The sequence below is a fragment of the Homarus americanus genome, unplaced genomic scaffold (assembly GCF_018991925.1).
Source record: "Homarus americanus isolate GMGI-L3 unplaced genomic scaffold, GMGI_Hamer_2.0 scaffold23578, whole genome shotgun sequence".
Taxonomy (NCBI): Eukaryota; Metazoa; Arthropoda; class Malacostraca; order Decapoda; family Nephropidae; genus Homarus; species Homarus americanus.
The window spans coordinates 7,677,229-7,739,770 of NW_024733231.1; the positions used below are offsets into that span (position 1 = coordinate 7,677,229).

The 62,542-nt window shown below is 37.1% G+C and overlaps 2 protein-coding genes across 6 annotated transcripts; one reads left to right on the forward strand and one right to left on the reverse strand.

The window, feature by feature from the left end:
* Positions 1–6,422: 6,422 nt before the first annotated feature.
* Positions 6,423–21,824, reverse strand: LOC121869674 (A-kinase anchor protein 10, mitochondrial-like). The gene is made up of 9 exons (XM_042371213.1): positions 21,687–21,824; positions 19,841–20,038; positions 18,346–19,177; positions 17,244–17,367; positions 16,753–16,889; positions 16,052–16,196; positions 15,507–15,615; positions 15,073–15,262; positions 6,423–12,240 (listed from the first exon to the last, which is right to left on the reverse strand). The coding sequence occupies exons 1-9, from the start codon at positions 21,709–21,711 to the stop codon at positions 11,943–11,945; spliced, it is 2,058 nt and encodes a 685-aa protein (XP_042227147.1). The 5' UTR covers positions 21,712–21,824; the 3' UTR covers positions 6,423–11,942.
* Positions 21,825–26,056: 4,232 nt separating this feature from the next.
* On the forward strand, positions 26,057–60,391 carry LOC121869676 (integrin beta-PS-like). 5 transcript variants are annotated; one of them, XM_042371218.1, is made up of 17 exons: positions 26,057–26,208; positions 36,041–36,202; positions 39,414–39,681; positions 39,913–40,141; positions 41,076–41,160; positions 41,503–41,673; positions 42,183–42,284; positions 42,731–42,895; positions 43,257–43,409; positions 43,757–43,888; positions 44,148–44,381; positions 44,606–44,780; positions 45,819–45,925; positions 50,209–50,338; positions 55,260–55,403; positions 56,211–56,350; positions 58,799–60,391. In XM_042371218.1, the coding sequence occupies exons 2-17, from the start codon at positions 36,071–36,073 to the stop codon at positions 58,865–58,867; spliced, it is 2,436 nt and encodes an 811-aa protein (XP_042227152.1). In that variant the 5' UTR covers positions 26,057–26,208; positions 36,041–36,070; the 3' UTR covers positions 58,868–60,391. The 5 variants fall into 5 exon arrangements, with proteins under 5 accessions (XP_042227152.1, XP_042227149.1, XP_042227153.1 ...); XM_042371215.1 differs by lacking the exon at positions 50,209–50,338 and adding an exon at positions 50,616–50,793; XM_042371216.1 differs by lacking the exons at positions 26,057–26,208; positions 50,209–50,338 and adding exons at positions 26,271–26,392; positions 50,616–50,793.
* Positions 60,392–62,542: the final 2,151 nt, after the last annotated feature.

A 62,542-nucleotide genomic window follows, 5' to 3' on the forward strand; every position in this document is an offset into this window, starting at 1 on the left:
CCTGTTGTATCTGTAGGTCCTTCAAGGGCTTATATGATACAAGATACAACACAATTACTTTCATAAGCATTGTCTTGGTGCCTTAAGCTACATAACCATCAAGATTTGTCTATAACGTAATTATATTTGAACACATGAGAAAGTTACAAAATAGGAAAACACCAAAAATGAGTTACCTTGCCTGTGTTACTGTCTGGGTTGGTAACTAGATCCCATTGAAGATTTGTAAATCATGATGTGCATTAAAATTTGGAATGTTCTAAAATACCATTATGTAAGATGATGACAAAGCCTATCATAGTAAAAAAATATTTATTTGTGATGAAAGCCAAGCTAATTCAATTTATTGTAAGCTCTGTCATCATTATTTACCCTGGAATATCATTTTAAATTTTGTAAATGCTAATCTCAAGAATTATACCTATGTGGCCAACACTCTTCTGTGCTTCAATTTCAAGTTTAAAAGATACATTTTAAAAAGAAAACCCAGTAACTAAACAGACAGTAAATCAGCAGTTACATACAAGCAAGTGTCATATATGAGTACTGAGCAAAATTACTCTTAACTCATGTTCAATGTTAACTTTTTTCATGGTATAAAACAGTAGAAATCCACACTTCCACTACTGCACGACTCAGTTGCATGTACAGTACAGGTATTATGTTTTTTCTTCAAGGACATATTCACAAAAATTTTGACAGTTCACATGCATAGGAATAAACACGTATATTGTCTCGATAAATGATGATAAATTTATTTTGGCAATTATTAGCTTTTTAGTTTGACCAGTTAAATTACCTTCATAATTCTGATTCACTGCAGTATTTAAGCTACAATATAGGCAATCTTCTACTTACAAACACTGGAGTTTAGAACTTTCAGAGGTGCAAACAATCTAGTCAGTGTGTCCATTTATTGTTCAGTTGGAATTTCAAACTTCCCGGTTTAAAGATCGCCTTATGACAATGAGCCGACCAGTAGCGAGGAAGATTGAGTAAATACTGTAATCCTTTTTCTCTAACAGTAATTCCATCATTTCAAAATAGTTTTAATAAATTACAACTCACCTTGAGTCTTGAATAACTGCTTCCTGGATTGCAGTTGTTCAAACTCAAGGTGACTCCTGGAGCAACAAAACATGTACAGGTACAGTAGTGTCGTCAATCATATGTGGGCTATGTAAATACTGACAGTCTCTCAAGTCTTTCATCGGCTGATTGTCTTCTTTTACTATTAAATTTAATGTAACATATTAAAATATTTAATCCTTTTCTAAGAAATGAAACATCAAAAACATATTTAATGTTCTTACACCAAAGGCAATCAGGATATGCTGTGGTATGGTAGACAGCCGACCAGTGCACATGGTGCCAGTTAGTGAAGGACTTGATTAGCAGTGTGTACAGTATTTCCCATTTATCTACATTTTTCATAGTGTCAATTTGTGCAGGAGAATTGTATTCTCTAATGGTGATCAGCTTTTATTCCACTGTGCTTGTGGCTATGTACTGTACTGTAGGTGAAAAAAAGTGGACCTTTCTGATCTCCAAAAACTTTACCCCAATATACCCACCCATGTTAAAACGTCTTTGGAGAAATAATAATAACCTAACGACTGGTTTTTAAAAAACTGTTACCCAATCATAACTCGGGGGCCACCTGTACGTGTACTGTATATTCTCTTAATAATTCATATTTTAAAATACAGAACAATACGTTTGGAGTTTGCAAGAATAAAATTGGACTTGGAAACAAATGGATTTACAAAAAGAGTTCCAGGAATTTAATTTGTTTGTAAATTTAGGACTGCCTGTACAGTGAATTCTTGATTTACAATTTACATAATTTTTAACATAATGTAACACCACATACTCTCAGACCAAACACCCAGGCCTGGTGTGGTTTCAGTGGGATCCAACATCCATTAGTGATTGTACTGTACAAGTAAACTGTACTGGATCATATTTATATCAAGGGTCATTTACAAGATTACAATATACAGCACTGAACATTATCAGGGGCCCACAGGACATTAGAATTAGATTACCAGTTGAACATAGCACTGAAATTATAGTTTGATCATTCAAAGCTTGGAACCGAGTCCTAGTTTAGTTCTTACAAAATATCAGCAACATCCTTTACCGCGCTCTACCAAGTCACGTGGCAAAGAGGAGTTTACGTCTCGGAACTTGTTAATCGTGTTCGTGTTCTCCTTTATAATATTTATGTTACCATTGCATTTCACAAGCTAATTTTTGCTTCCCCAAGAGTGGAAATTATCAGAGATCAACACAGAATAGTTATTATCCCTAAAAATATGATAATATAACTACAATATAGATTAAATACTAAAGAACTGTAGTAAGTTTCCCCATGTCCATCCGCTAACCAATCAGCTGCCTGACTACAAATTGACCCAAGGCCTCAGTTGCAAAGTTCAAGTGAACCGACTAAAAATTATGATCAATGGCATACACCTTATGGAAGAAATAGCTACATTTAGCAATTATCCAGGATTCATGAACATGTGTGAGAGCCTCTTGTCTTTCTGATATGGGAATTTTGTTCACAATTTTGTTCATTGTTTGGCTAATGTAATACAGTACTGTATCTCAAGAACAAGTGTTAAGCCCGATTCTTTATGAAGATAATGTCGGAACACTAACAAAACAGTTTTAAACAATCCACACATGGTCAGGAATGGTGAAATGCGGATGGCAGCATCTCTACTGAATATATACAATTCAAACATTTACAACTGCTTTGAACTTTAAATGCAATAATATAATTTACAGTACAGTATTTGATTGCTGTTGTACTATGTTAAAGTTGAAATTAAAAGGATAATAGTAGAAATAAAGTTAAAAAACAAAATCCAGGTCCGAGTATTCTTAAAGAAATGCACAAACAGAATATATACTACAGTATTTTTATATGATAAAACCTAAAAAAATATATAACAAATATCTCTTGTAAAGCATACAACAATGTACAGTATATCCTAACAGATCTATGCATCCCTTATTCAACTGTTAACTCTTTCAAATGCGAGTCTTACTCGGTAGGCTAAGTTACAGTCATCAAAACTCAATAGTAAGTTCTATGGAGGAATTAAACCCTCAAGTATAATGGCATAACCCCTTAAGCCATCATGCTTAAGGAGTTAAGTGATCATACTCGGGTGAAGTCATCATACTTGGGTTAAATTATCATACTTGAGGGGTTGTCATCATAGTCAAGGGGTTAAATAACTGATCTGGAAATATATTTTGTACTGAAAAAAGAAAATATTCTTTTGTTGACACTGAATTCACCAATATACTGTACATACACATTACATACAGTGTATATGTTGACTGTACTTATAACAGGGTATAGTATACATGCAGTTTCCTTCATATCTCACTATATTCACTGAATCAATTATCACAAGTCTCCTAGAACATCTCATACATTTTGGATCATCTCTATTACCGTCATTTATATAATTACCCTACATTCAAAGCACAGCACAGTTTTGCATATATTTTTTTCAAACTTACTTATGTACAGTAAATAATTATCCTAGCACGTGACACAAATAGAATCTTCCCTGAATACTTGTGTTGCGTGCTGAATTTATTGTTGTATTAAATTTGCAACCCTAAATATGGTACAATACTGCCCATAGTATAGACTTGTCTAAGCATATGACGTCACTCTGCCCTCTTATTATCTTTTTACATCATTACTGTATTGTACTGAGTATCTGGTAAAAAGAGTTAAGGGCACAAGTATGAAATCCCCATTTTATGACTGGGGACATCTTTTATAAGCTGACCTGCAACATTCTCCCACTAGACCCCAGCCAGAAAGAGAAAGAGGTTAATGTTTCAGGGTGCCACTAACTTATTTGTCAAACTGGAGGACAGATAGTCAGAGAATCCTTTAAACTGACAGCAAGAGTTAGTTAATTCCCATTGAAGAACTAAGTATTAAAAGACGAGTGATTTCCACCTGTTCATAACATAACACTAGCCTTCTTGGGAACTTAAGTGAACTCAAAGGTGAGGATTCCCTGTACTTTATGAGTAAACTAGTGGACATACAGTAGTATACTTTAGCAGTCATGATTCATGTGAGGTAATAGCTAAACAGCCACACCACACACCTACCCTGCACAGGTAAGGTAGCCTACCAAGGTTAAATTAAATTAGTATTGTGTTCATTACCCTTTACCCATATGTTGCAAATTTTTAGCGAAAGAAAGTACATCCATATTTGTTAAGTATTTCATCCCTCAAATTCATTATATGTATACCCTGTAATGGTACATAAATCACAAGTCTGCACTGAAAAGATTCGGTGTAAACATCTGACATTATCCTCTCTGCTTTCAATAACTTCCAATATGAGATGTTTACCTTTATCTCTTTATTAGTACAAGTTCACTTAATTTCTGTGAATCCAGCTATAAACTACAAGGGTTAATTTTAATAAATTCTTGTATCAGAGAGATTGTCCCTCACAAATTTCTTTTAACCAGCTTGAAGTAACTATAACAGCACAAGTCCTTTAACTCTTCACTGGTATTACCTTTTGAATCTCCAGTTTGCTCTAATTACATAAAGGTGAACTTTCAGCATATGCACAACACTTCACTTTGTTTCACTCTTAAGAGCTGAAACAGATGGGCAAGCACGAATCATGAAATGGTAAAGAGAAAGATGAGGGATAAGGAGGAGCACCTGATTAGCTGATGTAAGAGACTGACACCCATGGGAAATAGGCACAATAACCATGGGATAGCCTCTGATGATGCTTGCCAACATGGTGCCATTAAGTGGTTTGGATTGATATCACAGATTGGGAATGATTCAAGATGATAGGAATTTCGTGACATGATACAGTATATCCAAACTTTTAACTCAATATAAGGTTGGCAGGCATGTATGGTGGCATTATAGGGTAGGTGGGCATGTACAGGTATGATGGCATTATAATGTTAGGGGATACATAGCTCAACACAATACTGTAGTGTGGCAGAACTGTACTGTACCTGCACTACAGTAGAGTAATGAAAGGGCTACCTAGGGTTAACGAAGTTAAAAGTAAAACATTCAATAAAAATGGTCTACAGTATAATTAATATTTTGCTTGAGATTTTTGAGTGATTGATGTAACTACCCCTGAGTTCCTGGAAACTACACAGTCCTTGCTACATACAAACAATAAAAAATGAAGGATTAAACCCGACTCCGGTGACTCACATTACCAGGGTCGTAAACCCAGAAACCCTCAACGTGAATGGCTGAAACTACGATAATTGGTTACATTATACTGTACCTTCCTGTCACATCTAGGTATTTAAAGAGACTCAGATGAAGGATACCACTCGAGGTTAAAGGTGATAAATCGTACCGTCCACATTAGCACATGTGATCCACGACTCTTATTTGGCTTCAGTAACAAACCAACATTTCCTGGATCAATCCTCTCAATATTATTCACAGGGAAGGAGCAGGGTAACTGTGTCACTTAATCCAGGTTTTGGTTATAAATGGGATTTCAAGATCAACCACTTTATTTATAAGCTGATGCCTGGCCCCAACTATATTTTTTACCTACAGCCAGCAAAATATACGGAAGATGGAGCCAAAATATGCTCCAAATTTTATTGCAACAAACACCCCAGAAGGGTAAAATATTAATACATCCCAGTGGCACATATTAGGTACAGAATAGTTCAAAAGCATAATGGTAACTAGTTCCTCCAGGCAGTGACTAGGCCATGCAGCTCAGATGTGAGAGTTTTAATGAATTTGAAAAGCTTGTTTGAGATAAAAGCTCTAGTTTCTCTGCCCTAATAATTCATAATCACTTTTAGGTTTGTGTGGGTTAGTCATGGGTTTGCAGGTGTATAATAAAAACCCCATAATTTGTACCCCTCAAATTTGAAATAAATCATTATTCGTAATGTTTTGCTGTTACATAATACGGGTATTTGGTAAAATTTTGAAATATGGGAGACATTGCGAAATATTACAATAAACAGTACAGGTTTATGGCTAATATTCTTGATATTCATTGAAGTTGTTATTACTGTAATTCATATGTTACAGTATAATTCTTAGAAAATACCTGGCTACCAGTTCTGGTACAGTGTCCTCATGTTGACAACTGTGAGTGAGTGGATAGGGTGTAGAGGTGCAGGCTATAACTGGGTGGATAGGGCGACTAAGATAGGTGCAGGCCATAACTGGGTGGATAGGGTGACTACGATAGGTGCAGGCCATAACTGGGTGGATAGGGTGACTAAGATAGGTGCAGGCCATAACTGGGTGGATAGGGTGACTAAGATAGGTGCAGGCCATAACTGGGTGGATAGAAGTTGTTCAATTCCCATAACTGGGTGGATAGGGTGACCATTTTACGATAAGATGACTAAGATAGGTGCAGGCCATAACTGGGTGGATAGGGTGACTAAGATAGGTGCAGGCCATAACTGGGTGGATAGAAGTTGTTCAATTCCGTCCATTTTACGAAAGATGTTTTTATTTTTTTATCATTTTGTAAATAATTTAAGAGGCAACAACTTTTGATTTTAATTACAATTTAAGTACTTTTTGTTAACATAGACGAGACACCTGCTGCCGCGTTATTTGTTTTGATGTTTCTTTTCTTACTATATTTTCATCGGTGAGTTCTGATATGATTACAGTGCATGTAGCCAACCCAGGGGAGGAGAAAGCATTACTCCTCCACTAACACTATCAACCAAAGAACACTGGGCTTGACTGGCAATCCCACCTAACTAGACATGAAAGTCACTCTCTTCCACAACCTGATACTGTAACTAGTTCTGTGGTTCACTGGGAACCCCTTCCACAAGGTGAGGCAAACTGAGGACCAACCCAAGAAATGACAGTGTGTAACCAAAACAAAGTGAGGATTGCATAGCACACTTTCAGCCTTAAGTGATAATCCTTTAATCCAAAATGGCTGTAAACATTGATGGTAACGACTTTATAGATAGCTGGTGCAAACAATTTAAACAATTCCTTTCAGTCACAAGTTGAGGGTTAATGCATTTTCAACCCATTGAGTTACTTGATAGTACAAGAGCAGCACAGAGCCAGACAAAGGTCTAAAACCAAACTGATAGAACAAATGACTACAAAAGTTCCAGTTCATTTGATAGGCACAACAGTATAATGATATGTAAACTACAATAAGTTAAAAAAAAATTAACAAAGTTTTCTTTAAAAGATACAAATAATATCAAACCTCAGCCATTACCTTTGCTCAAATAGTCAAGTTCACAGGTTGTAAGGGGTTGTCCTCTACATTCCAACCACATTCACTACTTGAAATACATATTTTTGATGGGCACTGTAAGTAGATCTTATTTTCATCCAACTATGGGATCGCTACCATGTGAAGATATATTTACCAATATTGTAATAGTTTTCTTAGCTACATTTATATTACAGCCCAAGGTAATTTTGGCAGCCTGGCAGTCAAACACTATTGTACAGGGTCTTGTAGGTCCCCCACCAAAGGAATATTAGTTTTTTTTTCTTATTTAATTGAGGGAATCGTAAAAAATCAACAGACAGCACACCAATCAGGTGCAAAATAATTTAATGGACAACATCCAGGGATACAGGTGTTGTTCATAAAAAAATTCTTTGCATGTGTGTAGCATCTGGCTTCCATACATCAATATTAAACAGACTCTTCCTTCTAGTGTTAATTTGTTTGCTGTCTTTGTTATGATTCCCTCAAATGAATAAGGAAAAAAAAATAACTTTCCTATGGTGGGGGACCTATGTGACACCCTCTACATAGTTTAAGCCTTAACCCTGTTGCGCATTATGATACAAATTGGGCTAAATCATTGGGTAGAACTATTTGCATTGCTGATGTGAATTGCATCATTAAGCTAAAAAGAAAAAGATAATTGCGCCAAATTTTCGTGTGTCATAGATGATTGTATGATCTTGTGAGGGAAACTTCTAGAAAGTACCAAAACGCTGGTGGAGTTTCGCTGTCGATCAGTTTCCTCCCGTCAGCAGTGCTGGTAGGTGGCGTTTGTCCCTTTATCTCCACTCCCACCCTCCCCACTATTATTCATATCAAAATTCCAAAGCTACTGTTGGAAAGCTCATAAAATTCCACTTCTAAAACTGTATAATTTGGTAGGTCTGAGATATGACGCTGGGAACACTTTTTTTTTCTTTATTTGGAGTGAAAAAATAGTCTTATTCCCATCTTACTTTTTCTGCTGATGTATAAATCGTGAAAACAAAAGATCTTGTGGGTAATTTGACTGCAGAACGTAGAAGGCCAGACCTCATGTAAGTGGTCCTATGTGACTTTTGTTGTGGTCACGGAAACTTAAAAGATTAGTGCCTGTGCGAGAGGGTTAATAGTTTAATTTCACTGTCGTGTTTACCATTTCAGCTTTGTCTTTTTTTATCAGCTTTCTCCATGAATACAAACCCTGAATCCAGATCCTCAAAAGTTCATTCAAAGAACAGTAGATTGTGAGGTTATTTTTGTATTTTAACTTCAGTCAACCAGTAAGTTGCAGTCTTAATTTTTCAGTTACAAGGAAAATTACTTGTACTGCATGAACCTTTGAGAATCTTTATCCTGAATAACTCCGTAAATCATTCACTCGACATATTTTGGCTTACACTGATGTAGTTATGGTAAATACTTGTTCACTCTTGTCAATCTATATCCAACTCCTCCCCCTACCTCGTGTACTATCACAGATAACAATTATTCTTCTCTCGCATTCTTACATATAAGTTCAGGTGGACACTCCATCACTTTCTTTAATGTTATCAAACGTCAGTAATTGTAGAGCAAAGCTTAGGGGATTACTGCTGAGTACTTAATAGTTTAGTTAATGCAACAGAAATATTTGGAGATTCTATGTATCACTCACTTAAATTTAAGAAAAGGTGATAAAGGCCCTCGAGTGGTGGCCAGATATAGACATGCGTGAAGATATGCCAGTCAAGACTTTGCATGTGGCTTATACAGTACAGTACAAGGGCAGAATGACAAAGCTGTTTCACCGAGATATTTAACTATATGTACAGTCCCCAAAAAGTATTTAGATTTTCCATCGCTACAATCTGAAACACTAGACGAAATGCTTTGATATGACCCCCAGTGCATCATTATAAGTTGGTAAGCCTGCTCACCATTTCAACAACAGCTAGAGATGGAGGTAGGATAGGGGGGGGGGGTGTTGTCCTTGTATGGCATACTAGACACTTCAATATAACAAGAACTCATAAAGCTATATTATTGTATGAATCATAATGGGAAGAAGCAAGGCATATGTAATCAAGCCACTGACTGATGATTACAATAACACTGAAATATACATTAAATGGAAATGTTTTGGAATATCATAACTGAGACTGAGACAGACCTCAAAATAGACATTTCACCATTATGACATTTTAATAACAAAGTTTCATTCATGCTAAGTTTCACAATATGCCTACTCATATTGTTCACAATATGTCTGCTTTATGAAGAGTGACTCAGCAAATAGTACTTGATATTCAAGTGAATAGCTACAGCAATATACAACATATCGGTCTACATGGGATCTGCCATGTTACTGATATGTAAATCGCATTGGTTTAACATCAAGGGACTTGAAGGCAACAGAACCCCCTGTCCACCTGTAGTAAAACATTTATGGTTGTAAGTTTCAGTGTGGCAGCAGTTGTTTCATGGTGCCTAACTCATCTTGATACTGTGAGTTCGCTCACCCCAGTTGGTCATGCTATCTTAGCGTTACGTATACCCTTGTTGTGAAGGGCATGATAGCACATCTTGCGATGTCTCCCTGATAATTCCTCATTCCATTCAATGTAAGATCCCGTTGATGACTGACATGGCATTGATGTCCATTTACGACCCAATCAGAGTCGTGTAATTTACGATATAAAGCCTTGGAGGATTCACATCGTTTCAAAACGTATACAGTATACTCATTCATGCTAAAAGTTCGCGGATGTAGAACTACCAATTGTTCAGAAACAGGTCAAGTAACATTGCTCAGAAAGCCTCGAATCACATCGACCCCATGACTAACGATACATTCTTGGGGGACTGTACATACCTTTGGGTCACTTCACTGATAGAATTTCAAGTTGAACCTGTAGTGAGTTGGTGAAATGTACAGAACACATCCAAAAGGTATTGTCAGGGCTTCAAAAGTAGAACAATACTGGAGCCTGTGTGTGTGTAAGGATGTCTACAATGTGTCCATGAGCTTAAAAATCGGTGTTATGACAACTCTGAACCCCTGAACTGACCTTTAAACATGTACAAAAATTTACCTTGGTTGGAGAAATAAATATATATCCCCAACTCATGTCAATTTATATACATTTAAGGGTCAGTTCACGGGTTTTAAGTTGACATAACCCCGATATCAGTGACACAAACAAGCTCTATGAATAAATCAGTATTGTTCTATTTTTGAACCCCTAAAATGATCCCTCAAATCTTAACAATACAAGCCTTGGTAGAGTAACAATAAAGCAACATTGGTTTTGTATCTAGAGATACCTTTGGCAGGTCTTACAACCTATGTTCTGGAAATGTACACCTCACTACCATTAATTCTAACAAGTTATAATAAGAATATATCCACTAATCACTTTGTTCATACTGTATATATATTATAAATAGCTCTACTTAATGCTGATACGTGCCAGTTGTAGAAGAGAGATGGTTTGTTCCCTGACTGAGAAACAAACCAGTATCTCCACTGGCTAATCTCTCTATTATCAAATCCTCAAACATATAACAAACTAAAGTTATGTTCTTGATCTTTATTTTCAGATCATTAACTAAAACTGGAGTATATACAGTAGTATATAATTTCCTATATACATATTATACACAAGATTATAAACACACATTCAAACTCATTTGTTCATTTTTACTTTAGTTACACACTCCACCTCATTCATTCTTTGGATAATATTTTATGATAAAAAGATGAAATTATTGCCCCCCAATTTTTTTTTTTACTAAAATCACCTCAATGTCTTACTGTTCCATAAAAACCTCCTCTGATAAATGAATGTGAACATAATACAATACTGTATAGTACAGTATGTAAGACTGACTTTGGCATCTTAGGTAAAGGGGCACATGTGCACCTGTGCATGAATGTACCTGTAACTATGCATCCAACTAGGCTGTATAAAACTCTTAAGCCTTTTTCTTGATTGTGATTAGTCATCAAAACATGTTAAGAATTTTAAACTGAAGCTTTGAGATTTTTACACATTATTACACGTGAAAATATTAAAGACGACATCTTAGATATACTGTACCATATGGGCAACTTAAACTGGCAAGATTATCTGAATAATAAACCAATGGTTAACAAAACTGTGGTGTATTGTACTGTACTTGGTTACTCTGCTATCTTGCCTTGTTATTTTTCCTTACTTTGGTGACCAATATCTTAACCTTCAAGTGAAAGAATAAAAATATGATTATCCATAATTTCCTATTACACCGCACGTTAAAGGCTGACGTCGGAATGATAAGTATACAGTATATACATTTTCTAAATGATTACTCAACATCTTATATGAATGAGAAATAAATGAGTTTTATAAAAAAAGGTAGTGCAGCATCTGCTACACTGTGTTGTAGTTATGAAAGGGAAGCATTAAAAACGTTTATCATAGACTCAAAAGCTGATGGAAATATCATTGTCTTATTAACAAGCACACTCACCTGTCTCAGATTAATAAAAACAAGTCGGAGAATACCAAGACAAACCTTTACCTTTATGCCAACATAGTGTAGTAGATGAGTACTGCATGGTGAGGCAATATGATATTCACAATAGAAATGGAAAGTTTTAGATAATGTGCAAAATTAATAGAAATACTGCTTCCCATCATGAGGGGAAGACATCACTGAGATTATCTTGAGAGACTGAGGATGGAGAAAGTGGAGGAGCCGAGAACTCCACACTAGACCTACTACTGTGCTGGGAGCCGAGGGTCACGCTGGTAACGTCCTTAATGATCATCTCTGCAACTTTGTATGCTATGTCTTCTTTAACCTTATCCTCATCCATGTTGACAAATTTCTTTAGTGTTCTCGATATTTTAGACTCGGTCTTACGGTCTGGCTCTGGCTGAAGATCCGACTCAAATCTTCCAAGCTCGTTGATATAACCACAACTCATTTTGCTGTAAAGAAATATAGAAGTAACACTACTAAACAAAACCACGGCAAATTTTTCAAAAAATACCCTTGTACAGTAATATCCCCAGAACTTCCCATTACCGTGTGTGTGTGGGTGTGTGGGGGGGAGGTTCGAGCATTCCGTGAAATTTCCAGAAAATTTTATCCGTTCTGGGCATTCGAACGAATTTCCGATAGATTGTACCATGCACTGATGCCTATGATTGCCTGACGTATCTCCCAGCCTATCTCCTCAAACCCTAGCATCATGATGCACTTAGTTCATAATCTGCTGCCATTGTACAAGCTTGTTCACTCGCTCTCTGCTGTTTTCGCATACAATCTGTGTTGTGTATTACTGTACCACAATATATTCAGCCAAGAATATAGTTAAAGCAGTGTTAAGAGGTAAAAAGTAATTACAGTTACACATACTGTACTGTACATTCAATAAGTGTGAGAGTACCATACGTACAGTAGAGTAAACAGTGTATGCCTACGCTAGCCTAGTGTGTAGAGGGTGTATGTACATCATACAGCAAGTGTACAGTGCCGAAAGCTACAGAAAACCCCATTGGCACCAAGCTGTCACAGTAGATGGTACAGGCAAAGGCAGGCCATCCTGTATCATATCACCATTTGACCTGCCTGCATCACAAACTTAAGAAGACAGCATCTGCTGGTGAGTACAGTACTGTACTTGTAGCGTAATGTATACAGTTGTATATTTTATTTATTTACAATATACTGTATGTGTACTGTAGTGTTTGCATAAATAAATACAGCTCTATGTCTGTCCGACTACAGTTTAGCCTCTGTAGCAACTCTATTCCATGCCACATGTTTAGTTTAGACTTGGAAACATTCACTAGTGCCCGGAAAAATGTTGTAGATATGTGAGTTTTTCGAAGGATAAGAGAATTCATCTCAATACCAGAAATCTCTCAAAACCAGAATCGCTCCCTCGGCAGGAGGTTTGTATTCTCTCGGCTGGGCTACAAGAGTTATTTCACTATTGATTGTACTTCTCTGTATGTTAACTTTTCCATGGCATTTTAGATTGTCTTTATGTTGACAGATGACCAAAGGATGGTGAGCTTCATTAAATTAGTGGCTTAGTAATTAGGACAACTTGTATGTTAGGTTGGATGTACAGGGTACCAAAAGTGAGGGAGACTGACCATAGGTTCTTCTGAGTTTTCACTGAATGTAGGATGTTACAATTTTTTTTTCTTAGGTACATGAGAGAAGTTTCTCTTGGTTGTTCTCCTTGTGTGAGGCAAATTTCTAAGGATGTGTTTCTTCACATACTAGCCTTCTCTTATTCAACTGTGGCAGCACAAGTTTTGATTGGATAATAATATCAGAGTCAATGCCTGGTCTCAAATAAGGTGATGCCATCCAAGAATTATTTACTTGGATTTTTTCCCTTGGGAATTCCTGCATTGGTGGATTTGTTAACCCTTAAAGCCTGGATGATGCTCCTCAATGTTCTTAATTTTAGCAGCAACACTTTATATTGGATATCTGTTTAATTGGCAACTCAACTCACGTGTAATATTTATCTCAAGATTTGTGCCTCGCAGTCAGTTACTCACCAACTATCGTGATGGATGCACATCTTCGACCTCTGCTCAGTATTTTATAGTTCTTTTGTGGAAAATAGATATATTTTGTGTTTTGTAGTAGCTGTAAGGTAGAAATATGATATAAAGGGGCCTTCAAGTAAGAACTGTGTGTTGCCTGTCATCATCACTTCCTGCTCACAGCAGCTTCAAACAAGACGTCTTTCATCACTCCACACTGTTCATCAACACTCCAGACAACCTTCCAACCTTGCTATAATGAAAGTTGAATGTAAGTATATTCCTCTGGTCTTTTTCTTATATTGAATAACCTGTTTATAAGGTGACAATGGATTTAAATGTATTTATTTGTTGTGGGGGGGGGGGTCAGGTGGGTCTTGCGTCGCCTGGGGTTTAAGGGTTATTGATGCTGATTTACTGCCAACCAATTTTTGTATCGCCTGTACTTATAGGGAGGGTTCCACAGGGATAAAGACATTTGCTATGAACTGGAATAATAAGATCAGATTTATGTTCCCTCATCTCTCTAGACTGCTGTAAATATCACAAAAACTGACACGCTTGTGGTTTCCCTTTTTTATTTGGCCTATTAGACTTGGGTTCCCCTCCTGACGTTTCTTTGTCCAAAACTTCTTCATTTGTTTCTTCAGCACTTCAGGTTAGTGTAAGGAGAGGTTTGGTCTTGAGGTGTGTGTGTACATTTTGTAGGTATTCTTAACCAGCTGTCTAATTCAAAGTCCTCACAGAAACAGACACACACTACATATATGTCATTAATATGGACCAAAATAACTTCCCTGCCTCCTTTCTAAATTGACACGTCCTTACTTTAACACTACCCTAAAGTTGAGACAAAGTGAGCTTTACTTTTATAGGTCCTTATGTAAAGTGGAGGGACAAGGGCGACGAAGACTATTTGGGCAAGTTTGCATTCAAAAAAATAAAGTACGTAGTTGGTGTTGTCAAAGTACAGAGTTCCTTGGTACATTAATAGTCTGACAATGGAAAGGAGAAACAGATGGAACAATCTGACACCTACAAGACAGAGTGGGTCAGTAACCATACTGTTAGATAATAATACTTATTTTACAGGTACAAATTACATATTATATATTAAAAGACAGAAAATTACTGGGTAGTAACATTACCAGAATCACTAAATCATGCAAATACTGTAACTGACAACAACAATATATTAGTGGCAGACACAATCAGTGAATCATACCAACTAACATCATAAAAAGTATGTACCTGAAATTCTTCCTACGCCAGAGTGAGTCGGGGTCAGTGATCTGAGCTTCATCTATCCTCATGGCAAGGGTGGGATCATCTAAGTTTCGGAAACGGTTGGATACTGACGTGTCCATGGCTAGGAGTGTATTCTGGGTGCTGATACCACCATGGCTGCTGCTCTGTTCACTGCTACAAGTACTTTCTGACCCTTCACAGAGAGGAAGAAACAAAACAGATATTCACTGGTTAAAATTCCTAGGGTTCTATTTCATATTCATGCATCAGGAACAAAAACTTGCTTGAGTTCTTAATGCTTTTTAAAGACTTTCTCTGTTAAAATGCAGCATAGCCAGAATTAATGGCAAACACACAGATTCTCCCTTTATTCTCTGTCATTCTTATACAGTATGTGACTAAGCTACTCTTGACCCCAGTAATGACCAAGTACCTACCAGATCGTTTTTTACGGCCTAGAAGTTCCACGCTGGTTTTGACAGTGTTGATCAATTCACTCAGGTACTTGATGTGAAGATTGGAGGACAAATATCCCACCAAGAAATCCTGAAATTACATCTCACTCTCATTACTGTTCATTCATTGTTGTTTTTTGTGATACGGATTCTCTAGGAACTTACTTTCAATATGGCGGTGATGTATTTGACAAGTACAAAATTAAACAAGTTTCTGATGGGTGGTATCAAAAAAATAAGTGTAAGGAAGGAATCTGGGTACATGTACAGTATTATAATCTGCATGAATTTTACTTAGTTTTAATCCCTTGTGTTTGGGGTCACCTCTGAGCTGAAGAAAATTGTCTGGCATTAGTCAAATAAAATATTAAAAAAAGCATCCCCGTAGTGAAGGTGTTAAGGGAGAATTACTACCGGAAGTTGTATTGTTTTATAGATAATTTAATGAGGTACATATTTCCTTGAGTATACTGTACATTAATACCACTCAACAGGGAAGATAAACCGGCTCCTAATGATGTTCTTACCCTCTCTAATCTATGTAGTACCACTCTAAGAGGCAGATCAAAGCAGGAAGGTAGTGGTCCTTCCTCACGACAGATGTTTCCTTCCACAATAAACCTTAACCTATCACTGAACCCTAAAGGACACATTGCTTGAAGGGAGAAGTATCTGTAATAAGAGACAGATGTTAAAGTAACACTGTATAACCATAACAAATATAATAAGACTGTACTAAGAATCACAAGGCAGTTATATTTATTTACTCTACATTAATTTAACTCTATAATTTGTTACTGCTTCAATAAAAGATTTCAAAGCTATTTAACAACATGAAAATCCTGCCAGTTCACTTATTGTTCTGATTATTCTGCTGTTAGCTACACCTACACTCCAGTACCACACACTGGTTAACTTCACTTTTTCAAAACTCAACACTAAATTTTTTCGACTACCCTAATCATTTTACCCTTATTTCTACATCTATTTATACTCTTTCCTTTATCTACCTCAGTTTAATGTCTACCTTTCCTGACTGACTTAGAGATGGAATCCTTTTTGAGCAATACTTTTTACTAGTTGGTTGTCAGTTGTGGTTTTTTTCCCTAGCCTACAGGGAGAAACCAGTGCCAGTATGAAGTAAAGTAAGGTTCATTGTTGTAAGGTACTGAAACAAAACCTTAAATGTCCGATCGATAAACTAGTTCCGGAAACCTGCACGACTCACTTATCATACAGGATCATGGCGTCGGCTTGTGCCTGCTTTGGGTCAGAAATATCCGCTTGCTCCATCAGCTGTTGCCGAAAGTTTGACGCCGCCACCCAAAACTGTAATATGCTCCGTCCACCCTCCTGTTCCACGTACTGTCAAATATAAACCAATATTAAAGAGATAGGTTAGGTGAGTCTGTCTGATGTTAGGGAGAATTTGAGATCACAGAGATAGACCAATAGAAAGATGCTGAGAGGTTAGGAGGGGATTAAGTCAAGTAAGTTTAGTGGATATATTTGTCCGGTGTTAAATCATCCTATGTAAAGTTTTAATAACTCACTAATTTCAAAACCCTGGGAGCCATAAGACAGCTTGATCTTACAATTGTGAAGCTGCCCAGTCACAATTTTAGCATAATTATGTGGTAAATTGGTTTGAAACAAAATATGAGAATTATACATCTGTTTGTGTCCCTGCTAGGAGTAAGGCTACATCGAGTCACATACCTCCATAAAATAAGGAAAAGCTGAATCACTATAGAGTATGTCTGCCAGTCTCACTGAGCCACTGGTGAGCACATCAATTTGGTGTTTGAGGTAGTAGTCACTTGCCAGGAACTTGGGCAAAAACCTTGGGAAACAAAGAGAACAATAAGATAACTGTCATACAATAGTTGAAGGTCACACAAGTCTGTTTGATAAACTCTGAACTAACTCATCAGCTCTGGTCTCAGATAAAACTCATCACTGATACATTCTTCAACTCCTAATGGTTACACTATCTTCTCCCTTCTATATTAATTCTTATACTGATGGACAAATGGATAAATATTTATTCAGTGAAATTGTTATACTAGTTTAAACAGTTTGAGCATATAGTTACACTGACCCTTCAATGAAGAACATTAGGTTACAGGGTAGTTATCATTCCCTTTCTCTGACTGTGTATACAATCTTTGGTGCTAAAAGCCTGTGAAAGCTGTAAATTCACAAACAGCACTGAAGACATGGGTAAACTTACATGGAAGTTTCTGTGCTGAATTATCCCATTCCTGTCACTTTCTGCACTTATTTTACACCATTCTTTCAACTATATTTCCTCTTCTTTGAGGTATCTTTACCACTTGATCTATAATGCATATAAGTGAGCAGAGAGAGACAATACAAGGTGGAAGGAGCTACATCGTAGAACTCTTATAAGAACAAACTTTACTTTTATCAGGGTCAAATTAGCCTACAAACCTACAAAATTTTTAGCTATATATTTTTTTTTTATTCCTGTAAGAAAAGTGCATTTAAGATAAAGCTGTTTTAGTTACATGTGAGGTAAATACACCCAATTAATTCCATGATAAGACTTTCTCAGTACAAGTGGCTGTCACATTCTGAATAAAATATGAGTGAATCATCTATGTACTATCCACCCCAGCATATTTCACCTGATAATTAGACACCCTAATGCTACCTGGAGGGATTAGGTTAGGTTTAGACAGATAGGACAGATTCTAAACATATCAGTTACACATCTTTCAAAATACATGCAGGTATTTTTAGCTATGCAAAGAATATTGAAGGAGGTTAAGCTAGAGAAAACCAACATAATACTTACTCTTGTTCCAGGGCATTGAACACTATCTTCTGAGCAGGCATGAAACAGCTGGGATCTATATCTTCCTGTACAACAGAAATTTTTTTTAGTATGTTACCTACAGTGGCAACATTTACTCCAACTGAGTGTTCAGCTTCCTTTGTTAGGTATTTGTTGAATATTCTCATGGCATCGTCTGCTATGTTCTGTCTCAGGTTGTTATCTCTGAGGCAATTTGAGGCACTTGGAGTAGAGACATTTCTCTCATCCGCACTTCTGTCCCGTGGTGCACTGTGGCCGTGTTTTAATTCTATATCCTTTTGTGGAACTATCGTAAATTCTTTTTCTCTAACACTAACTGGTTCTTGTTGAGAAGTTCGAGTCTGGCAAGTTAACACATTAGAGGTGCTACCGTCGGGAGTGTTGAGGGGAGTAACGTCTCTGGCATTTTTAATACTGCTAACTAGATCTGGTAGTACTAAACCTTTGTCCTTGGAGGAGTCTGTCTTTCTTTTTTCATGTGATTGTGTATTACTGAGTTCACTATTTTTGTCAAGTGGTATTCTCTGATCCATTTCAAGATATTTATCATTTTCTTCATTAAATTTAACAGTTATATCACCAATCATGGAAGCGGGATTATCACATGACTCTTTCAGGTCCTGATTGTTAATGCGTGTCACAGCTGCAGCTCTGAAGCTTTTGGCTTCCAACCAAAACCGTGCATACTTATCTGCTCCCCAACCTTGTAGAAACTGAAGGAAGTATGGTAAAGTTGAGGGACTATTAAGAATGTCCTCCACAGTCTTTACAAACTGTGACTGAATGAGAAGAGGATCTACTCTTTCTCGTCCTGTGAAAATTTTCAAATATTAGAATCTTAAAGTAGCTGTGTGTGTGTGTGTAAACAAATCAGAAAATGGTACACATTATATTTACATTTGCTATACATGGTACAGGTAACATCACATCTTCAAGGAGAACAGGATGTGACACAAAAGAAAGGTGATGATTATGTTGAAAATACCAGGTCATACCCCAACCTTAATACAGTACAGTACTAATTGTTGTAATGATGAACACATCTAACTTATACCTGCCAGGGCTAGGGTTTAAATCCATAATCACTCGATTCAATTTAATTTGTCAACAAATTGCGTGTCACGACAGTACTGTGTAGAACAAGTCTCTGCCAGGGAATGATATATTCTTCCTTAACAAATACTGTATTGTAATACGTATACACACAATACTGTACCCTTTTTAGTTAATTCTATTAGGAATAATAGAATTAACTAAAAAAGGTACAGTATTGTACAGAACAGTCATAAAGTACTGTACAGTATTACTAACAACCAAGCTAAATATTTCACAAAAGTCAACAACATTCCCTTAAAATATTAGCATTAATTCTCAACTAATTTAAACTTAAAAAATTTAGAAAATTTATTTTCTTCCAAAATACCTCTATCTCATCAGAGATATTTGTACTGTACAAAAACATAAATTTCTTTACCAAAATCACCCATAAACAGTTGTTCGTCAGCTTGAGTGATGAGGTGTGTCGAGGAGGGGGTGCCGTGGGGTGGGTGGGTTGTAGAGGCATCAGGACCTTGCCACACAGAGGAGGCAGCACCCTGTTGTAGAAGCTGTGGAGGGATTTCTCTCATGTGGTGAGGGCCCACATGGTTTGGACTCCCTCCCCCAGCTCCACCTGCAAACATGATACAGTAAAAAGGTTCATCTATGTGAACACAATTTGCCTGCAACCTGCTGAAAAGCCAAGAATGACATGAGAAGAAGGTAAGAAATTACCTCGGAGAGAACCAGGTAAGTGAGGCTGCAAGAGACAGTGTAGCATGGAGAGGTGCCATCAGGTAATCACAACTAACCCACACAACCATTGAAACTGGCCATAAACAGTAATGATACAACGTGGCAAAACCATACTGTATAGGGCAGTTTAAAGGATTATCATAGACATTACTGTACATGACTAATTCAACTTCTCAAACCTAACCTAACCTACCCAATGACTATTAAATGTGGTCAGTTAATTCATAGCTGCTGTCTGATATAAAAAAACGACTTGACATCATTGCAAGTGTCAACAAAAATACAGACAGATCAGTGGTGAAGACGATACAATATTAAAAAAATTAAAATAAAATCCTTAGCACATTGAAATTGAATGGGTTAATATTCTTCCACTGGCTGTCCGCAGGTTCACGCCTTGTTTACCTGAGGTTATACCCCTCACTTAAGAGTCAGTTTCTCCTCCTCCTTGTAGGTTAGGTTAGGTAAGTTGGTTACCTCCTTTGGTATGAGAATGTTTTTTATACTTTTTTTTTGGGTGTTTTACTCAAATTTGACCTCCATTTTTGTGCAAATTAGTTGTTTCTGTTAAAAATGAAATTGTTACTTTTTTTGCAAAAATCGCTAATTTGCAAAAGAAATGAAGGTCGGATATGAGTAAAAAACACCAAAAAACGTAAAACAAAACCTATTCTTATACCAAATCCTGAGGAAAACCAATGGACGAATATTTACCATTTAATATACAATTTTCCTAAGCTCACTTTTATTTTTAACTTACCACATCACCAGAGTTGGTTTTTACACCTTTTAGTAAATGAACCACTGTAGATTCTCTTAACAAAAACCCAAGAAATAAAGAATGCGAAACGTCGAAGTCTATTGGTACGGCAGCCTAATACACAAGCGTGGTGGGCCGACTATAATTTGACAGTTAAGACGGCCTTCTTCCTGACTAACCTAACCATTAACAACACACTCCGTCAATATGGCTGCCATACCTATATCTACGGTGATTTTTGGACGGCTGCCGTACCTGTATCCACTATGTATGTAAATGATTACAAGACGCCTGTAATGGTTGACAGGACATGATGGATGGTGATGACTGATTCAATATGAGTGAGGTAGTATTTTAGTTTCAGTCAATGAGGAATTGGTTAGGTTGCATTAGGTTAGGTTAGGTTAGGTTAGTTTGGATTTAAATACAGGGGTGACAAACTAAAATTTTACCGTAAGTGGATTATGTTAGATTTAATATTACATTTTGAGTTGTACAATTTCTAAAATCTTATGATATGGTAACTTACTTATAATGGACAATGAACAAGAAGTTCCTCTTTTTATCACTAATAGACAATATTCCCCTGTCACAGTAAAATAAATAAAGAACTAAACAAACAAAAATATGACCACTTCTTAAAATTTCTTACTTTAATCCTAAGAAAAGTTGAACCAAGAAACTACGTCTATGTCATTGTAGTCTAACCTAGATAACATATATATGAGCCAAGGGCACCATCTTAAGCTCTATTGATCAGACTTACGAAATTTCTTCCAAAATGACGACATTTCGTGGTAAATGTCATAGAAAATGACGTTTCATTCCTAATTAACTCGCTTCCTGTCCACAGCCGACCGAGAAAGAACAACATTGATATTAAGTCAGGAAAGGCTTGGAGCAACCAGCGCCAGGCAGCGAACACTTCCCAGCGCACATACAAGGAGCTTTTAATTAATCTCAACTCAAATAGTGTATTCATTTTATTCACAAATTAGTAACATCAGAACGTGGTGCATCAATTTGTGGTTTTGCTGAGGGCGTTTTTGATCACTATATTTTAAAATGAATATTTGATTTTCGATATTGACGATGACATTATCTGAATGAGAATACAGTACAGTATTGTATTGAGCTCTGATGTCATACATTACAACTACTACCATCACAGGTAAGAACAAATGGAGAATCTAAATTTGGGTCCACTGGGGTGTACATGAAGAAGCTGGCATTAGAGTCATGGTAGAAATTCAAGGTCATTGAGGAAGAGTTCTGTGGTAAAATAACAGGAAGAGAGGTAGGAAGTAAGTCCCGATGACTAACTCGGCTGGAATGCCAATATGAATGGGAAGATGATAATGTTACGATATCAGACCATTACCGACTTTCAGTGCTGCAGAGACATTCCCTCGGAAATTACTAGTATTTCAACTTTTTCGCAATGTGTGAGCCATGAAAGCGGTAGCTCAGGGAATTAGATCACCCAAGAGAGCCGTGGAGAGGAAGTTGGTTCATAATACAAGTTCTAGGAGGATGTATGATGCAGGGATAGAGACATAAGAACATAAGAAAATAAGGAGTCTGCAATAGGCCGGTTGGCCTGTGCATGGCAGCTCCTGTCGTGAGTTAATACCACTGTCTATCATCCATGAATCTATACAGTACTAGTGTGTCTTTTAATCAGTCACAGGTGAAAGCGAGGACAAGTTGGTCTGTATACATGCACTGTGTACTGGCACTGTATATTAGATTCTACGAATATTCTATACCTGCACTATCTCTGCACACTGTATACTTACATTCCCGTTGAATACATTGCATACTTGCACTGCCTATGTATATTGAATACCTGCCTCGTCATCTCGAAACAGTTTATTTCGGTCAAACATGTCAAATACAAATAATCAATTGACAAGAGGGAAACTGAAGGTTCAGTGATATATTGAAGGAGGTATCCACTACAATATCATATATGAATACATTCACCTAATATTAGCAAGTGAGTACATTATCTTAATAGTAAACACAACATAAGCTGCATATCGTCAGAAGTTACTCAATTAATATTCTTCACGTCCACAATGAAACACAATAGTTTCACACTTACGTGTAGCAGGTTTGGCTTGGACCAGACAGCCTCTGGTGTGTTCAGGGATATCAGTTGCGGGGTACTGCCGTATGTTATCGTCCAGGGGCCTGGCCAGTCCGGATGAATGTCAAGCGAATTCAGCAAATACACGCCTTGTTCCTCATTAAGACTCACCAGCGTCTCGTCTCGTAATACATAACAACATTAATTCTTATCACTCCCCATAATTACTTTCACTACTCTTATCACTCCTATGATTACCGCTGTCCAGCGGTAAAACCTATAATATGTATATTTTAGTGGACTGTGCCTCCTTAGTGTACAGGCGCTAGAGGACTCCCTCTAGCATCTCGTCCCGAGGGGTGAACGGGAATCCCAAGTCATCTTATGTTATAAAACTTAGGCTACACTAGCAATTTCCTTAAACCTTGAATTTATTGCAGCAGTCACCGCTAATCCACTGCCGTTTTCTATGATAAGCAGACGACACGTCACGTCTGGGTAAGCGTCCGGCCCCCTGTGTGTCTCCCTGGTTCTGTCATTTTCCACCCGCCTGTCGTAGCGTACAGACGTTACCTGCTCACGGTTTAACGGTTATCACGTGTTCCCAGGTAATACTGACAGTGTGGTACAATTCCAGACGAAATTTCTCTCAAGTCAGGGTGGATGGTGCAAAGTACGCCTACCCTTACTGGACGACAGGTTCGCTGTCCAGCTATCGCCTCCCTCCCTAGCGGTAGTACAGGTTGACAATCCATCCGAAATCCTTCGGGCCAGAGGCATTTCGGTTTTCGGAATATTTTTTTTTAATGTGTATCAGCCCACCCGGGCATAGATCACTGACCCACATTGGGGCCTGGGGGTCGAAAATATAATAAAAATTATAATAATAATAATTCATAGGTCTACAATAGGTCGTGTTTCTCACTTTTGATCTTTTTTTCATTCTTGTATTTCTTTACTGTATTATTATTTTATTATTACAGTATTATTATTATTATTAATTTTATTATTATTGTAATCATTATTATTTTATTTTGGTGTATTTTTATTAAAAAATTTTATTTACTATGAATAATTATTATTACTATTACATTTTCGCCCCCCAGGCCCCGATGTGGGTCAGTGATCTGTGCCCGGGTGGGCTGATAATCCCTGTAAAAAAAAAAAAGAAGCAGCCCCACAAAAAACTTAAGGAATTTCGGATAAAGGGTTGTCAACCTGTAGTTTATTGACAAAAGTATAAATACATGGTAAATATATACAAAGAATTCAAAATACATTTGTCCAACAAAATATTTTAAATAAAAACAACATGTAAGGGGCGATTTCAAACTTAACTATAGATTCCTAGTACCTCTTGTATATAATTACATAATTCAGGCACACATACAGTACATTTTCATTTAAGAGTTCACTGATACTGGAGAAAGTCAGCATATGATACCTTTCACGACAATGTGCAGAGAACGTACAAATGGATCAGCACATGTCGTTCACTGTGTACACGACTGTCGTCTCACTGACATACTCTCAACTCTGCTGGTGTGCGACTCCACCTGTCTGTCTCTACTTTAAGGTTGGGTGACATTTGTCTCAGCCTGGTGAACGACTCGCGCTGAAAATCTTGGATAAATTTCTTACTTAAGTATACCTCATGCACTGTCGTAAAAGGGTTCAGAACGGATATGTACGTAGCACATTTTGTAGCGCCAACTGACCTCTCCGTTACCAGACTCGCCACACTCTCTATTGGGTTTGTGTCACAGTCTAAGGTTAATTCTCTCGCCATGATTCTAAATCCTGGTGTGTTTGCTATCCTACGTAAATCATATACAAAATGAAGAGGTTGTTCCATGTCCATTATCTCATGTTGTGATTTCATAAACTTGCATCTCCTCTTTGCGATAATGTCTTGCGCTGGGGGAATACCTGACTCAATTATGCACAGATTCATACTCGTGTTTCTCCTCACGTCTAACAAGCACTTCACCAATTTATTATATTGTCTTTCCAATCCTTTCAAGTTATTGGTCATCCACGATTCAGAACAGCAATATATATATATATATATATATATATATATATATATATATATATATATATATATATATATATATATATATATATATATATATATATATATCATGTAAATCCACCATGAAAACGTGGATAAGATAAATCTTGATAAAATCACACGGGGAAAATGGAAACAACGGAGCACCTTAGCTTTCGTCTTTATTCAAGACATCTTCAGAGGCAACTGGATTACATGGATAGAGAGAGGCTTAAATATACAGGGTGACCTTAAAAAACATGAGGTCAGGTCATAATGATGTCATCCACTAATCCACACACCAACACACCCGTTGATTGATATATATATATATATATATATATATATATATATATATATATATATATATATATATATATATATATATATATATATATATATATATATATATATATATATATATATATATATATATTAATTTTGGTCGTCAGCTATTCATGTATGTTGTTGTTAGGTCAACTGGTGTTCGCTGCCAGTGTTCGCTTCCTTAACAACCAGGAACTGTGGCTTTATTCATAACATTAATATTACCTGGAGGATCCAAGACCCCAACTGTCCTAAGAAAAACTTGAATAAAGGTTTCGATTCTATAGTTAAAATACTTATACTTTGATCCAACTTCACCTACAAGACCATGAATTTTACCCACAAATGTGTGTTTCTTTTAACGCTTTCATCTAAAAAAAGCGTATATGTTATTTGGAGGTGGACGTAGAGTGAAGAATATGTTACAGGGACAATGATAACCTCAAATAGTGATAAAACATATAATATCCATTTACTGACCATATTGCAAATCATAGAAAACGTGAAATTCGCAACCCTTTCATTTTACCCTAATAAGTAATTGCTCTTGTAAATCCACAGCCACATGAGAACCATAGTAAATCATAAAACAAATATATGATGAAAGTAGAGAATATATATTAATTTATAATCATATAAATAACATCTCTTTATGCGGGTCCCGGACAGTATGACGTCACTGTCAGTGTTTGTTTTCCATTTTTAGCTCTGGATGACTGCCGTCTCTCCTTAATTAACTGCTTTTTACCGTTTACAATGCCCTGGTTTCATCAATAGATAGACAAAGAAGCATTTCCATCTCCGTGAATTGTATAGGTAAGTTAAAATACTTCATAACTCCGAGTAATAACGTGAGAAAAAGAAGTGAAAAGTTCATATGCGGGAAAGGGAACTGGTGGGCGACGCCTGGCTGTGGCCCCTCTCAGTCCACTCTTCATTCTAGGAAGTTGACTCATGCACATATTTACTCACCCTCCATGAATTTCGTCACAGTAAAGGGGTGAGTGAAGTATGTCAGTGGTTATACTGTGTGGTGACTGTTAGTAGTGAGGTATTGTGTGGTGGTGGTAGTAGGTATAGTGTGTGGGGGTGGTGTAGGTGGTGGAATTGGTCATTAAAGTTAAACCCTCAGTCACCTGTATACAGTCTGCTAACACTCCTGCTGTGGGTACTTTATATCTACTGAAACACTGGTAAGTCCACTACTATACTCATTTAGCAATCACTTAAGAAACTTTATTTGGAAACGTATTACTCTTTTAGTTAATACTTATATAGGTAAAGTGACTTATGTGTGTAAATTTTAAGTTTGTAAAAAATATAAGTTCGAACAGTTGAATATTCCAGCTTTAACGTAAAATATTAACTAATTGGTTTAAGTTAAGAATAATTAGAAGTAATATTTGATGAATTTTGCATTACTTTATCTATAATGGTGTAAGTAAAAGCTGTGAGCCAAAAAAAAAAAATATTTCTTAATTTCATATAAAATGTTTGAGTTCATTAATGTAACGGTTGTGTTAATGTGAAAGAAAAATGAATTGTGTCTGAAACATTTAATTATTCAAAGTGGTTAATATGGCCAGTTGAGTGAATGACCAACAGATGTGTGAGTCTTTGTGAGGGTATTAGTAATTTGGGACTACATGAAAATAAGGCACCCCATTTTATTACTTTACCCCAAATAATTAAAGACCCAGTACAAACCTAACCTAACCCCTCAAGGTACTGTAGTTTGAGGATTGTTTAATCATCAGATGAAATAAGGTGGAGCTTAACTATTCATGTGACTTGTATTTTGAATTACGTTGGATTTGTTATAATGCTTCTTAACCCCTTAACCTAATCTAACCTATTCAACTTAACCTAACCTAACCAACCTATCCTAACCTAACCAACCTATCCTAACCAACCTAACCAAACCTAAGCTATTCAACCTAACCTAGCCACAGAAGTGAGGAACTATGTCTAACATAAACTATATTCCTAAGATTCTCCAGATGACCTAAGCTAAAATAATATATATATATATATATATATATATATATATATATATATATATATATATATATATATATTTTTATATTCTGCAAGATTTTGTACAGGGGGGTATTGGATTTCCAGAATATTGTACACATTGATTGGTAAAGAATTCAGAATGAGTATTGGTTATTTGTGAATCATGTATAGTGTACCATAATTTTTAGGTGAGCTGAAATAAGAATTACTGTTTGTCTAAGTAATTTTAATTTTATTGATTATCCAATGTTCAAACTATACAACCTAACCTAACCTAACCTAACCTAACCTAACGTAACCTAACCTAACCTAACCTTAACCTAACACTCATTTAGCATCAGAGGGTTGAGTCATGAGGCGAAATAAGTGGCAGTTCCTTTCTTCATGATCGTTTTTTTTTCATGTCAGCATAAGTCAGGCAGTGAGATGGAACAGATCCAATTTAATGTGTATCTTTAGGAGTTTGAATCCTGATTTTTACCATTTCATCTTTTCAGTTCATGATTTTTTCTTTTTTTTTACTTTTTTACTATTTGTTAATACTGGTGGTACAGTGGTAATGCTTGTACTGTATCTCTCACCAATATGTCAAGGGTTCATGTCCTGTTTGGCCCAGACACACGTGATAAGGGTGTTATTTAGCGTGACCCTCACTATCAAATATCACAGGTTTCTCCAAGTCTAACTGCCTAAATGGCTAGTAAACTGATAAATGGTGAAATTAAAAAAAGAAAAGAAAAGAAAAAAAGTGAATTTGATTGGAAAATATTTGTATAGTTCAAAGAGATTTTAATGATCTAGCAATTTAATTATTTGTTATTTCACCACTTATTAGCTTACTAACCTTCTGTGCAGTTAATTAGTTCTTTGTTACGAACTTAATTGTCTTGTGTAGTATAAGAGGAAATCCAAGATATGTTTTACTGTCGCACTAGATAACACCCTTCTCACCTCTGGCCTTAGCCGGGGATTGAACCCTGGAAACAGTGGAGAGAGATAAGCGCTCTACCACTGACTGAACACACTGGTTGGGTCATTAAAGAAGAAGAGCGAAGCGACAGTTTGGAATTCTGAAGTTACACAGAAGAATCAATGTGACTTGTGAAAGACTCTGTAGAATGAGCCTCCAGTACTTTATTGCTGTGTGTAACTAAAATTCGTATGTGGGGAGTCATGAAGAGAAAATGCTTAGGTTATTTAGATTTTGGAGAAGATAAATATAAAGTAAAGAATATTATCATAAGTGTAGGATTTATTTTAAGCAAGTTGAGAACCACTAATGCCAGTCCGAAACATTATTTTGATATTATTGTAGATATAAAGACATACAATACTGTACTGTACTGTATTTGGTAATAATCATTTAAGTGTTCTGTGGCATGATTGGTTATTGTGATACTATTGTCAGTATGTGTAGCTTAATTCATATTGGTTTCAGTAAAAAATGTTTTGGTATATAGTTTTATTTATTTTATTATTTATCACTTGTATATAATATTTCACCACTTAACTAACATTTCCGGCAGTTGGTCTGTTCTTTGTAACGATCTTTATTTTTCCTAGTGTTAGCACAGGCGGGAAACCGAAGTACCCAGGGTAAACCGGCCATACTGTGTAACACCCTTCTCATATTTGTCCAAGGCTGGGGCTAAACTCAGGACACAGTTGTGAGAGATACAGTTACCACACTACCGGGTACCTCTGTATCACTAACATCGGCATCGTGCGTGTGTGTCCGTAGATATCAACCCAAACGTTGTTGTAAATAATGCTAGTGATTATGTTAACTTACTTCCTGTTGATGGAGGGGACTGACATTATCTGCTTCCTGTCACTGCTGGTTCAGAGCCACGACTCAACACTCGGAGGGTGGAGTGAGTCAGACCTGTTTGTACTGTCCTGTCTTAAAACAGTTCTCTGATTCTTTATTTTTTGTTCTGGGAAGATTTTTGGGTAAGGTGAAGATTAGACACCCCAGCTTTTTCACTAGACAGTTACACATCCCAGCTTATTTCTCCCAAAGATTAGATACTTCAGCTTATTTCACCAGAAGATTGGACACCCCAGCTTATTTCACCAGAAGATTAGACACCCCAGCTTTTTCACTCGGCGATTACACATCCCAGCTTATTTCTCCCAAAGATTAGTTACTTCAGCTTATTTCACCAGAAGATTAGACACCCCAGCTTATTTCACCTGAATATTAGACACCCTCAGCTTTTTTTCACCAGACAGATCCATATTCAATGCAGCCACATTTTCCAATCTCATATCCTGTGGGCTGTGACCTGATTTCTGCTTCTGTAATTCGCTGTAATCGCATAACAGTCAAGGTTCCTGAATTTACTGATTGGTCACAGCTGTAGCCTTTTTGACTGAGGGGAAAAACACAGTTCAATTCAGTTCAATTTTATTTTGTCATATTGATTCAGAGTGTGTATAGAGAATTCAGGTTTACAGTTGATCTTTTATTATACCTAGACAATGCAGGTATACAAACAATGTACAGTTGGGAACTTCTCCGACCGGTAAATTCAGCTTTGTTATTCCACCGCTCCGGAATTTGACATGTGAATTTGAAGCATTCACGAGTGAGGAGAGCCAGTGTGTGTGAGAGGGTGGCGTGTTATGGGGGTTGAGGAGGGTGAGGGTGTTTGGGGCTGGAGGGATGAGTTACTTGTGTCATTTTATGCATCAGTTACAAATAACAGTCCCAGTAACAGGTCTCTACTTAGACACGAAGTGCAATTAAATTTTTGTCAGTGTTTGATAAAATATTGTTGTCAACATAAAGCAATGTGTGACATTATTCATTGAGTGGTGTACACTTGCTCTCATTCACGGTCATAGCCTCACACAGGTCCCACTGTTATTATGGCTGTGTGTAGGTTAACTCATAGTAAGGCACCATACAGATGTAACATTATTATTATTTAACATAACATCCATGAAGGTTACTACATAAACACAAATATTTTTGTTATAATTGTTCAGTAACTGTGTTTGGTGACCTGCATCTTGCTAAAACATGCTAACAAAATCATGGGGCAGCTGTGACAATTCATTAGAGCCTCATCCTCCTCTCTCCCCAGGCTGTGACAGTGGGAAAATTTGTATTCAATAATATTCCGTAGAAGATTCAATGAGCATTATGAACACGGAAGCCAAAGTGTTGCGAGTTTGTGACAATGGTTATTTGATCTTCTATCATGTTAGCCATCAGCTCAAAGCACTGTAGTATAATCTTACTTTGTTTGAGCAATGTTGATGCTTTATACGCCTCTTTGTTTACATTTGCTGTCATAGACCGTAGTGTGGGAGTGTAGTGTAGTGTGGGAGTGTAGTGTAGTGTGGGAGTTTATCACATTATACACCTAACTAGCATGTGAACTAGCCTCCTGTGGGTCAAACATGGGGGGCGTGCATCTGTCTTTGTTATTATATGAGTGATTATCCTCACATGATATCTACTCTTACCAAGTACAGTACAGTATATTAAAAGAATACTCGTCATCACTGATATTAACTTGATGTAAATTTAGAAGAGGTGGATGTCCTGGTGGTCCCCCCCTTCCCTCACCCTGACAATACCTATTCAGTATCACCGCCACACACACCATAATTTGAAACTATAAGCTAATGTTAATCCTCTAGTATTGTAATTAAACATATATTAGTGTACTATTAACCAGTAGTCATTTAGTTAGGTCATAATCTTCCACTATATCATAATTAAGGAAAACTTTAATCATTGAAAATATCAAACTAAACACTTGCAGTTATGTGTTCAAACTGGTGACCACAACTTCCATGGTACCAGCTGACTCACTCACCCCCCATAAGGATAGACACCAGCCTCAGTAACCAATGATTAACTTTATATCAACAAGCTTCTCACGTCCAAACATTTGTAGTACAGTATTACACCTCGATATGTATTAAAATGTTCCTTGATTTAATATTGTATTTAAATTTTTTCAACAATAAATATAAGTTTCTTTTGTGACTGATGTTATATATTGCTTATTATTTGCCAGTCAAACATACTGTACAGGACAGTATATAGACATCTCTTTATTAATAATCCTTGTAATTTCTTCTGGCAATAAATGTTTCAGTGGATATTTAGTATACACATATGTAGTGTATGGTGTGAAAAGCAAGTTCAATCCCCATGATTTATTTCTTGACATAAATATTCTGTTGATACATTGTGTACAGATATTTCATTATTTCCCCCACTAATTGTACTTCATTATTGGTCATTGACATTCTCATAGTAACTTCCTGTATCCAATATGAAGAACAAATATGTTATCAAGAACAAATAATGTATTCATAGGTTTATAGTCACACATGGAATCCCAAGTCTTAACATTAATAACGTGTCCAGTCACCTGCTTTCTCGACAACAGCCTCATATCGGCCCCCTTACTAGGCCACCAGAGCTATGCACCAATCTAGTAGAGCTGTCTTGTAACACACACACACCTCCAGTATTGATGGATTTCCTCTCTTACACTTTATACGTTTTTAACTAATAATTCTCATGTATTTCTTATTAATTGTTCTGTGTTAATAGATGTTTAATCCCTACAAAACGGAAGGGGAAAAAACCCCGATGTGTTTAGTAGTTTAGGAATACTGTACTATACTAATATAAACAGATGGTAGAATGTGGACAGATGTTTCAATAAGGGTGGCATTGCTCTATACTAAGGCAATAACTACCATCTCATTGTTAAATTATCTGATGGTGTCGTTGGTGGTGGTGCAGTACTAGTTCAGTGGTGAGTCAGGGATATATGTGCACTGTGCTTAGGGATGACATCACTTGAAGTTGTTGGCTGCTCCACCTGGTGTATTTCCTCTAAACTGTACGATTCTGTTAATCTGCTTAGGTCATCGGTACCCACTCCTGCCCCCCCCCCACCCCCCCTGCACCTCCCCCCACCCCTGCTCCCCACCCCTGCCTAAAGTTTATTTCACTTTAAGATTAATCATCATAATGCTAACCCAATCTAACACCAGTAACCTAACCTAACCTAACTAATCCCAGCCTATCCTAACCAACCTAACCTAACAAAAACCCAACCAAATCTTCCTCCTATACGGTGTTAGGGAGTTTAATCATCAGGTGAAATAAAGTTGGGGTAGGGAGAGCAAATTGTCCGGTGATCCTAAAATTGGGGCGAAAGAGACGGCTGCTTAAATCAAGGTTGCATATCGTGTTACCGAGGTGGAGTCGGGGGGGTTACGGAGTTCCTGTCCTGATGTTTGTATTATCACCTTGGGGTCTTATCTTCCCGATGAACGATATTAATGTTATTTGAAAGTTCCATTCCATGACAACAACACGAAACAAGAACTTTTGACGTCTTTTTTTTAGTGTGTCTGTGTAGCATTGAACAATTTGCTGCCTTGTATGATGATTGTGCTGGAATAAATGTCTGTCTATGTATTTATTTGTTTATTGTATATCTGTCTATCTATCTATTAATCTCTCAAGCTATCTATATACTGTCTCTATCTGTCTATATCTACACCGTGAAGGGAGGGAGCACATTACTATGGATGAATGTGTGATCATGTGCAGTAAGGAGTGACGACCGTGGGGGGTGGGTGTGTGGATGTTGTTTTGCGGGGAGGAATGTGGTGGATGTTATTTCTGGGGGGGGGGGGAGAATAACATTATTAGCGACGGATAACTCAAAATGACTAAACCTGACCCAGTCTAATAGTCATGCAGTGTACTTTAGTTAAGTTTGGTTAGGTTAGATGCATGGTATAATTTGTCCTTATGTATGTTATATGTAAATAAAAAATAATAACCCGTCTCTTATCTGTAGACTCTAGGTAGAAGATGTGGGCGTCGTCATTATGTAATTGGTTTGAGACAGTCGTGTGGGCTGTTGGCTTAATGTGGTGAGTGGTGGTTAGAGGCATCACTTATCCTGATTGGCCCCGCCCTTTTGTATCCAGGACGTGAGGCATGTAGCTACTGGGATGTTGTCATGGAATGGTTCGGATTATGTTTTAGTGAATGAGCATCTGATGGCTTTGTTGGCTATACTAGGATGAGTTATCTTACTGTAATGTTGTTTGTATACCTGTGCTGTCTAGGTACATTGTATACCTGTGCTGTCTAGGTACATTGTTTATATACCTTCACTATCTAGCTTCTAGGATACCCAATTGATAAAATAGATTTAATTCTGGTTAGTGTAAATAATTCAAGCTTATTACATACAGTTGAATGCATATGACTTGGGTGATGCATTTGACAGCCTTAGGTATTCCTCTCTCTCTCCCTCTCTTTTCCCTCCCTCCCTCTCGCTATATAGACACTGCAGGTACCGTAATGTACAGCTCCGTATATACAGGTATACACAACACAGGTATACAGTGTACCGGTACTCCTCTGAGACTTGTACCCTGTCAAGACGTTTACCATACAAATATCGGAAGTGGGCGTATCTACAAGTCACACGATATGAAATAATTGCTCTGGTGTGGAGGTCGGCAAGTGACTGAACCCTCACACAGTTCTCTTATCATAGCTGGTCTTATCAGGGAGACAGGAACCTCTTAACAGGGGTCTTATCAGGGGATATTATTTCCTGTCATGATAAGAGATGGGGAGGAAATTGTAGAGTTTTAGGTCTGAATCATTTAGTGGTTAAGGTGGCAGAAGTTAAGAGCTGTGCATGCTGGTTGGTGTGGTACAGTAGGTGGGGGTAATTTTGTTTTTTGTTGATCTCTTGAAGGTTTGGCACTCCAGCTTATTTTTACCTGAAGATTTGGCACCACAGCTTATTTATGCCTGAAGATTTGGTACCCCAGCTTATTTTTACCTGAAGATTTGGTACCCCAGCTTATTTCACCTGGCGATCAAACACCTAACACTAGCAAAGGGTGAGGTTAGGTTACTGTTTTAATCATTAGGTGAAATAAGCTGGGTTGTCTATTCTTCAGGTGAAATAAGCTGGGGTGCCTAAATTTCATGTGATCTAAATCACCCTTAGAATCAATACAGTAGAGTATACATTGTTATTATACTGTATATAGATCTTATTCTTTGTTGTTACACGAGGAACCAGGACAACACATTGACTCAGTCCCTATATGGGGGAGGGAGGTGTGTGGTAGGCTCAGTGTTCATATTGAATTACCTTGGTGGTGTTGGGTTACCTGTGAGGGAGTGAAGGGGTCATCTATATTAATCACTGTAAATCATTGAGGAATGTTATTTGCCTTGATAAACTCGTAGTATACTTAACCTATCCCCTGGAGGTAGTCTGAGGGTGTTTAATCTTAAGGTGGTCTGTGATATATATGACTGATTTGGTTAAGAGTCTTCCCAAAATGTGCCCCAAATGTAGGGTGAATGAGAATTAATTGGCTCGCCGATATATTTATCTTTCATGTATAAATAGTAATATATTATCAGTTATATCTCATTCATGCTGGTGTGGAGTAGATGGCAGATTGCAAGATGTTGCTGACTTTTAAGTGTTCTGTTTGTGTGTGCAAGTAATCATGTTCTCACAGCAGTACTAGATAAACTGAATATTGGGGATATGACCTAGGGACTGTGTTGGTGAGTTATAATACCTGGGTGACATGATCAGTGTTGGTGGGGGTCAGAAGTGGCTGAAGGAAGTGTAGGGAACTGCTGCTCTTATTGATGCAAGAGGACCTCCCTACATAAAAGGAAGAATGTGTGACTGGTGTGAGATGTGTCCCTGTCTTGTTGTATGGAAGTGAAACATGGACAGGTGAAGAGTGTGACATAAGTAGTCTTGAGTGAGCTGAAATGAGATTGGTGAGGTGGATGTGTAATGTGACACAGAAAGACAGGAGGCCCTGTTTAAAGCTAAGAGGGTGACTGGCAAAGTTCTGTGTAGAGGTAGGCTGAGATGGTTCAGGGGTGTGTAGAGACTAGATGAGACCAATTGGGTCAAGAGTTGCACAGGCTTAACTGTGGAGGGGAGGAGAGCCAGGGGTAGGTCAAGAATGACGTGAAGACAGGTTGTAAGAAATGACATCAGAGATAAGAACCCGACAAGAGAGACTGCAAGAGACCGTCCAGCCTTGAGGTAATCAAAGCTAACCCAAGCAGGAGTGGAAAGTGACAATAAAACATGGACAATGATGATGATACTGGACACCCTCACCACAAAGCTCATTAGAGATAAGCTAAATGTAACAGACTGAGTTACTTTTTAATGTACTGTTGTGGGAGAATTTTAGTGAAATGTCATAGCTCAAGTTAGCCCAGTGGTGGTGACACACTCTTGTGGTGTAATACAGTATATCCTGTTAAGATCCACATTATTCACACCACTTATTTCGGGGTATGAGTGGTGGCTAAATAAGAATTACATGTGTGTACTAGTTTAGTTTTCTGTTGGTTGAATTACATGTAGATATTCTTGTTTTAATGTATACAGTGTATACATGTATACTGTACTGTATTAGGAGAACATGTACTTTACCAAAAATCTTCACTATCCATTGTTTCTGTAAAATAGAATGAGATCAATTTTTTTTCCATGTTTTATGTTGAAGAAACTTTGGCACCTGAGAGAATGTGTTGATAATGCTTGCTATGTATTGCTTTTTTCAGGTGTAGATAATACTAATAATTAAAGCCAAGATGCGGTGGGTGAGTGTGTTGGCGGTGGTGGTCCTCGGCACGCTGACTTTGGCTTCCCAGGACTGCAAGAACAAGGTGTCGTGCTCGGGCTGTATCCAGACACCCAATTGTATGTGGTGTGGCAAGGCTACGGTAAGTGTAAATTGCAGCAAGATATTTATTATTTTAGTATATGGGATTGGTTTATTATTTTATGGGGGGCTGCCATGATGTGTGTAACTTTATCCCCATCTGCACCATAACTCTTGTGTTAGTTAGATCTTTTGATGAGACTTGACAATGAGTGTATATTATTATCACAAGACAAGGTGCAGCACACTAAAATTTTAGTTTTTTGACACATTTGAGAGCCATAAGTGATATTTTTTTAGTACGGTGATTTCTCCGTTAACTGGAACAATTGGTGCAGAGCACTTTAGGGAATGAGAGATTTTTGGGTAACGAGACGACTCTCTCAAAGCTGGAAAAAAAATCCCTCATCCCCGGAATTTTCCTAAATTTTCTCTGAATTTCCAGAAAATGTGCAGTTCAGAAAATCGCTCCCAAAGTCGGAATTTTCTTAAATTCCAGCTTTGGGGACAATTTTCCAAGAAAATTTCAATTCCGGCCATCGGAGAGTTCCGGGTTTGAGGGATTCCGGCTTTTGGAGATATTACTATACTGTAATTCATTAGTACTCTTAGTTCATAGGCTAAGTGAGTCTCCAAATTACTGATGGTCCTGTAGTTATATGATCCTGTACTATATACAACAAATGCATAATGTTGTGTTTCATGGGAAATAGCCTTGGCTGTACTGTCTTGCCCACAGGAGCCCCCCTCCCCTGGTGTGTGTGTGTGTGTTTGTTTCTGTTTATCATATCACCACTACCAGCTTACTGGCCAATTGGGCTGTTGGTCTGTTCTTTGTCCAGTGTTGGTACAGGAGGAAACTATAGTACCCAGATAAAACCTGCCATGTTTAGTAGTGAATAACAACTGTCTTACGTATGTCCCAGATTGGGGATTGAACCCAAGACACAGTTGTGAGAGATACACACACAGTTCTCCTATATGCTGGCACTGTAAGAAAATAATGGGTGTAGATAAAAAAATAGTGGTTAGCTCTCATGAATCTGTTGTTTGGTCTGTCCTTTAAGTTGGTGCACATCAGTAACCTGGACATGTATTTATTACAGCCCCAAATCATATGGTATGTTGTGTAACCTTCCTCATCTTGTTAACAGTGCTGGGAGTACCGCCATTATTATTTCAGTACAGTGGTGAAAAAAGGGGCATCACTTTCAGAAATCAGTAGTGGAGTCTGTAGTGACACTACTTGCTGGTCGCTACTTAAAAAACCCAAAAATTATTGAATTATTTATGCACTTGTACAAAAAAAAGTGTTCTGAAATGCAAAAAAATATATACTGTATATATATTTTCCATGAAATACTGTTAGAGAAAAGCTTAAGCCAAGACATTTTATTCGTACTATTTTCCACTAATTGTATTACTGTACATGTTTATTCACTGTTGCTGTACACCCACTAAAATATTATTCGGCACCTGTGTCATATTGTATCACACCGTAAGGGTGCCCAATAATTTTTTGGTGGGTGTAAACGCCTTCTGAGCGTTTAAAGGTTAATCAGACACTTTACGTTAAACTCGAACCTTATAATTCGGTCAAACTTGTTGAATACAATTAATTTTAGTATTTCAAGTAAATCATTCATAGGCAATCATACATAAATGTTTGATACAATATATATTCACATAACAATCATAGCTATGTAATTAGTCTAATCTTAACACTATAATCAGTACAGTACTTAATTTGACATACAGTACTGTATTTCTATGTTGTCACAATGATAACCGATGCAATGGACACAGTCTTCCTGTGTAAACTTAAGTACAAGTTAAACTTACGTGTTTAGATTCTCAAGAGAAACAGGTTAAGTGTTGACTCTATGATGGGAATAGCTACAGTGGCAGTGCCCTGCCTGGCGTCACATGCCCAGCCTGGCTGGCCGACTTTGCTGCGTCAGGCGTTTATACGCAAACAAGCTTCCCTTACTACCACCCAACACCCCAATCTCCTCTTGGTCTCTCCGTCTCCACCATCTCCATACTCTGTATACGGGCAGGCACGCCCAATAAACATGACATGACTTACACCCTAACATAATGTTTGTTTATGTGTCATCCTACTCATTACTGCTTGCGGTAACAGTGGGTGTAGTACATAGATATCTGAACAAAGGTAGCAGTAGCACAGGTGGCAGTGTTCTACATGATAACACACCCGGCACTGACAGTAGAATCACATCACATGTTGACCAGATGTATTACTAAAATGAGAACACTTTAGTATTTACAGATGAATTTTTTCCTCTACCACTGTAAGTCATGAAGAAAAGAAACATCAAAGAAGAGAAGAAAGGATGAGGAAAGTGGCTTAGGTGCAGCAGGGTGTGGAGTGTGACAGGAAACGGATATGATAAGGGGTATACTGTATAAATATATCCACAGGTGTTTCCACTACAGTACAGCACAGAACAGCACTTAACATGGCCAACAATATGGAACATGGCTGCAATGATTCACGAATGTTGTCATCAATTTACTGTATTGTATGAAGTTGACAGTAAGGTTAAGTAGAGTACAGTGTAGTGTATTATGACAGTACAGTGCTGTAGTTGTAATACTTACACTGAGAGAGGAGTCTGGTCTTATTATGAGTATTCTTGAAATACTGTACCGGGAAACTGCTGATAAAAACATACTTCATAAATTTGGCTGCTGGGTTTATTACCATTTTATTGTACTAACTGGACAGTGTCAACTTGACATGAAAATTGGGAAGATTCCACTTACAGTCTGGTGAGAATCTGTGCAAATTATTAGGGTTTGATATTTAAAATTGGAACTTCTATTTTTTGTTTAGTATTTTTCCATAGTACAGTAACTCCTTATGTCTTATTCACATACTTTTCCTTAATGTTTTGAGTGCACAGAGGTCACTCAAGTAATTCTACAGATAACAAGTATAATTTATGTGAAAAACATAACACTGAATAGGGTATTTGTACAGTGAAAATGTTGAAGTGGGTCCCACAGGTCTGATGGTACAGTAGAGGCAGTGCAGTTACAGGTCACAGCAGTACAGTAAAACTAAGCAGTCAACTTTGTTCTCTTCCCCAACTGTACCAAGTATCCCTACACAGCTGGATGGACTAGGGGTGCCTTACATATGAACCAGTAACCTGTAGTACTAGAGGAGGACGCTGTATTCTCTCAGCCACCTCTGTCCAGTGATGTGTTATAAGAAAATAATACATATTTTCCTTTTTCTTCAGAATTTCACGGATGATAATGGGAAGTGGCTGTCCAGATGCATCAAACGAACAGATGAAATTGCCTCTAAATGGCGTGTTTCATGTGGCACAGATTCCATATACGAACCTGGGAACTACTTTGAGAATGTGAACAACGTACAGCTGACTCAGGCTGGTGTACTGGCTGGTAGCGGTGGGAGCGGCAGCGGCAGCGGCATAAGTGGCAGTGAGAGTGGAGAGGCGGTGGTGCAGATAAAGCCACAGAGGGTTTCCATGAGGCTCAGAGTCCGTAAGTTTGTAAATGGCTGTACTGTCGTTCTCTGGTTTTGTGATGTCAGTTATCCACTATAAAACTAACACCCCTTGGACTACATAGTGTTAATCTGTCTGTGTGTACTGGAAGGTTGACAATAAATGAACCGGTCATGCCTGATCAACTTATAGAAACTGAGATTTTTATCTTTTATATCAAGGAGGAAAAGGTGTGGTAATAATTTTGAATGTTTTATTTGTTATACAGAGGAGGCGTACAGCATGCAGGTGACCTTCAGGCAGGCTGAAGACTATCCCGTCGACCTGTACTATCTCATGGATCTGTCTAAATCTATGGAGGATGATAAGGAATCTCTCTCCAAGTTAGGTGCTCAGTTAGCAGAAGAGATGCAGAAGATCACCCAAAATTTCAAGCTTGGCTTTGGATCCTTTGTAGACAAAGTGGTGATGCCGTATGTGAGCACTGTGCCTGAGAAGTGAGTTTAAGGAGCCTTTGTACTTGTAAGCTACTGTATTTGGAGGAGGATATGCTGTATACACTATAGTCATCAGATCCACCCATCTACCTAACAGTGACATTACAATCAGTGCTTACAGTTTTATGATGGGCAGCAACAGGCTAATGTTGTGATTCTGCTGTCAACAAAGTCTTATCCATCTGATTACTTTAATTGGCTCCCAACAATACAAAAATAGTGTTTTAAAGATAAATTTCATTGTGTTTCCCCCAATATTGTTCATTTCACTTACTGTATGTTATTGTTCTCTGAGTGTACAGTGGGAGTTACAAACATGTAAAGTTTTACTCATTTTAATGTTTTGGGAAAATTTGATCCAATTTACGAAAGGTAATCGGAGATCACCTGTGATATTGTAATTTACCATAACCAGTCAAACATTCCTCATTGTTGCTCAGAAGTTAGTTAATCATTACTGGGTTACCAAGCTTTAGTGTACGGTAGTTGGCCAGTAAATAAGATGTGTGATCAGTACAGTACTAACATTTACTAAACTACTGTATAATGTGAACCTCATCCTGAAAACTGACTTGACACTCAAATACCACACGGTCTGTATGGGAATAGTTGAAGTGTTTACTGTATTATATATGTACATTATTTGTAAACTGTGAGAGCTGTCAATAAAATTTTAGGCAAAAAGAGTAGTAATAGCTCTAGGCCAGGCCATGTGTGGTAGCATCACACTACAATATATAATTTTTTGTTTATGATATTTTATAAATCATGACGAATTAAGCTCAGTAAGCTTTTTATAATTAAGATCTATTCAATATGATATTATGATAATGAGCAACCATGGTGAAGATGAGGAGGTAGCAGTTTTGACTTGGTTTTTAAAGTTAGCAGGATAATACCTGGAGCTGTTATTTATGTATGATGCTTCCTCCAGGCTCCGAGCCCCTTGCAAGGATTGTGCATCTCCTTACGGATTCCGGAATGCCTTACCACTCACCACCAATGCTGCTGCTTTTACTGTAAGTTACCAGCCATCACATGTACTGTCAGCTGTAAGAAATAGTCACTGGTAAATTGTTAAAAACTTTAAGTCTAAAGAGGAGTTCTTCAGTGTATTAATTATGAATTAAAAAATCCCTTTAAAAATTCTTGTACGTAATGTATTGTGCCTCATTGATGTTACATAAAAAACTTTGTTATTATTATTATGTTGAATGAATAGACTAATACTGCACTATATGTGGTTCAAGTAATAGTTATGGAATTGATTCATCTGCACATTTACATAAATAATTTTTTTATCTGAGATATTATGTTGTGCTTCTAGAGGCAAAGTTGACATTTTCATGGTTCACTTGCAGAAAGAGGTACAGGATGCACCTGTGTCTGGTAACTTGGATGCCCCTGAAGGAGGATTTGATGCCATTATGCAGGCTATTGTATGCCAGGAACACATCAACTGGCGTCAGGAGGCTCGTAGACTACTGGTGTTCTCCACTGATGCCGGCTTCCACTATGCTGGTGATGGCAAGGTACTGTCCTGTCTTCCACCTCTTATGTATCCATCATAGAACGTTCCTCTCCCATGTTTACATCGTCATCGTCATTCCCTGTCATATAACGGCATAAATTGTATACCATAGTTCCTTCAGTCAATCTTTCTTTCCACAAACCTATCCAAGTCATATTGTATCTCTGCCTACTAACTCTTTACCCCCACAAAGTGAACTAAAAGTTGTGGGAAATTTACATTCATTCATGTAACACGCCTTCAGTTGCAGGCTGAACAATTGACCAAAATGGCATAGATATTTTACAAACAACTAGTGACAGTTTGAGATGAAATAGTTAAAGATACAGTTTATATTTTCTTGTTTTTGTCATTACCAAAACATTTCCTAATACAGTTCACCAACATACTGTGTCAGCAAACATTCAGAGCAATTTCCAGTTAAATTCCTTAAAACCTTTGATGAGAAATGGATTGAGAATGATGAATAGATTCCCCGAACCTCATTTGTTAACGTGTCGATGATTTCAGCTTGGTGGTATTGTGAAGCCCAACGATGGCGAGTGTCACATGGATATTAACGGGGAGTATTACACCCACTCCAAGCTGCAGGACTACCCGTCAGTGTCTCAGGTAAGATTTGTATCATTGTGTTCTTTAAAGGTGTTTTCCATGTTCACTTTGACTTAGTAGAACTGTTTCTTAGCCATTATTGTTGTTATTATTATTATTGTTATGTATGTTTAATGTCCCCAGGGTTGTGAAATTTCTGTTAAAATGTGACTAAGTTTTAATATTTAATTTTTTTTTTTTAAGTTTTACTCATTTTAAGTCCTTGATATAAGGTTGGACTCGCATGAATAAAATCGTATTTCTTATTTGAAGGGAATTTAGGACATGTTAGTCATTCTAATAATACAAAATTGCTTTAATATAGTAATTGAACATAAGAATCATTGTTTAAGTAGCACATGTAAGATTTTTCTGCATTTGACTATAAAAATTTCTCTACTTCACAGTTTAAGTAGCACATGTAAGATTTTTCTGCATTTGACTATAAAAATCTCTCTACTTCACAGATCAACCAGGTCGCAAAGCATCACAAAATTAACTTGATTTTTGCCGTGACGGAGCAGAAGTCATCTGTATATTCTCGTCTCGCTAAAATGGTTGAGGGCTCCAGCCAGGGTGAACTGACCGCTAATTCTTCCAATGTTGTGGAACTTGTCAAGAGAGAATACAATGTAAGTAGCATTGATTTATTCTAAAGTAATTATTTCCTCAAGAGACTACTGTAAACCCTCTCAATAAGGGACTTCTCAGCAAAGTAATAGATACAGTGAACCCTCTCAATAAGGGACTTCTCATTACTAGATATTCTCATTAACAGAATCCTCTCAATAATGGACAGGGCTTACAAGAATTAATCCGGTATTGGGAGGGTTTGTGGTATATGCCTGTTGTTGCATTACGGCCATTTTCCATACCTTGAGACCATTATCCCCCAAGGGCCACACACACCCACTCTGGGTATTCCACCAACACACTTATATGGTTAGAAACTTATTGTTATTTTATTGGTGAGTTTAATCTCTTCTCTTATAGAAAATCACCAGTAAAGTCGAGCTGAAGGATAACGCCACAGCACCGGTGTTCATTCGTTACTTCTCCCGGTGTAAAGGCGGGCAAGAGAAAGAAACCTCGGTGTGTCAGGGTCTCCGAGTGGGCGATCAAGTCGAGTTCCGTGCCGAGATTACGGTAAGTTGCGTCGCCTGTTGCTGTGCTGTACTCCGTTGACTTGACCCTTACAACAAGAGGCCTTAGAGCAGGTTTATTAATGCTACTACTGTAATTGGATGGTGGAATGAGGTCCATTGGGTTAACTTAGAACTATTCATTATTTAAATTATTTTCTTTATATTTTGTAATTGCAAGTCATATTAATTCTTAAGTGGTGATCTTGAATACAGTTTTATTTGATACTTGAATTACTCATTAGTTATTGAGTTTGGTATCAGTCCATATATTAAGTCTAATTTCCTACTCTCAGTATTACAAATATAATAATGGACAATAAACTCCCATAACTCAGTTTGTTTGAATAGGTGGAGAAGTGCCCCGAGAAGAGGGAGGACTGGCGGCAGGTGATCGGCATCTATCCTGTTGGTCTGCGAGAGAACCTCACCATTGATTTAGAAATGTTGTGTGACTGCCAGTGTGAGAGGCCCGGAAATGAAGTAAGATCCACATAGTTGGCTCATATTAGTTTCTGAACCTTAAATAATCTTTCTTGTAAAAAATGGAAAATTATTATCATGTTTATATAATAACGTGTAGTACTTTTATATTTGTTTTTTTGTTCTAGCTCACTTTTGGAGGCTGTTGACATTTTACAACGTATCTTTTACACTGTTGATAGGTTTCTTTTTCTCTTTATCATATATATACAGTATACGATAATATATTAATGATTACCTGAATATATTTTATTTCCAGGGCTACAAACCTGCAGCTGAAGAGTGTGGTAACCATGGCATCTACCAGTGTGGTGTGTGTAAGTGTGATCCAGGGTTCATGGGCCGCAACTGTGAGTGTGGCACCAACACTCCCTGGGGTGAAGGAAACTTTGATGATTCAGGTTGTCGGGAAACCAACACATCGGCCATTTGTAGCGGCCATGGCACCTGTACCTGTGGAGAGTGCAAGTGTAATGAGAGGGAGGCTGGTGAGGTGAGGAGAGCATGATTAAGGTGTTGAGACAAAGTAATACTGTATCTATTTATGTTAGTAACTGTACTTATTTAAACTCTCTTGTGTCCATTGTATTATGACATAAATCAATGGAAATAAGCAAAGGTAGAAATTAAGAACTAGGTGTTATCAGAAGCAAATACGAAGATCTGTAAACTTTTGACATATTATTTGTAACTTTAAACCACTGTGCTGTCCGGCAGATCATTGACGGCAAGTACTGTGAGTGTACCAACTTCCTGTGTAGCCGCTTCAATGGCCTGTTGTGCTCGGGACCAGAACACGGCGAGTGTGACTGCAACGAATGCAAGTGCAAGCCCGGGTGGAAAGGAGAAGCCTGCAACTGTGAAGAAAGTATCGACAACTGTATCAACCCAGGTGAGGATACCGTACGGGTGATCATAATCATTACTTAAAACGGTGGCCATGATCAGTGGACGGGAGGAGGCAGGGGGAGGGTACAGAGGGTGACTCCTTAGCTGTTGGGAGTTGAAAAAGTAAATTCAGATCATTTCATGTTAAGGATAATGAAAAATTTATTTGTGGCATTATTTATTATTATTTTTTTTGTCTTATACTCAAAAGCCATGTAGGAAATATTGTAATATATATGAGGTAAGTTTTTTTTTTTTAATTGTCTCTTAGAGTTTTTGTAGGGAGAGTGACGTATGTTTACCTTAAGTGTTTTTGGAAGATGAAAATTGATGGGCTGTGTCAAGGGTGTTCCAGTGACCTTGTAATTAGCTTAGGTTGGGTTAGATCAGCTTAGGGCAGATTAGGCTAGCTTAGGTTGGGTTAGATCAGCTTAGGTTAGCTTAGGTTGGGTTAGATCAGCTTAGGTTAGATTAGGTTAGCTTAGGTTGGGTTAGATCAGCTTAGGTTGGGTTAGATCAGCTTAGGTTAGCTTAGGTTGGGTTAGATCAGCTTAGCTTAGGTTGGCTTAGATTAGGTTATTTAGTAGTTTCATATACAGTATAGGGTGTTATGGGCAGTGAAAGTAAGAATGAATCGGAGGGACATGTGGGTTAGATAGGCAACAATTTCCTGACCACAAAAGAAGTGAGTCGGTGGATGTCACTGCGATGGTTAATGACTCGGAGAAAATGTTACCATGGATAGGTTAGGTTAGATGACTTGTGTACTAGGTGATAAAAATTAGAGTGAGTGGGAACAAGAAGAAAAGTGATGAAATAAGTAGAATAGGGGAATGGAGAAATAGGAAGAGGAGAGAAATGGAGAAATTAATTAATGAAAGGAGGTAGAATGAAGGAAGCAGTGGTGTTTGAGAGGTCTTGTAGGAAATGTATCTTGGTTGATTACATCTGTTACAGTAGGGAGAATGATTGAATGAATGATAATAAATGAAAGAAGAGACTGTGTGTGTGTGTGCGGTAATTCTTATAATGTCATTTACAGCGAGTGGGGAAGTTTGCTCCGGCCATGGAGAGTGTGAGTGTAACCAGTGCAAGTGTAACGAGACAGAAGACGGTCGTTACTCTGGCAAGTGGTGTGAAGACTGTCCTGTAAGTACACCGTCTCTGCCTCTTGCCTCATCTTTACTCTATTTTTTTCTTTATTACGGTCTATGTCACTTATCAAAAATTGTGAAATGTCTAAAATGTAAATTAATATTATTCTATGGCTAGTTGAGTGTGTGGCCTCAAATGGTCATTGGTTTAGACTTTAGCTAAATACAATACAGTCCTCCACAAAAGTCATGTTGCTTCCTGAACCACAAACCCCAAGATTCAGACTCATGAACCCGGAGCAGCAGACGCATTATTCTGCCCGTAAATGCTTGAGATTCACGAGTCTGAATCTCGGGGTTCATGGTTTGGGAGTTGTGTCTCAAGCAGAGTGGATGTCACACACATATCAGCGAGTCATTTCCTTTACATTTAAACTTAGAAAACTTCCACAATTTTTATTTTTTGATGAATATTCAAATCTAATTATTTACTCAGGTTCTTTGGGAATATTTATACAGATTAGTTTTAATATGTACTAATATTTATGTTCCCAGTTAGTTTTGGTTTTGTTATTGTCTTGAAGATGATGAAATGATTACATGAGTTACTGCATCTCTTGGTCAGGATTAATGCACTTGTCTACCTCCAGTATTAGATTTGCTTCATGTAGTTAAAAAATGGCCTTAAATTTGGTCAGTCATATTTTATCAGGTGTTGAATATTATTATCTCAGGTATTATTAAGTGCAGTGGAACCTCAATATAGTGGACTTCTCTCCCCATATAGTCCATTAGATGGGGGGGAGGGGGTGTCACATCTAACGGAACCTCAATATAATGGACTTTCTTTCTCTCTATAAGGCCCGTTAGATGGGGGGGGTGTACATCTAACGGAACCTCAATATAATGGACTTTCCTCTCTATGGGCCAGTTAGATGGGGGGAGGGTCACATCTAACGGAACCTCAATATAATGGACTTTCCTCTCTATAAGGCCCGTTAGATGGGGGGTCACATCTAACGGAACTTTCATCTCATCTATAGAATTAATTAAATTGAGGTTCCACTGTACATTTCAATTATTAAAGCATATTTAAAAATCTAATTGAGCTCTATACTGTATTGTGATTTAGAGCCAATACAATGATTTACCTTATGATATAAACACATGTATAACCTTTATTTTGTGGATATATTATGTAAACACTCCCAGGATAAACCAGGTATAGAAGTATTTGATATAGACATGTATGACTCTCCCTGTACTGTAGCTGTGTGCAACTTGTACATTGCCTGCTATAACCCTAAACCTGTTTTCAGTATTTCACTGCAATATTTATGACACACACATTACACCTAGTTGTGTTCTCTTTCTGGGTGTCGTTTAACCTTTGAATAGTGGTCATCATCGGTGGTAGTTAGTTGTAGGGACGGTGGTCTGTCATCTATCGGTGGTATCATCAGTTAGCTGTAGGGACAGTGGTCATCATCGGTGGTAGTTAGCTGTAGGGACGGTGGTCATCATCAGTGGTAGGTAGCTGTAGGGACAGTGGTCATCATCGGTGGTAGTTAGCTGTAGGGACAGTGGTCATCATCGGTGGTAGTTAGCTGTAGGGACGGTGGTCATCATCGGTGGTAGTTAGCTGTAGGGACGGTGGTCATCATCAGTGGAAGTTAGCTGTAGGGACGGTGGTCATCATTAGTGGAAGTTAGCTGTAGGGACGGTGGTCATCATCCCTGGAAAATTCATGTTCCTTGCGGTGTTCTATCATTTGTACATATGAGCAGGCGGGGTAGCAGGGGAATCATTAGCCACCAAATAAGAGTTAAGGTGCCAAGTAGATACAGTATTACAAACCACAAGAGATTTTGGGTTAGTAAAATGACATAGTGTTTACAAGTGTGTTCATACTGTACTGTGTGTGTGTGTGTGTACTGGGAAGGATAATTGTCAAGATATAGATATGGAGGTTAGTAAGATGTTCATAGCCTCTGGTTTGGTTAGAGGGAAAGGCTGGTATTGTATGTGATCACAACCATCTTAAGTTATGTTATAGATGCACTGTAGATACACTCAACACTTGGTAATTAAGGCACTCTAGACACACTCAAAAGACAGTAATTATGGCACTTGACACATTCAACACTCAGTAATTAAGGCACTCTAGACACACTTAAAACACAGTAATTAAAGATGAAGGAGCTTTAAATATACCCATAGTCATTAAGACCCAAATTCAGAACAGTGGTTTGAGCCTGGTATTTGAGCTCAGTTCAGGCTTGCAAATCGGGATTCCTCGATCCAAGATTTCCTGCAGTTGACTACCCATATTCAGAACGTCAGCTTGAATCCCAGATCGGATAATCTATTGCATGTTCTTCAATTCTGAGTAAGGATTCAAACATTGAAATTCCAGCCAATCACATTTCATTTACACCATTACCATTCACCATCGAGAGTAATGTTTACAAGACTATGGCAGCAACTATGACTCGACGAGTTTTTACTAAGCAGGATAAATCACTCCCTGCACATCATAAGGTGCTTCTGTTACTGTAATTACAATTAAATTATGACCACATTATAATGATTTATGGTACTGTGTTACAACGTGGCTGTGTTGTTGTATGATAACAAAGAATTTCATAGAGGACGAACTATTCCATACAAATTGTAGATATAATCCAGGACAGGTGTCAATATTTATAACCAAAGCAAGATGAATCAATGCAGGGCGTAGTAACCTGGTTAGGTTAGGTTTCTTTCTGTTCTTTTAACCCCACATTTCCCCTGATTAGTAATGTTAAGAAAAGACTCCTTTATTAATACATTAAAATAAAAATACATTCAGCATTGATTCAGTTATATTTAAATTACACCAAAATAGTTTTCCTAAAGAAAAACATTCAAAGTTAAGAATCATCAGCATTCTTTACATTTACCCACTTGATCGTCTTGGACCCTAAACACGGTGTTGTAACACATTACTATAACTCATTCAGTAACCAAAGTCTTTCTTACCTGGAAACTATTCGTTGTGAAGAATCTCAAACCAATCATCAGGTGATGAATGGGAGGTAGAGGTGAACCATAGCCAACAGGTCTGTCAGGTAGATGCTCCATATCACGGAAAATATCAAGGAAATCTCCCCTTCTGAACCTATATTGTTGTGTGAATTGTGTGTGTCATCATAAAAAATGATAGGATTCTGCCTATCTACCATCAGTCTTCTCTCTGTACAAAATTTCCAATTTGACGATATCGCCGAAAAGCGCACTCTGTCAAAATTCATGTTGACTTGGTATCTTGAATGACAGATTGATCACTAAACCTGCCTCCAGGCTGGAGTAACAGAAGGATCGACAAATCCGATCTCAAACCCGGTTTGAATTTTTGTGTTACCTCAAGCAGGCATTCTTAATACCAATAATTTTCAATCTTCGATCGATCCTTGGTTTAAACCTTCATGCGGTTTCAAACCAGTGTTCTGAATTCTGGCCCAAGTCTTTGGTTTAACAGAATGGCTTGAATGAGAATAATTCCCTTCTTTTTTTTAATATCCTGCATTTTATATTATTTCATTATTCATTCTCCAAGTGTAGGAACACATAGATGCCGGTGAGAGTTGTGTTCCCACCAGTTTGTGACAGTTCCCACCAGTTACTACACCTCTGAATTAATACTTTCCCTTGTCTCACAGTGAAGACCCCAGGCGAATGTTATTTTTGGTATGTGTTCAGAATAGCAACATCTGCTTCTAGAGTTTTGGAATAAAGTTTTAAGTTTTATTTATAAGATTAATATTCAGATTTATATATTGTATTGGTCTTCAGTGACAGGGAAATGACATCAGGTGGCCCATGGGGACATTAGATGGACCATGGGAGAACATCTTCCACCTGATGCTTTACTCTTCCCTTAAATAAAAATCAAATTTACTCAAGAAAAAAAATCACTTTGAAATCACCTTTTATAAATATAAATTGAAGCTTTATTCAAATGATAACCTGGGGTCAAATGGTTGTACTGAGCAAGTGTTACTTTTCTTAACTAATTTGGATATTCTTTTTATTAGTGGCACATTTATTTTGTTTATGGTTCTTTATATTGTATTTTTAAAGACTTGTTATAGTAAAGGAAGCATTTTAGAGTAGTGTGTGTAACTTGTGTGTATATTTTTGATGTAAACTAATGCAATATTGTTCCCTTCTCCCCATGCCTGCCTTCCTGCCTGCTGTTACCTTTGCTTAAATACAAATTGTGGTTTCTGCGTATCACATTAATGTGTCCTCTCAAACCTGATTTCAAACTGTGGGAATGTGTATATCCCACCTCAGACATGCCAGGGCAAGTGCATACCATACAAGGCTTGCGTACAGTGCCAGGTGTTTGAGACCGGTGAGTTCAACGTTGAACAGTGTGCCGCCAACTGCACTTTCTTCAACGCAACGCCCGTTCCCGTTGCTGGTGAGTATTGTTAGTTAATGACTTTTTATCCACGAGATGCAGCTACAGCAAAGGACGTGCTCAGTATATTAGTAAACTATGAGTACTGTAGTGTTTTATGAGGCATGGTCCTTGCTGTATGTATATCTTGGATAATTTACTGTCTCTCTTGGTCTGAAGACTGGATCATAAGCCCATTTGCTGGTCTAGGAAGACTTGCTGGCTTATGAGGATTTAGATTGAAAGATTATGTCCTATTTCTAGTTAATATTGATAGCATGACTGTATTTCCTTGTAGCTGTGTGGCACAGACTTAAAGTGTCTGGACTTTAAGGAATGCGTACAGTGTCGTGTTTACGAGACGGGGCCTTTGTCAGAAGAACCAGACTTGTGTACTCGCTGTTCCCTTCTCTACAGCAGCGTCACTGGCCACGTCTTTGCCAACTATACTATTAATGTCACTGATTGGGTTGAAGGTAGATACAAAAAATGAAGGAGTTTGATTCTTGGCACGAAAGCATCCATTTTCTTGCAGTGAGTTTGGGTGATGGAGATACTACTGTAGAACTCAAAGGAGATGTTCAGCTTTATCATGCAAATGGAAGGCATGTGTTTACGTGATGAAGAGGCTTCCCATAATTCAGCACTCTATCTGTCTCTTGTATTTTTAGACCTTCAAGCTAAATCATGTATCATGTATTAAAAAAAAGCTTTGTGGTATATGTGACCAGAGTTCAATTTACATCACCTGTTCATAAACAAACAATTAGAGAGAGTGAGAGAGGCATTGTACTGGCATTTACTATTGTGTGCAGACCACCACTTCAGCTGTCTTTAAGTCCTATGTACTGTACCAGTAAAAGCCTCATTTTCACACACACACACACACACACACCATAGCAAAGGGGTAGAGTTGGGTAAAGTGGTTGTCACATCATGGTTGAAGCTCTCCATGTACCAGGTGAGGGGGAGTCCACCATGATTTTGACAGTGAATATTACTGATGCTATTTCCCGTGACCCAAGTTTTAAGGTGTTAAGTTCCATTCAAGGGTTTTCATAGACGAGAGACTGCTAATAGTACAGTGTTTTATCTCTTAAATTTTACACTTTAAGGGGAAAATGGGATCCAGGAAAGACAGAGTATATTGTGATGCTAGTTTTCATAAGTTTAAGGAACATAGAGGAGTTAAAATTGAAGAAATAATAATAATTACTATCTGCTGTAAGCCTTGTGAAAAAACTATGAAGTTATTCTGCCATTATTAAAAATTAGGAATAAAATTTGAAGCAATTTGAAGATAAATGGATGGAATTAATTTATTTTATTTTTTATGATTAGAAATAAACCGTTGAAACATTATCCTCCATATTGATGATGTAAATGCCATCTACTGTACTGTACTTATATAATGCATCAGTCATTGGCAACATTAGTTTGGGTCATCGGGATCTCTCAGGAAGAAGCTCTCGGAAAAGTACTTTACTCGCACACTAAACACAGATGCACGAGTGAGTCACAAGAGTTTACCGGTAACCTGATATGTTTCTCTAAATATTTAACTGGTGTGAATTTAAATGAGAGAGCTTACTTCTATACATACATACATACATACATACTTGCTCATCTTGGGTTGCCAACTACTCTTTCCTGGGGGGTCATAATTCTTGATGGTGTCTACATGGCTTTATTTTATTATATTGATCTTTGATAGTTTTAAGGTTTTTCTCTTGTTTGGACACAGTCATTGTATTGTTCACTTTACACTAAGGAATAATCAGTATGGCATTGCTTAAGGGGTTGTACTGTAGCTTCTGTATTGAGAGTTCCAACTAGACGTAGTGTGTTTTTGCAACCTTGGTCAGTGCTGGTGTGTGCTTGGAGAAGAGTTAATGTAGGTGTGGGGCTTAATAGATAGTTCCTTATTCAGTAAAAGGGCCATAGTTTACTTTTTTGGGGGGGGCATGTATATCGACAGTGCAGATATACAGCTCAACATGTATATAGACAATGCAAGTACCACCTGTAGTGTATACATAGACCGTGGTGGTGTACAATTTCCTACGTACACTCACTTAAATATTATTGTCTACTTTTACGGGGTTACACAATATGACAAACCGGACCGAGAAATCTGATAACACTCCTCACGGCTTCTGTCACAGTGATCGTTGTGGATTATTTCAGAGTCAAGGGTATAGAATATTTTTTTAGTGAGTGTACCTAGACAGTGCTGGTGTACCGTACAAACAAATCACGGTAAACAGTAAGGCAATCTGACCAAAGGATAACCAGTAAAGTCATCAGATTCCTTCTGTCCTGAACCTAAAACTTGTACAAATATTCAGGTGAGATGGAAGATGCGATTTTTTCCTCACACCTGTACCGGAGTTTTAAGTTTTGAGGTGAAAGGTTACCTGACACATAGTTTTTAAGCCCATAGACACACTGTTAATGTCTCCTCTACACACGATCACACGAAGGTTGCTAAAATACTGTCCTGTCAATCTTAAACTTAGGATAATACCCCTTAAGTGATGTTGCTATTATTTTACAAGTGATAGAGAGCTGACATAATATTTTACATTTATTTGGTCTGCTGATTTCACTACAGTTATTTCTTTACAATTTGATGTATAGGACACTGTGTTCAATACATTTTGTGGATTTAGCATGCATTAATCTTACCAGACCAAGTAATATATGGCAGATGTTTCTTCAATATTCTGTAAATTTTTGTCTTGCCAAAGTAGTAAGTTTTTGGGGGATGTTGTGCATTTTTAAGTACTGTAGTGTTGAAAGTATTTCCCATGTGGTAGTTTGGTAAATATTGAAAAGGAAAAAAGAGTATATCTTTGTTATTTGATCTTCTCTGACTGTCTGATCCAAGATGAGTGTGCATGCTTGATTATCCAAAAACGTAATGTACTGAAACGTATGGTAGTGTTTGACCTGTACAGGTGCCGACGTACAGTAATTACTCTTTCCTCTCACTGACATATTTACATCTGTTTGTGCTGAATAGTTTCTTAATATCTTTTATCTGTTTGCTCTATGCATGTTGGAGCTGATGAATTTAGCATCTAATTATTATTAAGGAACTAATTTGTGAATAAATATTAAGACATAAAAAGTATGATTGATAAAAGGGGACGTGAGAGGCGGATGTTGAAGTGGGTCGCGTAGAAGATGGAATCGGGAAAAATTGGAATAAAAAAGGGAAAGAGAATAATGGTGAGGTGGTAACGATGAATGTCTGGTGGAGTAAACATAAATATAGTTTTAAAAGAGTCGAATGCATAGCCGTTAATGTGTTTATTTCCTAAGTAACTCACTGAAGGGGAGATGAAGACTTTGTCACATTTGCTTTATTTTGTTATTCCAATCAGTTTGTGGACAGAAAGTCGAGAATGCTTAGACTGATATGATGCCTTTAACATACGGTAAGCAAATCAATTCTGCAATATTTTCATAATTGTCATCTGTTTTATAATTGGCACACATGTCTTGGGTGGGGTGGAGGGGGCCACTTTAAGACTTCCTAATCGACGACAAGACTGTGCTTATTACGGAACTGTGCCTTGTCCAGACTCAGCAGTTGGATATCCAGACTCAGTTCTTGATATTTACAGCTACAGTATATGAGGTGTATGGTGATCCTAGATTATTGTATTTTTCATATGTGTGCTGTGACTTTAAGTGACAGGTGATGTAATTCCACCTGTGAATCTAATGAAGATGGCACTGTGGATGTGGTGGGGAATACAGTACAGTAGTTACCATTATATGAACAGTATCAAGGATCTTTGTAGACAGCCTGTTGATCGTAGGTTCAACCATCAGCGAAGATAGGTTAACCCCTTGAATACAGTGGCGTAAACCCTTTAAGGATGGTTGTTTGACCCATTGAGGAAGATGGTTTAATCCCAGTTCATCGTCAAGTGGTTAGAGTCCGTGTTCAGACTCTTGTTATACACCTGGAAATCCCATATATCTTCATAACCGCTCCTATCGTCATTAGCTTGTAAGGGAGACAATGTATTCTGTAGTTTAAAGACATTTATACCCGCAAAAAAACATGGGGAAAGTTCGATGGTGAATTTGATGGAAAACCGTACTTTGGGCGAGGGGAAAGGTCATACTTAAGGACGAGTCGCAGAGTAAATATTGTGTTTGGTGTTGGTAACCAGTTTATATATGTATGAGATAATGTACAACAGTATATACTGTATTTGAAAAGGGGTGCCATTGATAAGCTTGTGGAATGGGTTATGCTGGTAGCTTGGGCTCTTGAAGATACTGTATACTTTAGAACTATATACCTGTACTGTACTGCCAAAATTAATGCATGAAACTGGTGTAAGGGAGTGTGACTGGGTTGAGGAGGAGGAGGAGGAGGAGGAGGAGAGAGTATGCCTTGCAGGAAGCCTTATGCCATGTTTTGTTAATGATGTAGAGGGAATATGTCTGAAAAAGGCTTTGCATGAGTGACCTCGGTATACAATGGGGGACAAGCAGCATTTAAAGAAAGGCATTTATAAATTAAGCATCTTAAATAATTTTGTCGTTTCTAAATTAAAAAATGAAGAGAAATTTGATAAAGAAATAAACTCACTCCAGTTTGAAATTAACCAGAATGTAGTACAGTTGACTTGAGTAATTTATTTAGTTTTGTTGGCAATATTTATGTTAGCTTTCTGACAAATAATTCAGTGACTTATTTACAGCTAGTTTTTAACATTGCAGTGATTATAATTTGACACCTGTAGGTTAACTTGTAGATTTGAGTCTTTATAGTTTTATTTATTTATTGTAGAAAACTATAAAAGGTAATGAATTTGTAGAGGCAAAGTACAATAACCTTTAACCATTATTACATAGTTTCTTTTAGTAGACATTGGTAGTGACGTTCAAGATTTAATTGTGTTCTTTAATCTTTAAGTTGAGGAAGAAGGGGAGAAGCTATGCACCTTCTTTGATGAGAATGACTGCCGCTTCAAGTTCGTGTATGGCTATGACGAGCATAAGGAGCCAGTGGTGCGTGTACAGCAGACCCTGGAGTGTCCACCCAAGCTTGATATTCTGGGTCAGTATTGTTATTATTATTATTATCATTATTATTGTTGTTGCTGTTATTATTATTAGTGTTATTATTATTATTATTATAACAGTATTTATATATTGTGCTGTATCTCATAGCAAAAATAAGTGATTAATGTCAAACAAAATTGTCATTGATATTCTTAATTTAGATGTTAGTGTACAGTAGCGTCATAGTGTCATTTTTATAGTTGTGTAGTTCTTCCTCTCGATACTTTTATGCCACAGCACACTAACGATGAACCCTCTTGTGTATGGGGTCCTCTCTGGGGTGAAGGGGTTAGGTTAGGTGAGTGTGGAGTCTTTTATTAGTCTTACCAAAATTAGTCCTGGAGTGGAGGTGTGTCCAGTTATTGTGCATATTAATCTGTAACCTGGAAGCTTTCTGTGTGGAACTGATCAACATTGAAAAAAAATTAGATGCCACATTTTAAATTGAAAAAGAAATACTGTAATAGATTACTCATTTGAAATTTAAATAAGTAGATGAAACATTTGAAATTGAGGAAAGGGAAAGACAAGTGATTGGAGTTTTATCAGTTGATTAATTGTTATAATAGATATGATATAAATTAGTTGGATTGACAGGTAAAGTGTAATAATTTTCTCAGCGACGAAGGTGTGTGTGAGATTAAGAGAGTTGTATCTCTTATAATTTCGATATTGTTGATGGACCTTGTTATAATCTTAATTGTTAGAGCGCGGTAATTACTTTATAACCTCAGCGGGTTTATAGTTTGTGTTATGGGTATTTGCCGTTTCATGATATTTTACTGCGTTTACCCCTTTACAGGTATTGTCCTTGGCGTGATTGGTGCTATCGTTGCCGTGGGTCTGGCCTTGTTATTCATGTGGAAGGTCCTCACCACCATTCATGACCGTCGAGAGTTTGCTCGCTTTGAGAAGGAGCGCATGATGGCCCGATGGGATACTGTAAGTCGTGTGTGTGTGTGTGTTTTATTCATTCAGCATTTCATTTGGTGGTTCCCCCCGTTCACTATGCGTTAGGTTATGTAGCAGGGTCAAATAGAACAGATAAGACTTTCTTTATTATCATTTACACTATAGTCTGTGTATCTGAACCTTGCAACTGAGGCCGAGGGTCAGTTTGTAGCCAGGCAGCTGATTGGTAAGTGGACGGACAGACATGTGGAAAGTCAATACAGTACAGTTCTTTAGTATTTAATCTATCATATTTATATTATGATATTTTTAGAGATAATAACTAGTCTGTGTTGGTTTCTGATAATTTCTGCATTTGTTGAAGCAAAAATTAACTTGTGAAATAAACTTGTAACATAAATATCACAAAGCGATTACAAAATATCAGCGACATCCTCCACTAAACTTCTTCATCGTGTACTTGTTCTTTTCGTAGGCTAATTTTTGCTTCCCCATTAATGGAGATTATTAGAGACCAACACAAAAGTTATTATCCTTTTAAAGTGTCTGAATATAATTATGATAGATTGAACACTGAAGACCTATAGTGACTCTAGCCATCTACCAGCCAATCACCTGCCTTGTTACAAACTGACCCCAGGCCTCAGTAGCAATGTTCTAGTAAACAGACCACGTACTGTACTTCTCTCTTTCACTCCCTTTGTCATGAGTATATCAACACTAATCATGAGATTTAATTCATCGTACTCAAGTGGTTAAAGGTAAAAAGGCAGCTATTAACAGGTAATTTCTCTGGACAGGCACGTGGTCTTGCAGGCTGCAGTGTCATTTTCTTTATTAAAACCAAACAAGTCCAAGATAAGTTTAAAATAGCAAGGTGCTTTAAATTAGCCGATGCCTTCTATGATTAGGTCAGTACAGGTTGTACCTCTCAAGTCCGGCATTCTGTGGTCCGGAACGATTTTAGTTTGTCCAATAGGTAGATAGGCAGTTGGTTTTTTTTTTTTTTTTTTATCTGAATTATTATTATTACAGGAGTATTAAATTTTTGCCCCTCAGGCCCCAATGTGGGTCAGTGACCTATGCCGGGTGGGCTAATCCTTAAAAAAAAAAGCGGAAATTAAGGTTTGTTTACATCCGGCACTTCGGCTGCTCTCTCTCTCTGCTTGTCTATACAGAGTACAACATTTAACCCTTCAATATATATGAGCAGTAAATAAGTGTTGCTTTCATATTCTTATGTAGAGTAATGACGATATGTTTTCACATGTGCGCACTTACATATGCGATCTCTCTTTTTCTTTACCATTATCGTTAGCTACTTCTATTGTTCCATTTATTAACATTAAATAACATTACTTAAAACAACCATATTAATTTTACTACAGCTACAACAAAGGTCTTATTTTCTTCAGTTTTATATGTAGAACCAGCCAGTCACTGGTTTTGTAATCAACGAAAACAATGCTGTGTCATTTCCTCGTGTGTTTTAATATTCTACGTATTATTAATGAATTGTATTGCTCATTTTGCACACATAAACATTAATTCAATAAAAAGACATTTAGTATAAACAATAATGAATCTTTTGTACATAAGAGAAATGACGCTGTTTACACGATTATGCACGTCGTCTGCACGTTGGCGGGCCGTTCAAACCCGTCGAAATTCAAGTTTCCGCCGTCAAAATTTTTATTTATTTATTTTTGTGTGTGTTCCAATAAAATATGTTAAGAATTAAAAACTCGCGAAATTTGAGAAGCTACTATACGACATTTAACCCTTCAATATGTCTTCAAAGAGACCATGACGCAGAGAAAGTGGTGCTAGTGCTTCCAGGCATAAGCACAAGTCACTATCTATCCAGGAAAAGGGTGAATTTCCATGGTCTGGCACCGGTCAGGTCCCGAGGTTGCCGGACTAGAAAGGTACAACCTGTATCATAGTATCAGTTACAAATCTAAATGAGAGAATGTGGGCGAGGTGTATTTTACCTTTCAATTAGTACAGTATAAACTTATATATTACTCTTAGATTTATCAAAATGTGACATATGGAATTAGTCACATTATATGTCCAACATGAACTTATAATTTCTCAGATATAACCAATTTTGTTACACTAGTGAATAATTAAAAAACCCTTTTCCAGTTATCATATTGTACACACACTACACATGTATTATAATTATACAATATGTGCATTACACACACTACATGCCCATTGTACTTGTTATACCACATAGTACTGTATACATGCACATATCACACTGAATTTGATAAAAAGTAAGTGTTTAAGCCTTTATTTTCTGGCTATACAATACTGTACTGGAGTTTTACATGTGTATACTGGGTCCCTCGAGGATTTGATTAGGTTGAGATTGTATTCTGATCCCACATGTGAACCCTAAGCCAAGATTAAGACTGGAGCTGAGAACTCTCCTGTAGTGTATTAACAGTTTAAAACTTTCCTTTACAGGGCGAGAACCCCATCTACAAACAAGCCACCTCAACATTCAAGAACCCCATGTATGGTGGTGGCAAGTAAATTACTCACCACCTCTGATCTCATTCTTGGATCTGAAGTTGTATTAATGTGTTTTCCACAACAGTGCTGGAACTGGTGGCTAGTAGTCAGAGTAAACAATGAACAAATATCAAGTATATCCAGTAATTAGTTGTGTTCATAAAAACTGCAGTTTATATAATATCTTGAGCCTCCTGTAATATTAGTCCCTTTTATTTTCTCATATAGATTTATGCATGTAATTATGTGCTTGTATGAGTACAGTATGTAATGATGTAGGTAATGGTAGACTAGATGTGCTGGATGGTCCAGTGTGATATGTGCCAATAGTAGTGAATGTTTTATAATGTTTTGTACTAAACCGTATAGTTTTGTTTCCACGTGTTTTGTTATTAACTGGTGCATTGAAACCCATCCTTCAGTGTTAATACTTACTGGACAACATATTGGCATTCATAATTGTCTGCATCTATTGAAACAAAGGCAGTGAATACATTATATGTAAAATGTACTGTATAGCTTTTATGTTGTTACCAGTGAAGTTATAATTCAATATTATCCGTTGATGTTTATGTAACTAAGATGTTATTTTATACAAAAAAGGGCTTATTGTTTTAAAGGATGTATTTAAGTTTAACTTGAGAGACATTAAGCCTTTTCATTCTATATTATAGCTGTCTTGTGTATATATAAACCTCATAGTAAGATATTGCACTACTGTGATGTACAGTATATCAATCATAAGATGGATATGGATTATTTTTGCAATTTGTTTCCTAATAGCTCTGGTTTCTCTCTTTACATATTTATTGAGGGCAGCAGTACAGTATATTGTATTTGACTGAGCATCAAGGAACAAGACTGACCATTTGCATTGGTGACTGGATGTGTAGAGACTGGTGTGTGGACCAGGAGGAACAAGGGACTAATTTTCACCAGAAATATGTTGTCAGTAGGGAAGTGTGAACATAGGGCTGAGCTGAACACACAGCCTGGAGACTGAGCGTGAATGTGAGTTTATGATGACCAATGTGTGAAGTCTTTGTATATAATTAATTGTAAAGGTGCTTTCACTTTCTCATCCGTTAATTTAAATTAGGATAATTTTTTTTCAGTTACAAGTTTTTTTGTACTTGGACAGTTTTTGAAGCTTTACTAATATTTAATGTTGTTAAATTTAACATAAGATTTTATTTCTTTATTAAATGATCAGACAAATCTGACAAAATGTGACTGATTGCATTGTTTCCTCCCAGTACAGTGCCTTTGGCAATATAGTCAGCAGTGCCTCATGATCTATTTATAGGTTAAGAGTCTTGCCTTGAATGTAAAAAAAAATATAATTATTTTCAGTTTTTGTTGATGCTTAAACCAAAGTTTGTGAACAATCAAAAAGATGTGTAGGAGTATGGTCACAGTGCAGGCAGCTACTTATGTAAGCATTCACAGTATTCAGTAATGGCAACTACTCATAGATTGTGCGATAGTAATTAAGTAAGACTATGTGTGGTAACTGTACAATTATTTAATAAATTAAATTTAATACTCTATGCTTAATGTTTCCCAGTTCACTTTGCTTTAAGAATACCATTAGTTTAAGGTTTTATTTCATAATTGTACCCAGTAAATATAGAGAGAAGTGGGGAGCACCTTATAAGGCAGGTGGTGTGGGAGGGCCACTGTGGGTCTGGATAACATATTTGCTCCAAAGGCCACTAATATTGGAAAAGAAGAAACATTGTTGAAACTTAGTTTATTTTCAAACAGCATAATACTTGAACTGTTAAATAACCTTAAGTGTTGAACAAGAAACATGATTTAAGGAACTGTAAATGGTACAAACTTAAACCAATTATTATTAATGTCACATTAATTAGCATAATACAATTAAAAGGAAAAACGAACTTTTCAAGAGTTAAACCTCAATATAACAGACTTTAATATACTGTACATGAATTCTGCATGTAATAGACATCTTTTGGCCTGGTTAAATTAATTTGGTCTTTTTCTCACTACTTCTCTAATGTTTACCTGTCACTTGCCACCCTCACCTGCCTCCTCAACCAACTCATTTGAAATCTTACAGGAAGAGTTGGCAACCATACTTAATATTGACACTGCATTTATTGGAAAACCTTACATCCCAAACATTAGTTCAAGGGTAAAATATCTGGATTCTGTACTCCTACAATGACATGCTTCACAATATTTCCTGGTTACATTACCTTATTATGCAGGATTCACGGTAGTAGTTATATAGTCAACAACAACAGTGTAAAATAATTATTTAGAGACAATGCCACAGCAGACATACCATCACAGGCCAAACTCCATGTCCAGTGTTTGGAAATGTAAGCTGATGTAAGGATACCAATAGTGTTATTCTGCTGTGCTTTCCTTTAGTTCAAGTAATTACACATTTGACCGAGAAATATTCAGTCCAACAAAAGTTCTGTAATTGACAGTGAAATATATACAGGAGTACAGTATATAATTTGTTTCACCTGGATAAAAACTGATTTACTATATCTTACAGGTCTTCATCCAATTAGTCTGTTGTATGGAAGTTTTACCGTGAAGTAAACATGTCTACCTCAGACAGAATGGGTATTTAAGCTATAAGACAAACAATAACATCAGACAATAAGAATAATGAAGGACTATCAAAATGAACATAACATTACAAGTAAGTTGTCAGAAATATTTTAACTCGCTAAGGCATTTACAACAGACGTTCTAACAATATGACATTTATCATTTTTAATTACTGTAATTGTAAAATAAATTTATTATTTCTTTAATATACTGTACTACAAAAATACTCTAGTTTTGTAGTATATAAAAACTCTGTACAGTATTTCATATTGTCTTAGTTATTATATGGGTCAATAATACTAACTATTGTTGCATATCGGAAGGCACTACGTACATATTAGCTATGCAAGGATCTAATCTGTAAGGCACATTTGGGAAGGCACAAGTTTCCTCAACAGGGAAGACATGGTCCAATTATCAACTATTATCTACTACTTACTTATGTTAATATTAATATATATATATATATACTGTATATAAAAAAAATGCAAAATACCAACTGAAGACAATACAAACTTTTAAAAAGTGCCGTACACTGACGTAAAATTAATTTCAACAAGTAATAATAACACGCACCATAATGATGGACAGTCAACAAATTAAAGTCTTGAGTTTATATAAAATGGAACCATCAAATTTTAACAGAACAGAAGGACCACAATATGATTTATAACAGGTTATTAAGACAAACTGTCCCAGTGCCAAGCAGGTTAAACTAAAATGTAACTTCACACACTGCTCTTGTTGCATTATAAAATACAATATATTGTCTTTTTTAGCCAATATTACTGCTGTATGAAGTACACTTTTCAGTCTTCATACTGTACTGTACTGTACTATAAAAATAATGTTACAAGGAACACTACCAAAACACCAACACATTTTCAGATGCAGTTAGATGCGCTCACTGAGCTTCCTTGTCTACATGTATAAAAAAAAATTTGTTCTGGAAAACAGGCAATGTTACCAACTTTGTGAGCCAAGGAAACTTCTGCACACGTCATTAGAAAATACACTGTATGAAGATAAACATTTTACCAATTAAACATCTTAAATTACAATATCATCTATTTTGAATAAAAATTGTTGATTTTTCTATTA

What these genes read in the sequence shown, in the direction of transcription:
- LOC121869674 (XM_042371213.1), bottom strand. Translation starts at nt 21,711, where the DNA reads ATGTCGTCATTTTGGAAGAAATTTC. An exon ending in CTTTTCCTTATTTTATGGAG is followed by an intron (nt 16,890 to 17,243) that starts GTATGTGACTCG and finishes TATATTTGACAG; the next exon opens with TACGTGGAACAGGAGGGTGG. An exon ending in GCCATGATCCTGTATGATAA is followed by an intron (nt 16,197 to 16,752) that starts GTGAGTCGTGCA and finishes CTCTTATTACAG; the next exon opens with ATACTTCTCCCTTCAAGCAA.
- LOC121869676 (XM_042371215.1), top strand. Translation starts at nt 36,071, where the DNA reads ATGCGGTGGGTGAGTGTGTTGGCGGTGGTGGTCCTCGGCACGCTGACT. An exon ending in TTCCATGAGGCTCAGAGTCC is followed by an intron (nt 39,682 to 39,912) that starts GTAAGTTTGTAA and finishes TTTGTTATACAG; the next exon opens with AGGAGGCGTACAGCATGCAG. An exon ending in GTGAGAGGCCCGGAAATGAA is followed by an intron (nt 43,889 to 44,147) that starts GTAAGATCCACA and finishes TTTTATTTCCAG; the next exon opens with GGCTACAAACCTGCAGCTGA.